The sequence below is a fragment of the Clytia hemisphaerica genome, unplaced genomic scaffold (assembly GCF_902728285.1).
Source record: "Clytia hemisphaerica strain Z4C2 unplaced genomic scaffold, Clytia hemisphaerica genome assembly, whole genome shotgun sequence".
In the NCBI taxonomy this organism is placed as follows: domain Eukaryota; kingdom Metazoa; phylum Cnidaria; class Hydrozoa; order Leptothecata; family Clytiidae; genus Clytia; species Clytia hemisphaerica.
In genome coordinates, this window is record NW_027104258.1 from 1 (window position 1) to 57,672 (window position 57,672).

Here is a 57,672-nt window from a genome sequence, read left to right on the forward strand (position 1 = left end):
ATGATGGGCAAAGAATTTCTAGCCAAATCGTAGCAGTGTATTTTCAAAAAACTCAAACTCACTCAACTTAGATCAATCTTCTTTCCGATATAGCTTTTTTTATCTACAATCCAGGTGACACAAACAAACACTGAAGGCTCTCACAAAAGACAACTGAATCACACCGCCAGGAGGAAGGAACCAGTAATATTTCAATAGAAGTTATAGACGAACCATTTGTGGTGGTATGCTGTCATCTACTTTACGTTTACGCTTTCTCTTCGCTGGTACTGAGTCCTCCCCCGAAGTTTCTTCGAACAGAGATTGTTGTCCTAATATTTGTAAGTAGTTTGTTTTCATCAATAGAAACTTGGACTCTCTAAGAGTAAGCTTACCCTGATGACCGTTGGTGATCAAAAGTAATTTGAAGAATTCTCTTCCTTTAATAATTTTTGATCGTGATGATATTGATTGATTTGTCAGTCAAAAATTTGATCGCCACTGCAAATTTGGAGCAGTTTTCTGTTTTTCAATCTGAAAGGTTTAAAAAAAAAGTCTCTAGAAAGTATTTATTTTATGTATAATAACCTAACCTTTGGGAATTCTGAGTAACGCGTCAAAAGACAAAGATTTTTAAGAATGGAATAGGATAATACTTTTTTACAATCTATACACTCCTTGTGTTCGTATGGATTAGCTGTCTTTGTGTCATCGGATGATAAGACTATTCATAATATACACCATTGCAATGTCTTCCATGGACCCAACAGCTGATTGGTTGAAAGTGACGTATTGACTGATTTTACGTCACTTTCAACCAATCAGCTATTGGTTCCGTGGAAGACATTGCAATGGTGCATATCATGAATTCTACATTTTAATAGTAAAAGATGAGGAACAAGTACAAAGACGTTTTCCAGAACAAAACAAATCCACAGTAAGTATTCCTTCCAAAATCATTCTTGGACCTACCGTGGAGGTCCTGTAAATTAACCCATGTCCGTTCGCTCGCCTGTCTGTTACCAGCTTTTCTCAGGATTGGTTATCATAAGTTTCTTCTGATTTTTGCACAATGATACAAAATGGCAATATCCGAAACGTGATGGAACCTGATTTTCGAGAAAAAGGGCAATTTTCTTTAGGCCAAATTTGGGACGAAACCTGGCTAAAAAAGGGGTTTTTGGGAGTCTACGTGAAATTGATACATCAATATTTCCTTTTTGCTTCCTTTTTGCGTAAATACAAAGGGAAAGGTTCTCTAAAGAGTGGCTGAAGCCGTTCAGTTTGCATTTTCTTTCTCTAATTTGCTCTTTTTTCTTTATTGGACCTACCGCCGGTAGCCCCGGTGGAGGTTCTATAAATTAACCCATGTCCGTTCGTTCGTCCGTCCGTCCGTCCGTCCGTCCGTCTGTTACCAGCTTTTCTCAGGATTGGCTCATTAGTTTTTTTTCTGATTTTTTGCACAATGATGCAAAATGGCAATGCCCAGAACGCGACGGAGCCCGATTTTTGAGAAAAAATTTATTTGGGCAAATTTGGGCCAAAAACTACCTAAAAATAGGGTTTTTTGGACTTTGTGCAAAATCCTGTCATTACTTTTTTCTGATTTTTTGTACAGAGATGGAGGGCAAGATTCTCTAAAGAATGGCTGAAGTGGTTTTTCCCGCAAAATTCTTATTCGCCTTAAAAAACGGATTTTCGTATTTTGGGGGAAATTCCCTTTAACCAAATAAGAAAATATAGCTTTTCTCAATGTTGACTCGTTATTTTTTTCTGATTTTTTGCACAATGATGTAAAATGGCAATGCCTAAAATGTGTCTGAGCCCGATTTTCGAAAAAAAATATATTTGGGCAAATTTGGGCCAAAAACTGCCTAAAAATAGGGTTTTTTGGACTTTGTGCAAAATTCTGTCATTACTTTTTTCTGATTTTTTTGTACAAAGATGGAGGGCAAGATTCTCTAAAGAATGGCTGAAGTGGTTTTTCCCGGAAAATTCTTATTCGCCTTAAAAAACGGATTTTCGTATTTTGGGGAAATTCCCTTTAACCAAATAAGAAAATATAGCTTTTCTCAAAGTTGACTCATTATTTTTTTCTGATTTTTTGCACAATGATGCAAAATGGCAATGCCTAAAATGTGACGGAGCCCGATTTTCGAAAAAAAATATTTGGGCAAATTTGGGCCAAAAACTACCTAAAAATAGGGTTTTTTGGACTTTGTGCAAAACTCTGTCATTACTTTTTTCTGATTTTTTGTACAAAGATGCAGGGCAAGATTCTTTAAAGAATGGCTGAAGTGTTTTTTCCTGGAAAATTCTTATTCGCCTTAAAAGACGGATTTTCGTATTTTGGGGAAATTCCCTCTTTAACCAAATAAGAAAATATAGCTTTTCTCAATGTTGACCGATAATTTTTTTCTGATTTTTTGCACAATGATGCAAAATGACAATGCCCAAAATGTGACGGAGCCAGATTTTTAAGGAAAATTTTTTTGGGCAAATTTGGGCCAAAAACAGCTTAAAAGGTTTTTTTGGTCTGAATGGTTTAAGTGATTTTTTCGTATTTGGGGACATTCCTTTTTACCCATTTTACATTATTCAACACACAAGCTTTATTTTTCCATTCTGAATTTTTGTACAATTATTGTCACTTTTTTCTTATTTTCATCTGATGTTGATCATTAGGTAGGTCCATTCAGCATGTTGCTTGTTCATATTATATTCAGTATACACGTTTTTTTTTTTATTAGAACACCTAAAATTTGGCTGAGCCTGGATGTGCTTATTTTTTTAGCAATTTTCAGCCTGAAATGTTCTTAAATGCGTTCTTAATTTTTCAGACTACTCTAAATTGATAATATCATGCAAAATAAAGAGCACTTAAAATTGGTACAATTTGGACTCTCGATTTTAGAAAATCCATGCCTAAGTTGGGTTAAAACTGCTTGAAAAGAGGAAAAAATTGTAGTTTCTTGTCATTTTTTCCCAAACTGAGGCTGGGCATGTTCTTACGACGATGTTCTTAATTTTTTTGACGAATTTCAGCCTCCATATTCTTATAAACTGGGTTCTAATAAAAAAAAAAACGTGTATTAGCCTTCAGGTAGGTCCATTCAGCATGTAGCTTGTTAATATTATTATTATTTTATTACAGATTTTCTTTGTCAACGTCGTTGAAAAATGTTGATTTTAATTGCAGGAATATTCTCATGGAGCGTTACTGTCAGAATTTTTCCATCTTTTCAGGAGCAGACTCCTCTTTTACAAAAACAAACGACAAAAGCTAAACGTAACCTTGATGAGCTCAGAGAACGCGAGGCTGCCATGCATAAATTAGAGGTTAGTGAGATTGATATCGTTGGTGTTAAAAAGGGGTTGTTGTACGTTGGTGTACCTAGGATAATGGTAAATCAGTGCTTTGACACGTCCAAATTATCTATCTAGCGGTAGAGTTTGGGTCGAAACTGTTAAAGTCCTCCGTCACTGAGGTGAAGCCCTTAACAAATAAACTTTAAATAATAAACCATGAATGCGCGCGTGCGAAATCTCAAATGCCGTACACACAGAGAGATGACGCTGTTATAATTTCTGTACCAGTCTCTTTGCACCGCAATGTTTTTTTTGTTTGTTTTTTCAGAATGATATTGTTGACCTTAATGAGATGTTCAAAGATTTGGTCCTTTTGTATAATTCTAATGAAGATATTATCGGTATGATTTTATCTTCCGGTCAATTTTTATGCTAATGACTAAATCAAATAAACGTCTTTTAAATAAATATGTGAGAAATCTGATATTTATGATAGTTCATAAGCACCCATTTATATACTCCCGTGTCACCCACTGAAAGATCTATCCAAAACTTTGTTTCTGGCGGAAAGTTGACTCAATCACAATTTGATATTCGCTTAAAAAAAACTGCACTCCGAATCCCCATTGGGATTTCCATAGAAACTTTCACCGCCGATGTAAAAAAATGTTTCACGGGCCTGCGAGACAGGGATGTGCTTATGCTATATTGCTTATTTTAAAAGGTTAATTTGTAGAAAACTGTTTGACTTAAAATAGCAAAATGAGTTTTAACAAGGAACTTGAATAAATATTTTCTATTTATTCAAGTTCCTTGGTTTTAACTTATAAAGCGATACCTTTTCCAAAAAAATTTTTTTTTTTATTTTCGTAAAATCGACAGACAGCATCGAAGCGGACGTCGATCCTGCTGTATCACACGTCGAAGCTGCCAACGTAAATTGGGACAAAGCTCGTTACTACCAGAAGAAAGCACGAAGGCGAAAGTGTATACTTATTCTCATCCCTTTGATTATTGTTGTTTTACTTGGTCTTATTATCTATTTCTCGATCGGTTAGGAGGACCCGAAGGTGGGTGAATATTGTCATTTAATCATTTTTCGAGTTTTAATGTAGATTTTTGCGGCCGTTTTTGTAAATCAACTTTTTTTTAAATGAAAAACTAAATTTTATTTATATGTACATATTTTCTTTCAAGTCAACCTGTAAAGAATAAACTTTCTTCAAAACCTAATTTGGTTGTTTGCCAGTTGCAAAACTCGTTGATTCTTTGGAGAAAAAAATTCCAGCCTCATTAACCGTTACGTGAATTTGGTCAACAAAAACAGGTCTAGTTTTTGACTTTTCTGTTTCAGTACCAATTGACGGAGTATTATACAACGAAGAAGACAGTATAATGCCAGAGGGTTTCCCTTGTATTTTGAGACTGCTTTTAGAAAAAAGCAAGCGAATCATTGCCAACACACTCAATATGATAAGAGAAATTGGTTTATCTAGTCACTTCTACTTGAGCCTGTACCGCTTGCAGACTTGCTGAATATTGGAAAAACTTTTTGATAAACATTACTGTATAATAGTGTTCGTATTTTCTTGTTTTAGCTTATTAATTTATACTAAGAACTGAATACTATCATAAAAATGAAAAATTTATCAAAAGATGAAATACAATAAAAACTTTTCATCTTTTCTGGTGATGCAGATATTGTTTGCTCTGGTAATAATGCTTGTGTTGAGGTAACTTCAAGGTCTAACATTTACATTATATAAGTACGTATATTTTAGGCCTTATAGAGAATTGGCAATCATAGGCAAATTTCACTCGAACTTAACAAGCACGAGATGGAATGTAATCTGTCATTAAAGTTCAAAGTTTGAGGCAGCTAGGCAACTCTATAATGCTAACAACAGCACATTTATTGTTTTTCATAGAAATTCCTCTAACCACTCATGATGACGCAACGAAGAGAAAAAATGAATTTGTATCTTGCCAAATTGATAAGTAAAATGAGTTTTTTCTAGTAATACATATCGTTGTTGTCTTGAAAATATTTCTTCTTTCTATGTGTCATATCTCATATCGTTCTATACGTTGATCTAGACTGTCTCGACTCGGCTATATAAATAAACTGAGCAGGACATGGGAAGGAGACAAGGGGGAAACTACCTCTTCTTCGTGGCACTGACCAGCTCTATGATTAGACTCCCTTTTTATAGCTTTTGTACTTGAACACATAATGTATGATGGCAAAGGATTTCTAGCCAAGTCTGAGGATGTATTTTTAAACTCACTCAACTTAGATCCATCTTCTTTTTAATATTTCAACAGAAGTTATAGACGAACTTTTTGATGTGGCATGCTGTCATCTACTTTACGATACAAGCTCTTCACTGGTACTGGATCATTCCCTGAAGCTTCTTCGAACAGAGATGGTTGTCCTAATGTCTGTAAGTATTTTACTATCAACAATGTATACTTAGATCCTCTAAGAAGTTGCTCATTCTGACTTAGCCTGAATACGTGGTGATTAAAATCAATCTGCTGAACCCTCCCCTTTTTATAAATGTGAGGGATTGATTGCCATGGCAAACAGTATTTTTCTGTTCTCAACTTCAGTTGAGTTAGAATCTGAGAATGTGTGTCTGTGTGTGTGTCTGTGTGTGTGTGTATGTCCCAAAACTTTGGGGCAGCCTGGAGACTTCAAAAATTGTTCGATTTGGCTGAAATTTTGCACACTTGTTCCTTGGGTGAATATCTGGGTGTGGTTTTTGCATTTTTCAAAAATTTTGATTTTTGGGGCATGGGGACGAGTTTTTTGCCAAAACGAGGCTAAAGCTTTGGAGCAGCCTACAGGCCTCCAAATTGGTCGGATTTGGTTGAAATTTGGCACACTTGTTCATTGGGTGAATATCTGGGGGTCTACAATTGGGCCTATGAATAATTTGAAGCCACTAAAGTTGAGCCCAGTGCGTTGCGCACGTTCGACTATTTTTCAATCTGAAAGGATTAAAAGTCTCGATAAAGTATTTATTTTACGCTTAATACCCTTTGGGAATAATGCGTCAAAAGACAAAAGATTTTTTATAAGAATGGAATAGGATGACACTTCTTGTACATATTACCTAGCCGTCTTCGCGTCATCAGATAAAAAGGAAATAAACTCCAAACCAGAGCCTGTCTAACCTTTAATTGGAATCTTCACTTATAAGCCATCAAATATAAAGATTCTAGAAAAATCACCAAAAAATTCAATTTTTTTTAATAATTAGGCACTATTCTACATTTCAATAGTAAAAGAAGAGGAATGCTACAAATGACGCTACAGTAAGTTTTTATTCATCATCATTATTTGTGTTATTAGTGGAAACTCGAACCTTTTATAACTCGAATGCTTCCTTCGCTTGAACAAGTTTCTCGTTCCTTAACCCTATTCAAACTAGGCTTTTAGGGGCGGTTCAGAACTAGGGGGGGGGGCTTTTCCTGTACCACCCCTTAACTTTTGATCTAGTGGGTCTTTTTGGATGAAATTTGGCATACAAGATCCTTGTCACGTAAGGTAACTTTTGACAAAAATTGTTTTTGATGACGTGACTCATCATGCCCAAAGTGAGCAAAAACCGAAATTTTCCATTGTTCTTATAAATAGCTATTGTATTCTAACAAAGGCTTTAGAAAAAAGTTGCCTGAGTTTAAAATGCTTATTTTATCCTAAATATTCAATAAATTACGGTTTAAACGATATATTTGACATTAAAAATAAATTTGTATTGGAAAAGTGTCAATTTTTGTGACACCTTACTGTCAGAAATGGTGTGCTCAAGGTGTGAAAATATTTAGGTGTCAAATTTTTTTTTATTTTGAAGCTAAATAAAAGTTAGGAATTTACAGAAAATTTCACGGCAAAAGCTTTATTATTTCAGGAGCTATTACCAATAGTTTGACTTCCGAACAGAAAGAGCCCCCCCCCCCTAGTACGAATAGGGTTAAGGTGACAACCTTATTATTATTAACCTTACTCCATAGCTATAAATCTCTATTAAGTTGACAACCTTATTCTCAAATTCAGTTTAGCTAGAATCTGAGAATGTATGTGTGTGCGTCCGTGTATCTCTTTGTCTGTAACCTCAAAACTTTTGGGCAGGCTGGAGACTTCAAAAATGATCGGATTCGAATGAAATTTGGCACACTTGTTCCTTGGCTGAATATCTCGGGGTATTTCTCCATAGCGATAAAACTCTTATGGAATGAATTTGTGTTCTCTGTGCGTGTTCGATAGTTATGAAGACACTGTATCAAGATTTCCTATCGACGTCGTCGTTGGAAAATGTTGATTATTATTACCGGGATGTTTGCATGGAGTGTTATCGTTCGACTTTTTCCATCTTTTCAGGAGCAGACTCCTCTTTTACAAAAACAAACAACAGAAGCTAAACATAACCTTTATGATGAGCTCAAGGAACGCGAGGCTGCCATGTATAAATTGGAGGTTAGTGTTTATAAGTGTCAAGTGTATTTTAAGTGAGCCGTTTAGATTAATATCGTTGGTGTTAAAAAGGGGTTCTATCCCCGAAAATAAGATTTTTGGTGTACCTAGGATAATGGTAAATCAGTGACACGTCCAAATTATCTATCTAGCGGTAGAGTTTGGAGCAAAACTGTAAAGTGCTCTGTCACTGAAGTGGCAGAGCTTACTTCCCCATTACCAAATTTATCTTGCCTCCCAAATTATTTTATTTTAAGGGACCTTGCGTAAGCGATAGGACCGTCTAGCGCTTTTGGAAAATACAAGGGTTACACGAAAAAAATTAGCACTGGACGAAATAAGAGATTTCCAATCCTGGAAATATCTTCAAAAATTAGAAATTGCCACATTCGACCAACCCGAGAAACTGTTAAATTCAAGGAATGAACTGATCTCGAAATGTCGGCATGTGAATAAGTTCACCCTCAAACTCCACGACACCAAAGACTGAAATGACGTCAATTACTTTGACGAAGACTTTACAGTGCACAGTATATTTTTGTAAACTTGAAACGAATTTTTTGTATAGAACTTTTGACTGAAGATCGTGACGAAAGGTTTCGTGAAACTTTGAGTATCAAACAATTCTTATCTCAACTTCAATTTATTGTGTAAATATCGAATATACTCTTCTATAATTTCCAAAGCTGAGCAAACGTCATATTTAAGGGCTCTGGATATACCCAATTTTTGTGAAAAATCAATTTCAGAATTTGAAGATAAAAAAAAACCTTATGTTTTTGCTTCTTTAACATGTTTAAGAACAAACTGCTTTTGAAAAAATGAATTTAAGTAATTACATCATGAGTAATTAATGAATACACGTTTTCTTTTACTAGAACCTAGTTTATAAGAACATTGAGGCTGAAATTCGTCGAAAAGTTAAGAACATCGTAAGAACATGCCCAGCCTCAGTTTGGAAAAAAATGACAAGAAACTACAATTTTTTCCTCTTTTCAAGCAGTTTTAACTGAACTTAGCGATGGATTTTCTAAAATCGAAAGTCAAATATTGTCCAAATTTTACCAATTTTAAGTGCTCTTTATTTTTATTTTTACCGAGATTAGGGCTTTGAAAGGTGAAATACTCTTCTTCGAAAAAGTCTTCGTTTTCTTCTTCATTTAATTTTTTCATTTCAATTTTTCGATTTTTAAATTCTAAAAAGGTAGGTTTAACAGGACATTTAAAAAAAGGTTATACATTAATCTTTGTAAAATGCAGAGATTGCCATTTAAGTTGGTGTAAAGTCGAAAATTTGGGTATATCCAGAGCCCTTAATGATACTTCCAAATCTGATATTCATTGAAGCATCATGTATATTTCCATGGACATATAAACGGCTGGACGTCTATCTTCTTTTGTGTCTTTGAAGCGAGCTTCGTTGTCGCCTCTATTTTAAATTTGGAATAAAAAACTCAACTTTATTCCGTCACAATTTTATTTCTTTGAATTACTTATCTTACAAAGGATTGATAGAGCTTGAACATTACTCGTAATTCACAAAAAAAATTATTTTCTAATTTTTTCATAAATTTGCAATATATTTTAAAAGCATTTTTCAACGCTAAAGTGCAGAATTTCAACTGCGTGTATACTTTTGAATCTCTTTTATCGCTGGAATAAGTTTTTCTATGGCTTAAAAAAACGGCATGTTAAAGTTCAGAGCCTGTGTTATAAGAATATCCTTATGTGAATCTCATGCTCTCTAAAATTATTCCATACTTTTGAGTCAAAATTTCAAAATTTTAGCCGGATTTTTAACAAGTTGAGTATTTTACCTCTCTTACCTTTCTCATGATGTAAATTAAAGAGATGTAAAGAGTTGGACCATTGAGGTTTTTATCGAAGCTTTGTCACTAGCAAAGTATCCCCCTCTGAGGTATATCATCAAAATCCATTGTTTCATTTTATGATTTTAACGAGGCGGCAACGAAGCTAGCAGCCCTTTCTACAAAAAGACAAAGGAGATGGATGTCCAGTCGTTTATATGTTCATGATATTTCCAAAATTTGGAAATATTTTTTGAAAATATGATGTTTCAGATTTCAAAATATCATGAAATATGATATTTCCTAAAATTTAAAATACAGAGAAAAGTCATATTTCCATGTTTACAAATGTTTTGGAAATATCATATTTTTCAAGATATTTCCAGGATTGGAAATCCTCTTATTTCGCCCAGTGAGAAGAACTGTATTTTCGATGCCGATTTGAAACCCTTAACTATAAATTTTGAAATTAGCCGTAGATATGGGTCTGTGTACACACAGAGAGAGATAACGCTGTTATAATTTCTGTACCAGTCTCTTTGCACCGCAATGTTTGATTTATTTTTTTCAGAATGATATTGTTGACGTGAATGAGATGTTCAGAGATTTGGCCATCTGGTTGTATATTGACCAAGCAAATAATATTGGTATGATTTTATCTTCCGGTTAATTTTTATGCTAATGATTAAATCAAGTAAACGTCTTTACATAAATATGAGTTCATAAGCACCCATTTATACACCCCCGTGTCAACCACTGAAAGATCTAGCCAATTTTTTGTCTCTGGTGAAAAGTTGACTGTGATTTCATCCAAATTTGAAATTCACTGGAAAAAAACTGCACTCCGAATCCCCATTGGAATTTCGATAGAAATTTTCACCACCCGATACAGAAAAACGTTTAACGGACCTGCGAGACAGGGATGTATTTATGCTATAGTTTGCTTATTTTATAAAGTTAATTTGTAGAAAACTGTTTGACTCAGAATAGCAAAATGAGTTTTAAAGCTAAACCTTTTCCAAAAAAATATTTTTTTTTTTTTCGTAAAACCAACAGACAGCATCGAAGCGGACGTCGATCCCACTGTATCACACGTCGAAGCCGGCAACGTAAATTGGGACAAAGCTCGTTACTACCAGGAAAAAGCACGAAGGCGAAAGTGTATACTTATTCTTCTTTATTTTATTATTGTTGTTTTACTTGGTCTTATCATCTATTTCTCGACCGGCTAGGACGACATCAAGGTGGGTGAATATTGTCATTTAATCATTTTTCGAGTTTTATTGTAGATTTTTGCGGCCGTTTTTGTAAATTAACTTTTTTTTTTAATGAAAAAACTAAATTTTATACATAGATATTTACTTTGAAGTGAGCAGAGAATAAACTTTCTTTGGAACCTAATTTCGTTAGTTGCCAATCGCAAAATTGATTTTTCAAAAAATGTGTGCTAAATGGATTACAATACGAACGTCGAAAATGAAACATATAAAATAGGCATCTCTATATTGATTTATGTTAAATGGTCAAAGATAGGATTTTTTTTAAATATGTGGCTTCTTTTTTTTTTGGACCTACCTGGAGGTCTATAAATTAACCATTGTTGGTCCGTTCGTCTGTTACACTCAGATAAGTTATGACATATCTCAAAAACATGAAAATTACCATCATTTTTGGAGAGCATTAGACGGCAGAAAATGAGAAAACCAATGATTGAATACGAAGGATACCATGATGAAGTTTCCATGTAGGGGTGTTACATAATTGTTTACGCCCTCTTTTTCGCAAAAAAACCGCAAAAACCAAAAAGTGTTGACGTCAGCAAAACTTGTTTTTTAAATAACTCCAGTTTGGCTAAAGGTAGAAACATGAAATTTGGACTAAAATGTTGCACATCTGCAAAATTTCAGAAACTTTTTTTTTGCAAAAGTATCCTTTGAATGATATACAACCAAATTTCATGTTTTCTACCATTAGCCAAACTCGAGCTATTTGATTATCAGGTATTGGTCAAATCAGCATCCAGCTTGTTTTTCTTTTTTGTGTGTCAGACCTAGTGTCGAAAGATGATGATGATGACGGAGATATGTGGCTAAAATGATATGCAGTTCTTCTAGTTCTTATAAATGAGATTAACCTTTTATTTATTTGACATTTCTCGGAAAATCATGCAATTCATATTTCCCTCACTCTCAAATACAAACAAAGGTCAAAGTAGCAACCAAAGTAATATTATGATAACAACAGTAACATTTTTTGCATCTAGACATTGATTATTGCGCAAGTGAGACAACAACTTTCGAATTCGTGTTTGGTCAAATCAAGGGTAAGTAATCAAAATAATGTTATCAACTAAGACACTTATATGTGAGGTGAGTATACATACTTTTCATCATTATTGATATGGTATCAAATATGGGGAAGCGCATCGGGCTTGGGCTAGTATATTTTTTTCTAGTTTTAAAAGGAAATTTCAAATGTATATATTTACAAAACAGACGCATTCTATGGCTCGCTGTAAGAAGTACAATTTCTATTTACAGTAGGCTCCCGGTAATTCGAACCCGTCTGTAAATTTGCTTAACAACACTATCTCCTTTTCTCTCCTTACTCTCGGGTACCTAAGCCGGGGGGGTTGGAATAAAGCAGGGGGGGGTTGGAAAAAATCTCAAAATTTAATAAGCGGGGGGGTTGGAATAAAAATGTCCTGTGTGGAAAATGTTTGAAAGGAGGCTAATACAGCAGAATTAAGACAAAAAGGGAACTTTCAAAAACATTTTCCCAAAAAATTAATAAGCGGGGGGGGGTTGGAATAAGAATGAATGTCCTGGGTGGAAAATTTTCGAAAAATTAATTAGCGGGGGGCGGCGGCTATTAGGTACCCGAGAGTTAAGTATAAATATAAACTGTAGGAAAACCCTCTGGCATCATGATGTTTTCTTCGTTGTCAAAAACTGGACCTATTTTTGTTGACCAAACTCAAGCAACGGTAGATGACTATTCTTTTCACAAATTTTAATTAGCTTTTTTTTTCTCAGGGGGAGTTGTTATTATTTCCGCATTTGGAAAGATTCGTCCCCAGGATGTTTAAATGTGACAGTCAATTTTCAGGGACAGAGTTCATTGACTGTTGAAACCATGTGATTTATTATGAAAAACCCTTTAAAAAATAGTTTGCTAAATACAACGAACAAATGAGTTTTTTCGATACTCTCCACTAAATTTGGACATCGTTGACGACGTTCTGACAGATTCCATAATCATGTTTTCAAGAGCTTTTTCATACTTAAAATGCAGAACTTTTCTTTTTGTCTCCTTATTCAGGAAAAATACTCCACTATTAAAAGGACAAGACCAGTTGAAAATTGAAGTTGGTCTTAGAGATGAGCTCAAGGAACGCGAGGCAGCTATTAGTAAATTAGAGGTTGAAAATGTTTCATTTATTTTCTTTTTTGACCTGTTTTTTATTTCAACTTGTATTAGACTTGCTGAAATTAGCTGACTCTGTTATACCAGTTTGTTTTGAAGCAGCCTATATTAGACGGTCATTTTGAGAAATCGACATACCAAAGATGGTGAGTCTATTCAGCACACACTCAATGAGATCAAAAGTAACCATGGCAATCATCCAGGATCTTGGATGAAGGCCGAACCAATCAAGTCATAACCAACAAACGTAGAAAAAATTGAATGAAAGAGAGACTCTAGAACATTGCGTACAGATTTTCTGAGAAGTCTAAGAAGAATTATATTAAAAAAGATAAATTTAATGATATATCCTCGAACAAATAAAATTTATTTTCTTATTTTTTTTAGTCTGATATTTCTGACGTGACAGAAATAATGAAAGATTTGGCAGCCATGAATGAAGAAATTACTTCGATTGGTAAGGGTATCATGCTCGTTTCGCTTGAATGGAAAGATGCAGTTATAATTATCTTCCACGATTTCGAGGGAACTTCGTTTCTATATAAATCACCTCCATTAGAAATTGCTTTATAATCACAAAGATCGAAAGCTAGTGTCATACTCTTAATGCCTTTGAATGCCTTATAAAGCCTTATATGAGCTGATTTGATTGTAAAAATTACAATCTCTAAAGCAGGATGATATGCTAAATAAAAAAAGATCCTCGTCTTATGAGCTCCATATAAGGTCTTACTATGAACTTTTTTTTTTCATTCTAATGTTGTTATAGAGAGCAATATTCCAGCAATCGATTCAACCATGCCCCGTGTCGAAGCTGGCAACGTGCATTTACGCAAAGCTCATGACTACCAGAAAAAATCACGAAGGAAAATGTGTATTCTTATTCTCATCCTTTTGATTGTTGTTGTTGTACTTGGTCTTATCATTTATTTTTCTGTCAAGTAGGAACATTTTAAGAATTTTGAAATCTCTTGTTTTGATAAGAATCTTTATACAAACGTTTTTATGATAATATGTAACTTTTATCCCCGCTGTGGCAGCAGATACCTTTCTTCACTAAGCACCGATAAGAATATGATATCTATCAAGCAAAGTATCTGAATCAAGGAATCAATTACTTATACCATACTTCTACTTCTATTCTTTTTTTCGTCGGTGACCGAGATATTTCCTTTTTGTAACTCTTAAAGGACTTCAGTTACGTAATAGTTATTACGACTCTTATACCCTTTTCTGGTATTAATTTTCTGATAAAATCTGGTAATTTACCAAAGAATTGTAAAAGTAAGGATCTAATTTATCTTTAACAAATTGAAAGGAATAAATTAGAAGCTTATTTTTGAAGTGAAATAATTCATGGCATACCAATTTATTTTTGGATTGTGAGTGTTCGAGAATGCGTTTCTTATGCATAAATCACAGAATACACTGAATTCGGTTGTCTTCGTTTCAAATTTTCAAGAATTAGAGGAAAAGCAATATTGACGATTTTGTAAAAAAAAAAACATAACAACAAAATGTCCATAATACGTAAGATCGAATTTTATCCTATAAAGCAATTTTTAAAGTTTTCTACCACGCTGTAGAATTTGGTGGATTAAGTTTTTGATTCTAAAAAGTAATGTCTGTGAAAGAGATTTTGGTGCCAATTATTTCGAATGGATGAAATCTTTTTGAGAATGGTGAGCTTTAATGCACTGCCGTTTACCCTTTTATTTGTAGGGTCTTTCGTGAAAAATACCCACATGGGATTCGAATCAAGGAACGCTAGAAGCTGTTATCCAACATTGAGAGTTCAGGCTATACTTTTTTTAACTTTAAGGGTGGTGTCATTAAGTTGCTTTTTTATGAAAAATAGCTTTGGGTGTTTTTTCCACTGGCGGCTTAAGCTAACAGGATTAACAAAACGTGTAATAAAAACGCTGAATAGCCCAAAACTATTCATGGGTGCTTTTTCACTACGCTAGATAGATAAGTGGTTCTCATCAAACGGTCCTTTTCATAAATTTCTAAGGGTTGTAAAAAATATACAATGAAGATTCGTGCTTAACATCAGATTTTGATCGCTTCATATCAGCATTCCAGATTTAACGTCGAAAAATTGGTCATTAAAAAACCTTTTGTTCTCCAAGAAAGGGCTAGACCTCTCTTGGCTTAATGACCAATTAAGCGAAAAAGGCAGCATAAATAAATCGGTTGCCATAAAAGTAGCAGAATGTGCAGTGGGATTCTTTTGTAAAAAATTGGTCATATGGGAAAAGTGTTTTCTTTCCCGATAGAGTTGAAGAGCAAACTTTCATCTGTATTGATTTGATACAAAAGACGAGGAATCTTGTCACAGAAAATGTTCATTAGAAGGCTGTAATTCTAAATCCCTTGATATGCGAGTTGATGATTTTTAATAATTTTTTTTATCAAATTCAAAGGGTTGTAAACGCTTTGACAACTGTTTTGGGAGTCAGTAATGCTTTCCTATCAATCTTCTTTGTTTTAGCTAATCGATTTTCGCCAGACAGTCTCAGTGAAAAACCACCCCATATAAGTTGTGGATGAAAAGAATGGTTACACGTTTATGTTTTCTTTTGTAAAAAATAATTTCATCTCCCACAGCAAATCTTTTGTATTTCCTGATGCGCCTCGCTCTTTTGTTCTCTCATACATGCCCTCGACCTTGTATTAGTGGATTAGAAAATGCGTGAAAAATACAAAAGATTCAACGATTTTTCTCCTGTGTTGCTTTGGGAAATACAATATTTTTCTGAAAAGAAAACATTAACGTGCAACCATCTCTTTTTTATCTAAAAATAATATGAATAACTTGGGCTATTCATCCTTTTATGAAAAAGTTACATTAATCCAGTTAGCTTAAGCCGTCAGTGGAAAAACACCCTTTAAAAATGGCCAGGCACTAAACTGTTTTCAACTCTCAGATTAAAGTGAAATGAATTGTTTTCGCTAATGTCATTGTAACTATGTTTTTTTACCAGCCAGACGTGAATGAGATTTTCAAAGATTTGGCCATCATGAATCTCAAACAAGGAGAATCTACCAGTAAGAATTCGTGTACCTTAAAGCTGTGTATATTGAAAATGTACTTCATCGCTCCTAGATTAACCTTTCGTTGAGCAATGATCATATAATCCCATCTTGATATAGAGTCGCTTCTTGGTTGAATTTTCTAACCGAGGTCACGTGACTAGAACCACTGTTTGCAATCTTAAAAACTTACAATGAGTTTGACGTCTTAATATTAAATAACAAGCTGTGATCTCAGAACGAAGAAAACTATTTCTCTAGTTTCCAGTCTTTTTGGGTCCCCTATTCAAAAATACAAAAAAAAATAAAAAATACAAAAATATTAAAAATATTTCAAATCACTTTTTTTTATCTTGACTCTAACATCCTTACAAAAAACCTTCTCTATTCCCAATGGTCTGATTCAGTTTTAAGAACAAGGTTTCGGATCGATAAAACAGAGTTGTTAAGGTTTTTCACATCAAAAACACAATGTAATAACTCTCTATTGTGACACCATAAAAATACGACTTGACGAAGAAGAACGATGAATAACCTTCTCGACACGATTTCTAGGCTTTGGTTTGGTAGACGAAACAGTGACAGCTTGTTCAAGTTTACTCTTGAAACCTGCATCTAGTGTCTTTTCTTTATGGTATACTTTCAGTATGGGGTCGCCTGACTTAACTTCGTCACCGACGTGTCGGAGAATCTGTATACCGGTATCGTAAGTGACGTCATCGGTTGGAACTTGACGTCCATTACCTAATCTTGAAGATACTTCTCCAAACGAAATAGCCTTCATATCAGAAATGAAACCTGAAGATGATGCATGTAGAATAGTATTGTTTGATGATAACGAGAGAACGGAATAAGGATCTTTACAGAGATTCTCAGCAACAGTTTTATCAACACCTTGTACGATGGCCATCTCTTCAAATTTTTTTAACGCGTCTCCATTCTTAATTCGTCGTTCTATCTCCTCCTTTCCTTTTTCAGGGCTCTCGCAAATTCCTTTCAGATATAAGAGAACTCCACCTGGAAACGAACAGAAAACAAATCATTGCACCATTGTTGTTTCAATTAAAAAAGCCTTTGTTCTCTATAGAAGTAGCTCTATAAATTTGCTACATGATACCCAATAGCCTTATAACACACATACCACAAATATTTATGACAGCGTGGCCAAACATGACAAACAAATTCGGTTTGTGGCGATTTCCTTTCAAACTTTAACTTTTAGAAATGAGTAATTTGTTGATATTGTAATTGCAAGTTCTAAAATCCTGCTAAGCATTTGATATAGGGGCCACCCAGACGTCCTTCAAAATTCACGCAATCACGCAATTTTTTTTCTCCAAATTCACGCATTCACGCAATGTTTTTTCTGCAATACACGCAATTTCCGTTCAAGCAAAGTTTTTCAATTTTCACGCATTCACGTAACTGAAATAGCCCATTCGCGCATTCTGGGTAACCGCTGGGGGGAGGGGCTAATATAGATATTCAGTTATATTAATACCTTGAGTGGTGACCAATTCCATCAGATCATTCGGTCCTTTCCCTTGTAAACATTCAATAGATTCAATGACTTCCACAGCATTGCCTACCATCTTTCCAATAGGATGATCCATGTGAGTGATAACAGCAGATGTTTTGATACCAAGTTGGCAACTAATGTCTACCATAAGAGAAGCTAATTCTTCAGCTTGAAATAGGGTTTTTTGGTAGCTTCCACTTCCGTATTTAACGTCCAACACCAACGCTGAGATACCCTCTAAAAGTTAAAAAAAGACAATTTAACATATGAAGCTGGTGGATCTGAGGGGGTTCAAAATTTATTCTTTGGAGGAGAGTATTCATTTCCTTATAAGGAGTATGGATAAAAGAGACACTCTCCTTCATAAATCTTGAATTCCCCTCAGATCAGACACTGGTGTATGATTTTTCAGTCAATAATCCACATTTTGCATTTGATTTCTATATTAAGTTCGTTGATGGCATGTGGGAAAAGGCCATTTTTTCCATTGCTAAAGTTGCTTTTTAAAGATAAAGAGCACAGAAGTCTAATTCTTCCTTGAATTCGTTTATGATAATCACTGTCACACTACCGCCTCTTCTGGTCTGCTAGCTATAAATTATGATAGCTGACTACAAAACTCGTCAAGTAACATCCTGATATAACGTCGATTATGTTAGTCCTGGGATCAAGGGCGAAGCCTTAAGACTGACATCCTTGTTCCTCTCATCCCATTTCTATGTACTTTAAATTCACTTAACTTATGGGTGTAAAGATGTTATCGCTTCAAATTCAAAGAGAGTAAACGTATATTTTTGTTATACCAGCAGCTTTCTTGGAGACGATGGAACTTGCGATCAAAGGGAATGAGCCAACAGTTGATGTGATATCACGAATGGAATATAAAATCTTGTCTGCAGGTACCAATGTTGCCGTCTGCCCAACGATGCAACAACCAGCAGTCTCCAAAGCCTTGGTGATGTCTTCTGGTGAGAATTTGATATTGAATCCTGGGATGGATTCTAATTTGTCCAATGTTCCTCCAGTGAATCCCAAAGATCGACCAGATATCATTGGTAGCTAAATAAATGATAAATTTTCTTAGGTATTTTTTTTTCCAGTTTCTTTTTCTATTTGATAAGGTTAACTGATGTTTAACGTAGTTGGGTGGTTGGTGTGGCTTTGGTGCTTAACACCACTCAGTTGTATCGCTGCGTAGCATTGGCAAGTACACTTTAATATTCGTTTAATCACCTCGATAACATTATCACACTAAATTCATTATACAAAACATAAAAAGTGTACTGTGTAATGTTGAGGAAGTATATCTATTAAATGAGGCATGTAAAAATTAGGTCGAATCTTCTTCAACGATTCTGGATTTGAGAATTTTGATTTTGTATCTTTTTTTGTGTCCTGCAATAAAGTCCAAAGCGGTTGAAGTCAATCTTCATTTCCGTAATAGTGAAAGGAGTAATTTCAATTCAACATATAAATCAAGATCGTTTTCCATACCTTTAGTCCACAAGAGGCTACAGCAGGAGCTAGAATCAAACTGATTTTATCACCCACTCCACCTGTTGAGTGTTTATCAACTACTTGATATTTCCATTCAGCTGGCCAGTCCAAAACATCTCCTGATTTCTTCATGGCTGATGTCAATGCTGCAGACTCCTCAGATGTCATCCCTGTAAACAATTATCAAAATTTTATAATTTTGCCCAGCCTGTTTTTAAAGTCAAAAAGGTTATCCCACCAGTACTTATATCCTTTGGAATATCGGGTGTACCGCAAAATAGGTTTCCTCCATAAGTGATTTTCGTGGGCTCGTCAATCCGCCTCTGCATATATTTATTTTTCATTCAAAAGGGCAATAGTCAATTGAATCTGGATTGGACACATTTTATCATATTTTGTCAAAATTTCGAATTGACTTTGTTAAAGCGATTGACAATACGTAAATGTTAATCAAATTTATCAATCCTCTTACCTTTCAAGAAAACAGCCATGAGAAAAAAAGCTCCAATTTGTGCATCGTGTAAACTCCCATTCAAAAGTTGGTCAATAAACGCATTGATCTGTTCTTCAGTAAAAATCTCTGCATTTTGTTTCAAGGCAATAAGTTCTTGGATTGAGCTCATCACTTTACTCGTTCTAAAAAGTATTAAAATTTTCAAAAAGTTTCTTATACAGGGTGTCCCTAATTAAAGTATCGAGTTTGAACATGCGATTGAGTAGAAAAGTTTGTGTGTGTTATCGCTAAAATATAAGAACGTTCTCCATCACACAGGCTTATTACAAAAAAGGTAGTTACAACGTATAAATTAATCGTAATGACAAAGAAAAAAGAGGGAGAGCTTAAAATACAATTTTGTAAACACGCACATAAAACTTTCTACTCATAGTTGTGTTTCGACTCGATACTTTAATTAGGGACACCCTGTATATTGTGCACTTTTTTGAGAAAGTATGTAAGAAAGACAAATGAATTTCTTCTTTAGCTTGCGTGTCGATTAATTGATAGCAACTAAATGAATTTGATTGCAAGCTTACAGGAATAAAAACAAGGTGTACAATATAAGACACGAGTATTTGTTTAGTAATTTGATAAGCTGTTGTTTATGCGCGTGAAATTGAATAGAGGGTGATCGTAATAAATATCTCGCTTGAGCCAGATACACTTTGCTCTCAGAGATTCCACAAAATGTTAGCGTCCATATACAGTTGACGCCCTTTTATTCGATTTTTAAGGGGGATCTGATTTTCATCGTATTGAATAGTAGACAGAGTCGTTTATAAGAGTTTCTTGTTGACATAGACTTTCAATATTATCGTATCGAAGAGCGTATCGAAGACCTTTTCCTATGATCACGATGTCACGGTTAATTAAGTGAAAACTCCAGGCCAACTCCAGCATGAATTAAACTTTGCGTTGTTGTTTTTTTCCTTTGCATCAATTGACATGTGGATTTATCGTGATTTAAGAGTGTTTTAATTAGTCAACATGACATCGTGATTAGGAAAAGGTCTATAAAATTATTAGATGAACTTTAAAACAACGTTGTGTGCCAACTTGGATGTCAGTCAAGTCAGATCTTCCCTAATCTCCGAGCAGATTCTGATAATCCGCGCATAGCTCGTACTCTTAGGTGCCAAATAAACGGTCCCCCACGCTTGTTAATTTTACGAAAATCTTCCAACCCCCCCCGGACCTTATTAGGACCCCCCCCCCCGTTTATTAATTTTAAAGAATATTTTCAGTTGGCTAAAAGAAGTCCCCTTATTTTGCTCCAAAAAGCCTGATTTTAGCCTATATTTACCTTATTTTGGGGTTTTCATAAGTACAATTTCCAACCCCCCCCCCGGCAATTAGGTCCCCCCCGTTTATTGAAATTTCAAAAATTTTCCAACCCCCCCCCCGTTTATTCAAACAAACCCCCCCCCCCCCCCCCCCCCCGTTTATTCCAACCCCCCCGTTTATTTGGCACCTAAGAGTACTCGTATTAACTAACTGTTAATGCCATGTCTCCGTAAGATAATCTGCCCAGGTTGGTGGACCGTTTTGATCTTTTCCATCCGAAATTCTGGATTATTGAAAGAAACTTTCAGCACGGTGATTGGCCAAAGCAAAACGATCGCACCAAAATCAAACATCAATTATAAACAGAAACATTAGAACCCAGTCGCTTTTGTTTTAAAGTAAATGGCAATATGTGGCTCAGATTGTCTTGGTTAATCAACCAAGCTCATCACATTCGCCATATCCTTTTAGAGTAGAAAATGGTACCAACATAATGAATGATCATTTGTAAGATTAGATTCCCTCTCATTTTTTCTTATCTACTGTAAATTCTTTAAATAGAAGTCAAATGAAGTTCATAAACAATCTCGATACGAAATCACACAAAATAATATTCATATCATGACTAGATGTGGCTTAACGGACATAAAAATAATGTCAAGGATTTACGGATTTTTTTTTGTTTATGGTAGTTACAGACATCCTGAACCATGAAAAATAACAACGGCTTAGCGTCAGAATTTTTACGACTTTTTTAAGTAAATAGCTTAGGACAATTGCTGACAAAATAGAAGTGTTTGCTGTAGGGTCAAATGCTCATAAAATAAAAGGTTAAATTTTTCGTTTCTTTGACTAATTTCAAAATTGATATGACCAGGAACCAAAAAGATACCCCTGTGTCACAGACCCGCTGGGAGCCTAGCCCAAAAATTTCGTCCCCGGTGGAAAAATACCTTAAAATTTCAGCATCACTTGGAAATTAACTTTTATTTCATCCCCATTCGAAAAACAATGTTTAAAAATTGCACTTCAAAACCATCGCCACTGAGAACTTTTTAACCTTGGAAAAAAGAATTTCTATTCCCATTGGGATTTCGATAGAAATTTTTATCACCACTGAGAAAAAAAGTTCCACTGGGGCTGTGAGCGAGACAAGGGTGTAAAAAGGTAAAAATTGGTTAAGACACTTCCTAAAAGCCAGACAAATTTTTGGATACATACACGTTAAAAAAACAACAAACAAACAAACAAGACTACAACAGTACAATATATATCCAAAAACAGTAACTCATGCGATCCCCCTCTAAGTGAGTTGTCCATAGCATAATTTTACACAGAAAATATTATGACGGTCACAAAGTGACCTTTCTCTCTCTTCAAAATGATTATTGGAAAAGATTTCGAAATACGAAGCTTTGTGTTACAATCTTATTCAAACAGTATCAATTTACAAGTGACAATTACTAGATAAACACGACTCAAGCTGGAGAAGTTGCTGGACGATGATTTAGTGTGGTGGAGAAAATGATTAATGATAATTGATTTAATTGCTTAGTAAATTATGTTTAAGTTTTGTGTGTAACGTCCTGTTTGTCAATGAATGTCACTGGTGGATTTATGACAATAGAGTAGTCTGAATCGCATACCTCTATAGATATACCTCCTACAATATTTTTTTCGCTAGAGGATGAGCAGAAACCTAAAAGCCGGTCTCCACTTTCACGCAACATGAGCGAAAACTTTTTGACGTTTTGTAAGCTCATTGGTCGGTTGAAAAAAATTAGAAACAATTCCGTTGGTCGAAATTGACGTAACGGATTTACAAATCTCTTGCTTCATCTGATTAGTTCGAAAGCGTCTAAAACTGCCTTTCCTTTAGAGCGCAAGTTGGTTAAAAATTTGGACATTTTTACCCTTTAAAAAGAAGAGATATCGAAGCAAGTCAAATTGTAAATATCGAATTATGATTATTTTCGTTTGAGCTTACGGTGGATTGAAAAAAAAAAAATCATACATGGTGGAAAGAAATATGGTGGGAAAGAAATGGTCAGAGAAAATATTGTGCTACATACTTGTAGAGCAAATAGTGCCCTAGAATTTATACTTCTCTTTTGTAGTTGCTGGGAACCTCGCCATTAGTGCTCCCAAGAGACACTTTTCTCATGTCAGATACATAAATCATTCCACAAAAATTATTCTGTCTGTCATTAGTTTTTCTTTGTTTTGAGACATTTCATTTATTTCATTGCCTATGATAAATTCTTCAGATACTTGACTTGATCAGAGACGGTGTTATTTTCTTATAAATAACATTTAAAACAAAAGATTCGTAATTTCATCATCATCCTTTGAATCTTACAATGACGTGTTTTTCGACGAATTTCATAACGATAATCACTTTTTGGCTAATATCTTGAAATCGGCTTGATTCAAATTTTTGACCCAGCACTTTCCGTAACCATCTCGTTAATATACACTATTATACGCTTCTTTCGAGCTATATGCGAGAGTTAAGGAACAATGGGGGATGGGAAACGGTGGAAAAATCGGAAATAGGTTTTGGACTTTCCTTAACTCACCTGAGATCCTAAAGTGGCCCTGGTTTCGAAATAGCCTTTTTCTCCGTAAAGAGAAGATTCCATTCTCAAATCTAGGAATTTTGACAAATTACCTCAAAAAACAAAAGACCCTAAAAGACAAAAGAAAAAAAAATCTTATCTAACAAAAGTTCTTCGTTTTATTTCGAAAATCAGAGCCGCCCTAAAATAAAAGTAATAGCTTTTTTAATTCTTAATACTCGCTGAGAATAAGTTCGAATTATAGAAAGATTCGAATAATAGAGAGTCGACTTTTTACTGTTGAAGTTGTTGTATTATTTTTTAAGACTAGAAATATTTATTCGCATATTTGCAGCTCTTGAAGTTAACGCGTCATATGATTTTTCCCGCGTGTCACGCACCGAAAATGAAAATATTGAGCATTATTTTGCTAAAATGTACGTGAGCTGTTCTACTAACAACAGTGTACTTCAGCAGGTCATTTATATACAAAATATTTTTTTTTGTCTGAACTGGTTGCTCACATGACTTCCAAGAACTCGTGAAGCTGACCAGAGCCTCTGGGCAAAAGCAGAAGACAGATGTCACCCAGGTGGTTTTAGTTAACAGCATGGTGAACCTTTCTTGCAACGTGAATGTAAAAAGTGCAAATGATGATCTTTATATTCTCAACCATCCATGTAAGAATATAATACTTTATATTACAAGTCTATTTTATTTTACTTTATTTTCTTCTTCTATCGTCTATCCTGCCGAGAGTCCAGACAGTGTCAATCAAATGAATCGAACGCAGAATCAATTGAATGCAATCGAACACTATCAAATATTACCCAGGATTTGCCGTTTGATTGTAACAATTATGTTTGTTTACATTCGATATTGTAGCCTGGATATCCAAGCTCAAAATTTTAGAAAAAACAAAATTTACCTCAACTAGGAGGTCGGGGGGCCTTACGCGTGCGGCAGTAACAAAACATAGATTTTCGAAAAAAAAATATTCAAGCTTACATATCTCAAGGAAGGAAACCTCTTTTAACATAAGTGTTTTTTCCAAAGTGTAGAGAATTTATTCAGCTTCCTTTTGCAGAAAAAATCAGCACATCATGTCTTCATGTTCCTTCAAAATTTGAAAATGAGTACTCGCGGGTGAGTTTTTTCAAACTTCTTGTTCGCGGCACGGCAAAATTTTTTATCCGGGGGTAGGGTGGACAGGCCAAAATTTTCCCCTCAATTTTTAGAAACCAAACTAATTTTATTTGAAAGTCCTTACCTTTGTGAGAAAAATGAGGGGTCATTTGTTAAAATTGGTTAAGTAGTTCCAAAGTTATTCCATTTTCAAACCACAAAAAAACCACCTTTTCAAAGAATCGCCTCCTTACACCACGCCAGCAAGAAATAATTTTCGGAAGCACCAAAATCGCGCCAAAAATGGCGGATGAAATCTAGTCTTCCGCGTGGCGGGGCGTGAGAAGTTTTGCTGGCGCGGTCTGAAAATCGGCCCGATGACTGTTAAACTTTAGCTTATCGCTAATGAGCTGGAAATGATAGCTAAAAACAAATTTCACCACTAGAAAGCTGAAATCCTCAACTTTCAGATGGTGTAAGCTGCTTAAATGAAAAAATCCGCAATCTTGTTAAAAAATCGCAATTTCTTCTTATTTTTCGAAATTCCAGACGGCCTGTAGATTTTCAAATAAAGCAGGTTGTGATGATAGATTGTAGCCTAATCTTACCCTGGGTTTACTAAAAAAACCGCGCGATTGAAAGATGCACCAGCTCAATATCGACAGCCATTTGTTTCAATGTGGGTCGAGAATTTTCCGGTGCCGTGGTCAGCGCTAAATCGCGTTTTTAACTTGACGTCGAAAAACATGAATATCTTTGGAAAGAAAATAGATACCTTGATGCAGTTTTTTTAACTTGTTTCCCTGATAATTCCTGATTGATTTGAAAAAAAGAATGAACACATTTGGATGATTTAAAGGTAAGTACTAATGCCTTGAAGTTCATTTTTGTAAATTCTTCCTCGTTCCGCGCAAAAAATCCCGACGAGTGCGCACCCTACCGGGGGTTCTAAAATCCAAAGCGCTAGCCACCCGAAACAGCTATCGACCTGCTGGAATTTTTTGCATTGCTCCCCGCAATAGTTTAGCTTTTGAGACGTACCACTTTCGGTGGTTGGAGCAACGTATATTTTTCAGGAAGTCAAATTATGTATTTAAAATGCGTTTTTTTCATTGAAAAAATCAAATTTTTTTATCGAACGTGAATTTTTTAGAAAAAACAATGTTTTTTCTTTCCAAATGTGAAAAAAGTAAGAATCAAGCTGTTTCCAGTGGCAAGCGTTAAGGGAAAGATTATGGTATAATTACCCCTGTTTTCAGCTACGGAAAATAAAACTCGCACCAAACCTCTCGCGCGGAATTTTTCATAAAACACTTTCGCTTTTGGTGCCGTAATGAAGGTACAAAATGGCTGGCGATGCGTGCACGAAAATGCTTGAAAAATTGAACTTCAAAATGTAATATCTTTGGAACTTTAAAGAATTGGAAGGTAAATGGCCCCTCATTTTTTTCTGATGGTTATGGCTTTCCATTAAACTTGGTTTGGTATTCTTCAAGTAAGTTGGAAATTTCTTCTGACCACCCTACCTCAACATACAAAGTTCTAAAATTATAGAGCTTGGTCTCCCTAGAAAATGAAAGTGCAAACCCATGTTTCCAAAACTTTCCTAGCCAACCCAGGCAGTTACATCAATATGCCAAAAACATTTTGTTCAACCACCTTAAAATACTCAAATATAAAAAAATTAAAAAAATTTTAACTGGTTCATTAGTCAAAAAAGTCATTAAAATTGATTAGCCTCTGCGATGGAGTGCAAGGCTCAAATATAAAAAATATAAAAAATTTTAACTTGGTCATTAGTCAAAAGAGTCATTAAAATTGATCAGCCTCTGCGATGGAGTGCAAGGCTGAAAGCCACATGAATATGGTTCATCCTATAAAACGAAGTTCATTCTATAGCGGCCTATCCTGAAGTGAAGGTGGTTGAACAAAATGTTTTTGGCATATTGATGGAACTGCCAGGGTAGCAAAACAGAAATTAATAAAAGCAGCCTTACCAGGCCTTATAAGATCTAAAACCATTTAAAACATCCAAAGATTACACCAAAGTCCATGAACAAGTCTCGAAGTTTGCATGTATTATCATGACCAACCATGTTTTGTGGAAAAATGAACCAGAATGAACTTGTCTCTGTTTTCTTCTTTTTCATGTTTTCATGTACTCTTATTAGGTGTCAAATAAACGCCTCCCCCCCCCCGCTTGTTAATTTTTTGAAAATTTTCCAACCCCCCGGACCTTATTAGGACCCTCCCGTTTATTAATTTTAAAGAATATTTTCAGTTGGCTAAAAGAAGTTCCCTTATTTTGCTCCAAAAAGCCTGATTTTAGCCTATATTTACCTTATTTTTGGGTTTTCATAAGTACAATTTCCAACCCCCCGGCAATTAGATCCCCCCTGTTTATTGAAATTTCAAAAATTTTCCAACCCCCCGTTTATTCGAACCCCCTGTTTATTTGGCACCTAAGAGTAACAGAGAAAGCTCTATCTTCACTAGCAAGTGGAGAACTATCCTATTTTTGCTTCAGAATTGCTCCGCGTCATGTAGATTGGTCCTTTCGGCTTTAGCGAAATGAGCGCAAGCACAAGGCTCCAAATAACGATTTCAAGTGGGTCAGACAAAATCAGTGAGGCTGTAACTTCGATTTTTGAGGATTACGATTTTGCCAGTTTTTTAGCGATTTTTGCCTTGCTAACCCATACCTCGCAACCTCTTAACCTTAAGGAAGATCGAAATTAGAGTTTTTCAGCATTCCGAAAAAAACCCATATAGCAGAAATTTTTTCAACTTCACAGGATCGATTTTCAACAACAAAATACATCTTTTGGTCTTTGCATAGTCTGCAGAGGGGTCTGAACCCCCCCATTAATATTTCATCCCCCCTATAAAGGTATCCCCCCTATTTTAAAAATTTTTTGATCCCGCACCATTTACAGGGGTCCGAGCCCCCAGCATATAATTTGTACTCCCAGTATTGGGGAAGAAATTTGATGAATGAAATATATTTTTATTGGCAATAGTTAAAAATAAGGAAAAACAAAATCTGATTCAAAACAGAGTGCAGTGAGAATAAATCAGATCAGTCGAAATTATGTGATATTAAATTTTATTGACTTAAATCAACATATAACATAAAAAAAATTTTTTTTAACCAAAAAGTTACTATCCCCCCCATTTTTATTTGATCCCCCCTTATAAGCTCAAACCCCCCATTTTAACTGGAAAATTGCCCATCCCCCCCTATAAAGCCTTCCTTGAAAACTCGGATCCCCCCCCCCCTTAAAAAAAGGGGGGGGGCTCATACTATGCCGTTTTCCGCACGGGCGAATAAAGATGAGGCGCCATAATCTTGCACTGAGCGTGCTACTTAGTTTCCGCCCTACTTTTTCGCCCACGATAGAATGGTCCAAACACGGGGGTATTCCAAATTATAAACTATGTCGTTCTGTAAGTGTTTATTTTCTGAGAGATAAAAATAGTATATAATATAAATTGAATATTATTAACTTATTTATTTAAGTATTTTTGAGTGCAAATTTAAATATTATGGTTAAATAAAAAACAAATAATAACAGTTCTGTTTATTCATCAAACCCCCGGGAAAAGTTTTTTTGTCGACTCAGCTATTTTACAAATCTTGGAAAAGAACTCCCATAGTAATTCCAATACCTAACACGATTGGTTAATTTCCGAATTGGTTCAAGAAAGTCATAATGGCAGATAATTTTAAAAGTTTCTGAGGAAATATGTGTGTAATTCACGATGTTGATGGGTTGTTGATTCTATAAAGAAAAAATATAACAGGTATAGCTTTTTCTAATCCTGGAATATCGAGGTTCCAGCTACACTGAAAATGTCTGATCAGGGTTGCTTTAGCTTGAAAATTATGATTTTTGGGTCGGACATGACGCTATTTCTGCCGTGATCTGACAAAAGGAAGTAACTAACTGCATTTTTCTTATTTTGAGATAATTGCATAAACGAGTTGACCTTATTCAAGATTAATGGTATTGTTTTAAGATCAAAACTTTTGCTGATTGTGAAAGACCAAACCCTAGAATAGTATAATATTTAAAAGTAAGGAGTTTAAAAGGAGTTTAAGATCTTGATTTTGGAAAAATCTACACAAGTTTTACTTTACTTAAGCTCTTTCAAGCTAAAAATGACTTATTTTTGTCAGAAAATAAACTGCAAAATATTGAAAGCAATTTTCATTTTTCAGGCTATAAAAAGAAGTAAGTGAATAACTTCCTTTTGTCAGAAAATAAAATGAAACTTTAGTCCGAAAAAAACTGATAAAAAGAAGTCTTTTACTAGAAATCGACTACTGGAAAACACAAGCTGGACTCTTCAGAGTTGATTTTTGCAAAAATATGAATTTTCAAAAATTGATAGTTACTTCCTTTTGTCAGATCACGGCAGATTTGGGTTGGACATGAAGCTATTTGGGTCAGACAATGTCCGATGTCCGACCATTATTTATTTCGAGCCCTGCAAGCAAGCGGATTGCATTCTCATATGGAGAATGCAAATCGCTCTAGGGAGAACTAGACTGTGAAATAGTTTACAGCCTGGATATCCCGGCTAATTCAATTAATTCAATTGTCTTCGATTTTACTCACTCTCGTACCATAGTTACGTGCTCGGCCGTCCATGCTAAAAAAGCTCTAAAGGAGTGATCAAATTTAATTTAATAGTCGCAATCATACTTATCAAACATAATGTAATCAAACATAATCGTAGGTAATTTACAATCAATTGAACGTTACTTGAACGCAATCAAATACTAATTAATCAAATATTACCCAAGAATCAGCCATTTGATTGACATTCGATTGCGTTTGACAATCGAATCGTAATTATTGGATCTCGTTCGATTATGTTTGATTGGTTAGATTGTAATTTTCGTTCGAAGTTGTTTGATTGACACCGTCTGGGCAGTATCGTGAGATCAGGTAACTTGCATCAGTGGAGGCTAACATGCATAGCCCTCAAACGAATGACTTGGCTGGTCCTTAAAATGCGAAGTTAAATCAAAACAAAAATAGTAGAATAGAGCACATTCTGATAAATAACGAGATTGCTCACGAGAATTTCTAACCCGCGTGAGCAAACCCGCACCTGTCAATCATTTTCAGCTGCTTTTCTTTTCACTTGTGGTTCTGAAAAAAAGTGATAAATAATAAAAAAAGACGAAAGTCGATTTTTATGCATTTTTTTTAGTTGAAAGTTTTGGAATACTGGATTTTCAAGAGAAGGGGACGACTCTTGAATCTTGACTCTCCACCCGCTAAACCAACCTGATCTATTTTGAAATACTGTACTTGAGTCAAACTGCACTGAGGTGACACCACTTAGAAAATTTTTGTTTTTTAAAAACATAACAGAAATTTTCAAAAATATCAATAAGAGCTCATAAAACCAGAAAAAGTTTGGTCAATGCTGACAAAATAACACAAACTCCAACGCACCGTATAGGATTCGAACTCTCGAAAATGACTTCCACAAGCTTACCAGCTCACTCGCCATATCCACTTGGCCACTAAGGATGCAATAGTTGTGAACAATGATAAAACATAACATATCTTTATTTGCCATGACCTGTATAATTCTATTTACCCTGTCAAGGTATTAACTTCTTAAACAAATGATTTTAGATCATTTCCAACATGCGGGAGCTAGTCGCCGATTCTCAGGGGATTTACAGGACTCCAGAGCAGAGGATTCTTTAGTGGGACTGCTGCAAACAGGCTGTAAACCCTGCTAGTGCCTGTAAAATTAGAATTTTACATCTGGGGGGTTAGGACACTCTCCAATCTCCTTAAAATCTCAAAAGACTGAGGAGAGGAGCTTTTTCTTGCATAAAATACCCACCATATACAGCCAGACAGCAGACAGAATTCACAGAGCGTACACGCGCATGCGATTACTCACGATCGCTCGGAATGCAGGTCAAAAATTCCCGTGAGCAATCTCGTTATTTATAAAAAAGTAATAGAGCTGCGACCGGAGATGCGTAGTTCATTTGTTTTGAAATTTTGCTGCTTTGATTGGTCAGTCATTTGAGGGCTATGCATGTTAGCCTCAACTGATGCAAGACTTCACGGTATAGACTTAAACTTGTATATCAAAGTTACGGGATTTAGAGTACGGGCCGAAAAATTAAACATAGAAATTTTCCAAATCCTCCCATTCGATTAACGCAATGAAAAATAAAGCTTTTCTTTGTTTCACTTTTTTGCACCTATTCTTCAAAATAAAAATATTTAAGATTTTAAAAGTTCTTCTTTCATTCAATGATTATGGCACTTTGTTGACAATCTAACTCTTGCATCAAATTCCCGCTTTCTTCAGTAAATTGAAGATGAGAAAAAACCTAAGCCACAAATCGCGGATTGAAACAAATATATGAAGGGCGGGATTTTACAGCCGCCTGTTGTGCAAGGCACTGAAAGGCCACGTGGTGTCAAAAAAGAAGGGCCGTTTGAAATGCGTCAACCTCATTGGTGGAAATTTGATAAACAGCTGCAAAGGAGCGCTGGGAAGCAATCAGTACGTCAGTAGAAGAGACCACTTTCGTTTTTGTTGCAGATTTCTATAAAAACTTTACTCAGGGATTACTCTTGTCATTGTTGACCGGTTACTTTTTTGAAGCGGGCTACACAATTTTTTGCGCAATGTAATTGGTTCTTTTCGCATGAGGACAGGCCTACATTGTCCAGAGTTGCCCTTCGTTAGGAAAATTCATTGTGACGTCACTTTTTCAAAGGAAAATGAACAAAGCGTTGACATCATTTCTCTCATTTTTTATTTCTGACATCAAAAATTATAAAAATTTTTTATCACTTTTCGCTTGTTTTTTTCGCTTTATTTCGCTATTTTTCCTGGATAAAGCGCTAAAAATCAATCGAATCTGAAGGAAAGGGTTAACAAATACAATAATGACCGGTTTTTTTTCGGGCTGTACTGAAAATATTGCCCTAGGTCAAGTAACGACCGAGCTTGCCAGAGCCCTCACTAACCGGTCATTATTGTATTAATGTACATGTACACATGTGTTGTGTCAACTTGCCAGCATTGTATTGTTGCAAAGGAAAAGATAAAAGAGGTAAGACTAGCCTAGTTTCTAATCCTGATATAGGAGTTTAAGTTTAGACTGCTGGGAGAGTGCTCAATGATATCCACATTCTCATGATATCAGAGCTTGTTCAAATTAAAAGAAAGAGACTTCACTTCGACAATCATATTTTTTCCTTATATAAAAAAGAAAACAATGTATGTATAATAGACCGATTTGACAAAATCACCCAAGTTAAGTAGGGACTAAACAATGCCTGTTCCTAACCAACAAAAAATTCACCCACGAAACAAAAAACAATGCGCATGTCTAAACCGGAAAAATTTGACGATTTTGAGCTATCAAGCAGGTGTTACTAAATGATCCTTCAGTGACATCTATTCTTTATTCATAGCTATGGGTGCTATCAGATTGTACATTGGTCGCAGCACTCCTAGGTCGCAGTGCTACTAGAGGTCGCAGCGATCCTAGGTACGCTACTGGGGGCATCCAGTCAAAAATGAGTGTGACGTAACGTGCCCCTTCTTCTAGAATAGCATCTTGACAGTTAGTAAGCCAGTCAGCTCAACTATCAATGAATTGAACAGAAAATTGGAAGGCGAAGAGATTCAAACTGGACCCTTATATATAGCGCTATTGCCTTAGACCTGCTTAGACTGCTTCTTAAAGTCAAATTTAAGAAGATATTTATTAGCTATAAAAGGGCCAGAAAAAAAAACACAGGACGTTTTATCACACTGGACGTTTTATCGTGGAAGACATGACATGTTTATCTCTATTTTATTTTCAGGTAATTATAGCCGTTTCATCCATTCGGTCATCAAATACCCGACATCTACATACAGCTATATTTTCCTTGCCGCTGCATCTATTATTTTTGCATTGACGATCATCTTTGGCTATAACAGGTATGACTTCACATTATAAAAGTTCATGTTCATTTCTGGAGGGACAAATCAATAACTCATTATCTCATTTTTTAATCATTTTTTCCTCATTTTTTCCTCAAAAAAATAACATTGAATTTCGTTTACAATTTACTTTATCACGATTTAAGATTGATTTTATGAAGCCATAGAAAACCTAGAAAGGTTTTGTATATTACCTACTGTATTTTAAGACTTTTCCTTTTTTAAGTTTAGCAAAAGTAAAACCTTTTTTTCATGCAGCACCTATAACGTTAAGGTATTTTGCTTTCATCTTCTATTCTTTTAAAGAGAGATTGAAATTTTACATTTTTAAATTGAAAATAAGAAAAGATTTAATCATCTGTCATATACTAAAAATATTGATAAAATAAAGCAAAATAATAATAGTTTAACAATGATCATTACATTATGTTGCTGCGCAACAGCAGAAGTTGGGTCCACAATGGTTTGGTTTCCAGGGACATCCGCCTTTACCATAGCCATATGTCATTTGACTTATTTTCCCAGCGTCTGGTTGACGTCCGCTTGTGTCAATGGCGAGTTGGGTGTGTTCTTTACGGATATGGATAGCATCAAAACATCCAAAGCTGCAATAAAATAATTTTAAATTTTAAAATAAATAATTTTTTACAACGCATAGAGTATCCACAGGCTGCCCGTAGAACTTCCTCTATCTTTTTCAAGCCACAGCAGGCGAAGCAAATAATGTGCCATCTTTACAAAAAGTAGACTTTAGACCATTTAAATTCCAGAAAATTGTCTTATCACTGCGCTTCCCGCCATGCTTATCATTTATTTTAATCGCATAAAATGCTTGTTAGTTAACTGCAGTCTACTTTCAGCATTATGGCACATTATTTTTCTTCTATGTGAAGAGGATAAGAAGTTCTATCAATGTCAATTGAATGTCTTTGTTATTATTTGTTCTATTGATTATGGTTTTACCTAGTGTTTTATAAAAGATAGCGTGGTCAGACCTGTTTAGAGTTTATTGCTCCAAAATGAATAGACTGTTCTTTTGGTCGATTTTCTGGTTAAAAGCAGTAGCTTTGTCTAAGGAGGTAATTGAAAAGAATCAAATAGGTCATCATACTTTCTTCGTTGGTAGTTGATACTCTTGAGTGCAGCTGCTTTCACTTTCTGACACAAGGCGTTGCAGGTGGGAGCTGTTCCTTGGCAATCTCTTCGGATAGCAAACACAAAGCCAGGTCGCGATAATCGACTTGCGCAATAAGTTTGTGCCATTTCGTCGTAGTAGATGTAACTTAATCCAAGTCCGCTGCATTTGGACATCAACATGACGGTGGCAAAAACGAAGAAAGTCCAAATCATCATCATCGGTAGTTTCGCAGTAATAGCTTTTACTTGTTCCTCTGTTAAATCTTCTTCTGTAAAAGCTTTAATTTTAACTGTTCTGTTCTGTTATAACCATGGAAGGGAATCACCCTACAATCTGAATTTTGGACCACAAGAAATCTCCTTTTGTCCAATTTTTCTGAGTCATCATTAACTGATCTGATATTTGTTTGAATGTCTCGTGACCTAACTGAAAGTATTTTGCTGAAAGTTAAACGAGATTAGCTGAAAGTTAAACAAGATTAACCTTTTTTCTAAGAAACTTACATATTCATTCTTATTGGCTCAGTAGCTTTAAATATCGAGCCTTTCATTAGCATGCTACCCGTTGTCATCGTGTGTGTAATCAGTTTACTAGGCCAAGTTCACAGTTCGCTTCTAGTTTCAAGCACAGGCTAATACATATTGTAAATAATTTGATTGACTGGAACATGTCTCTTTAGAACATTATTGGCAGAGTAAAAAAGAATTGCAATCGTCTTAAAAATATAAAATATTTGGAGCAAAAAATCTCAAACCATCCGATTATTTCAAAACTTTCATACTAATACAATTCAAGGCATGCATATACCTATAAAACAATGTTCATTTCTGGAGGGACAAATCAATAACTCAATATCGTTTACAATTTACTTTTACAATGTAAGATTTTATGACAGACAGACAGACAGACAGACAGACAGGAACCTGCCTAGGCAAAGGCATAGGCTATAGTATATCTGCCGCAAAGATCACGGCACAAAAGTAATATATTATCAAATGTTAATCTAAAATAAAACTACGAAAAAACTAGAGACTAGAGCAAAAAGAGAGAGAGAGAGAGAGAGAAATAGAATACTATACTAAAGAAATTAATATTATTAATCATTGCTTTCCAAGCACCACGATCTATTACAACATTTTCCCAATCATCAAGACCAACTCTTTTCAAACACTTATTCAAAGAGCGACCATAAGTAAATTTGGGGCAACCTCTAGGTCGTTTGGAGGGCACCCAACAAGACAACATTATTCTGGGTAAACGGTCCCAGGGCATTCTAGCAACATGACCAGCCCAAGGCATGATTACTATTTACAAATGTAAGTATCAATCGGCTCAAGGGACAATCTATTCAACAGTTCCTTTGTAGAAATTCTGGGGTATAGGGGAATTAGGTCATAACCTTAAAAAATTGGTTTAAAGCTGAAATTTTGCACATAGTTCAGGGAATGTGTCAGCAAATCCACATTAAAACCCCCCACCTTCAGCACCTTGGCATCCCCAGTTATGACGTCATAATCAATGATGACTTTCACATATCTTGCCCAAAATTCAAGTTGTCCAATTATGAAAGTTTTATATATCAATCGATCGCAAATTGAGAGCTGAACAAATTTTTAGCCTATGAAAAATCCTGAAAATGTACTGAATGTGAGTAAAATCAAGGACAAAGTCGATGACGTCATCAGGACAAAAATCCCAAAAGTTCAATTTGGCTAAATATACAAGTATAATCGATCGTAAAATTGAAAGCTGAACATCTTTTTACCTTACAAAAATTCCTGAAAATGTACTGAAACTGAATGTGAGTAAAATGGAATATTGCCTCTGACGTCATAAGGGAAAAAATATAAGGATAGACCTCCACTATTGGTATTGACGAATCTAAAAGATTGCTTTGACTGCGATGCTTTAGTCGTCTAATGGCTATTACTTTGGTGGACTTTTTTGTAAAAATCTTTAATATTCCCATACCATGGAAGGTTCCTTCTCCAGTGAGTGTACGTATTTTGTAATCAGCGTTATCTGCCGAAAATTGTTCCAAATTGGGTTTGTCATTAACTTGGTTCGTTGTAAGTTTTGTTGTGAGTTCATTGGGTAAACTATTTTGTTTCGGATGTCGCTTGGTTGGCTGACGGGATTTTCTCGGCTGTCGTTTGGTTGCTTGATGGAATTCGTCTTGGCTGTCGTTTGGTTACTTGATGGATTCGTCTCGGCTGTCGTTTGGTTGCTTGATGGATTCGTCTCGGCTGTCGTTTGGTTACTTGATGGATTTGTCTCGGCTGTCGTTTGGTTACTTGATGGATTCGTCTCGGCTGTCGTTTGGTTACTCGATGGATTCGTCTCCGTTGTTGTTTGGTTGGTTAACGGATTTGTCTCTGATGATATGGATGCAATAGCAGATTCTTTGAACAATTTAACTTCTGTGGAGGATACGGGAAACCCAAATTTCGCTAAATGATCAATAAACCATCTAAGGGCGAAAGATTTGTCAAGATCTACGCCTATTCCAAAAGGTATCGGAACAATTGATGACCTCGGTCTTGATGCGAGTGTGACTGTCTGTGAATAATTGTTTAAGAAATTTCTGCAAACTTTCAAGTACCCAGTCTGCTTGATAATCTAAGTTCCTCATTTCAATCAAAGAAGGGTAAAAAGTTATATCTAATGGCATTTCTCTGATGTCACTTTTGATGAATTTTTTATTTCAACCGCGGTGTTCGTTCTTTTATTTTCATGAACTCTTCCATGAAAGTTGCTCATGTGTTTTAAACCAATTATATCGCTTCGCCCTTCACTCTGAATGAAATATATATGATCTTTATAGTTTTGCATTAGTTTTGTTTTCAAATAATTTCTATGGTAGCAGTCAGTTCCTTTACTCAACTCGACCATCTTGTCATAAATTTCAGTAAGAGTGTATGTTCTCAGCTCTCCGTCACCTTCGTCAAGCCTTTGGCATGCCTTTTTGAAATTTTCAGTTTGGATTGCCTCAGCTTCTCTACCTGAAGGTTTGTCGTTATTGTCGTCATTGGATTTGTTCAGACGGAAACAAATCATGCATACGATGTGGTATACAGCTTCCTCTGCAACTACGTCAATGCACCTCATCGGCTCTCTCTCGCGAACATTCAAGTAAGCGGTTTTTAATAGATAGAGTTTCCACTTTTATGGCAGTTGAATATTTAGGGTTGGTCTTCCTGTTAAACAAAAAACAGTTTTTCTTCCAATCAAAGACTGGCTCGGCGGAACACGATGATCTTAAACGTTTTGCAGGTCGGTTGTCTGAGTTGTCTGGGATACTACGCTTATCGATAGTCTTTTTCCTACATGATTCGTGCTCGGGGTACCTAAGGCACTCCCCAATGGTCGCATGAGGTTCCGTTCCTTATTGTAAATGTTTTGTAGTTTTTTTCGAAGCATTTCGATATAGAAAATAAGATGGGGCATGGTCAGATGGTCACACTTGCTGAAAAATCGAAAAATAAAAAAAAAACTAATTTTTCAGCCAATTTTCATGATTTTGATGACGTCACAAAAATAAGAATTTGAATAACTTCTATTAGGAGAAAGCTTTTCACTTACACCAAAGGTGTAAATTAATATAAGAAAGCGATCCACGAAAAGAAAGTTTAAATTCTTTGCTGACGTCGGCATATATCAGCCAAAACGGTTTTTTTTGCAAAATTTGTTCGGCTTTCAACTTGCGATCGATTGATGTATAATACTTGTATGTTTGGCCAAATTGAATTTTTAGGATATTTTGCCCTGATGACGTCATCAACCTTGTCCTTAAAGGTTTTGTTTTGATTGAAAGGTCTGATGATGCTGATGTAGTAAAAACAAGTGCGACAAGATTAGAAAAAGATTTACATTCGATTGTAAATTTGCTCGAAATCAACTTTGCTATTTTTTTGGTTTACAAAAGTAATAGAATGTGAGGTCACATCTCAAAACAACTTTCGATCTTTCACTTGTTTGTAGGATATCATTGCGTAAAAAAGTAGCTTTAATTTATCTGACTCAGCATGAAGACACTGCCTAAAATAAGCTCCTTTTATTCCCGTAGAAAACCTTTAAATCTATAGTGTGGTCTTTGCTCAGTTACAATACGATACATTTTAGTAAAGCTAAATTTTGTTGTTGGGCCTACCTCCGGGTGCCCCGGTGGAGGTTCTATAAATTAACCCATGTCCGTTCGTCCGTTCGTCTGTTCGTTCGTTCGTTCGTTCGTCCGTCTGTTACCAGCTTTTCTCAGGATTGGCTCATTAGTTTTTTCTGATTTTTTGCACAATGATGCAAAATGGCAATGCCCAGAACGTGACGGAGCCCGATTTTTAAGAAAAAATTCATTTGGGCAAATTTGGGCCAAAAACTACCTAAAAATAGGGTTTTTTGGACTTTGTGCAAAATCCTGTCATTACTTTTTTCTGATTTTTTGTACAAAGATGGAGGGCAAGATTCTCTAAAGAATGGCTGAAGTGATATTTCCCGGAAAATTCTTATTCGCCTTAAAAAACGGATTTTCGTATTTTTGGGGAAATTCCCTTTAACCAAATAAGAAAATATAGCTTTTAACAATGTTGACTCATTATTTTTTTCTGATTTTTTGCACAATGATGCAAAATGGCAATGCCTACAATGTGTCGGAGCCCGATTTTCGAAAAAAAATATATTTGGGCAAATTTGGGCCAAAAACTGCCTAAAAATAGGGTTTTTTTTTGGACTGAACGGATTTTCGTTTTTTGAAGAAATTCCCTTTAACCAAATAAGAAAATATAGCTTTTCTCAAAGTTGACTCATTATTTTTTTTCTGATTTTTTGCACAATGATGCAAAATGGCAATGCCTAAAATGTGACGGAGCTAGATTTTTGAAAAAAAATTTGGGCAAATTTGGACCAAAAACAGCTTAAAAGGTTTTTTGGGCCTGAATGGTTTAAGTGATTTTCGTATTTGGGGAAATTCCTTTTTACCATTTTACATTATTCAACACACAAGCTTTATTTTTCCATTCTGAATTTTTGTACAATTATTGTCACTTTTTTTCTTATTTTCATCTGATGTTAATCGTTAGGTAGGTCCATTCAGCATGTTGCTTGTTTTATATTTTGACTAATTTTGCACGAAAAACATACGGGAATATTTGATACACGATTCCAGGTGATTATTATCGCTGCTAGAAAGAATGTAAACAGTATTGGACCAAGGATATCACCTTGCTTGACTCCAACAATGGACCGAATATATCTTGTTACTCCATCAACGGTAAACTTGACCTCATAAGGGGCCGTCCACATAGTACGTACGCACTAAGGGGGGGGGGGAGAGGGGGTCTTCTCAAAAGTGTATGCTTGCGTACAGGGGGAGGGGAGGGGTGAAAGGAAAGTGTACATACGCAGAGATTTTTTCATAGCCCTTCTTTCATAACCCCCTGTTTTTTTGTCGACTTTTACGCTTGTTATACGCATCAAGGAAAAGAAAAAGTTTCTTGATAAACATTGAGTTTCATGTATGAAATAAAGGTCCGAACCAAACTATTTTAATTTGAAATTTTCTTCAACCGAGCAAGGGGGGGGGGAGAGTGAATGAAAAAGTACATACCAGAGGGAGTATGCGTACGCTTGCGTACAGGGGGGGGGGGTACTCGATTTTCAACATTTTAGTGCGTACGTACTAAGTGACATGAAGAGCTTTAAGAAGGCGAAGCATTTTGTCAGGAACACCAAGTTTTGAGAGTGCCAGTCATAACAGTTCTCTTGGCACACGTTCAAAGGCTTCGACTAAATCCAGGAAGAGTATTCAGGATTCTTGCCCGTGCTCACGTCGCTTTCTGCTGACTGCTGATTTCATCGTGAAAATAGCGTCCATACAACCTCGACCAGGTCTGAAACCACACTGTGGTTCGATGGATAGACTTTTTTGGATCGGAAGTAAGCGAGCGTGAATAATATTAGCCACGATTTTATATGCTGATTCAAGTAATGTGATACCACGGTAGTTTTTTGGAAGAGATAGGTCTCCTTTCTTTGGAAGAACAATTTAAACTACCGATGTCCCATTCAGATGGGAGCTTTTCATTATTCCAAAAGTTCAGTATAATATCTCTGAGTAACTCAAACAGAATAGGGTCCTGAGAGAAATTTCCATATCGATGCTGGAATTCCGGATTCTCCAGGAGCATTATTTTTCAGTTTTTTGATGGACGATAGTATTTCAAGATCAGAAGGGGGATCAAGTACGTTTTCGTCATAGGTGGGGATTCTTCCAAAGAGGTTACTAAAGTGATCACTGAACACCTCGGCGTTTTGTTCTGCAGTTTCACAAGTTGTACCATCTGAACGTTTTAACAGTTTCTGGGTTGAAGGTTTTAGTTTAGTGAGTCCGTTTTTCAGATTTTAATGGCGTCCCACGATTGTTTGGTTCTTTTACTGGAGATTATATTTTTTATTTGACTTTGAGTTCATGCATTTTTTGCAGATTTAACACATCGCTTCAGTGCTTTGCTTGCAGGTTTTAGTTTGTTGGAGCTTGCTCTTGTCCAACGTCTATACATATTTTCCATCGTAGACCATATTATGCTCCTAATAGGGTGTAGAATTAACAAAAAAAATTTGCCCTTTGAATCTCCTGCAGTTTTCGAGTGAATCGATTTTTAGTAAATCGATAGAACTTATCAAGGGTTTTTTCGAAGTCTGAAAATCAAATATCTGATGCTAAAAACGGATTGAGTGTGAAAAGTAGATAAAGAAAATGGGGTTATTTGTTAAATTTCGACCATCTGGTGCCGAGAAATGACATTTTTAAGGCGAACAATAGACGTTTTGGGCGTTTTCCGATGACGTCAGCATTTTGCTGGGAGCTTTTTTAGGAAAAATCATTCTCACAGCTGGATAGCCCTGATTTCTCCAAAAATGGTATTGTTTGTTAATTTTCGATGTCTAGATCTCGAGATATTTTGGTTTAAATATTGAAAATTATCGATATTTTTTGCTGAGTCAGCAGTTTTTTAGCATACTTTTAGCCACCTTAAAAATGAATTATCTCATAACAAACCACTTTATCTACTTTTCACACTGAGTCCGTTGGTAACATCAGATATTTGTTTTTCAGGCCTTGAAAAAACCGTTAGTAAAGGGGGGGGACCCTTGATAAGTTCTATCGATTAAATAAAACTCGATTCACTCGAAAACTGCAGGTGATTCGAAGAGCAAATTTTTTTGTCAATTCTACACCCTATTAGGAGCATAATATCAAAAATTTGCCCTGATCTACAGGGGTACCCTACGAAGTGACACAATTCACTACCTGGGCCGCTGGTCAATTGCAATATTTCATTTTTTGATAAGCAGAAATGATTTTATGAAGCCACAGAAAACCTAGAAAGGTTTTGTATATTACCAATTTTAAGACTTTTCCTCTTTTCTATGTAAAGGCCCCATTACACCTAAGAATAAGGGGGAAGAATATATCTCTCCTTTTTTTCATGCGGCACGCATAACGTTTAAGGTATTTTGTTTTCATCTTCTTTTCTTTTAAAGAGAGATCTTTATAAAGTCTTGAAAATTTACTTTTTTAAATTGAAAATAAGAAAAGATTTAATCATCTGTCATATACTAAAAATATTGATAAAATTTAGCAAAATAACAATACTTTAACAATGATCATTACATTATGTTGCTGCGCAACAGCAGAAGTTGGGTCCACAATGGTTTGGTGTCCAGCTACATCCGCCTTTACCATAGCCATATGTCAGTTGACTTATCTTCCCTGCGTCTGGTTGACGTCCACTTGTGTCAATGGCGAGTTGGGTGTGTTCTTTACGGATATAGATAGCATCAAAACATCCAAAGCTGCAATAAAGACACAATTTTTTACTACACAGGCTACCCGTAGAACTTCCTCTTTCTTTTTTCAAGCCACAGCAGGCGAAGCAAATAATGTGCCATCTTTACAAAAAGTAGACTTTAGACCATTTAAATTCCAGCAATTTGTCTTATCACTGCGCTTCCCGCCATACTTATCATTTATTTTAATCTCACAAAATGTTTGTTAGTTAACTGCAGTTTTTTTCTTCTATTGCTGTGAAGAGGATATAAAGGTCTATCAATGTCAATTGAATGTCTTTGTTATTATCTGTTCTATTGATTATGTGTAGAACCCTAGTGTTTTATAAAAGATAGCGTGGTCAGACCTTGTTCAGAGTTTATTGCTCCAAAATGAATAGACTATTATTTTGGTCGATTTTCTGGTTAAAAGCAGTAGCTTTGTGGTTTGACTAAGGAGGTAATTGAAAAGAATTAAATAGGTAATCATACTTTTTTCGTTGGTTATTGATAATTTTGAGTGCAGCTGCTTTCACTTTCTGACACAAGGCGTTGCAGGTGGGTGCTGTTCCTTGGCAATCTCTTCGGATAGCAAACACAAAGCCAGGTCGCGATAATCGACTTGCGCAATAAGTTTGTGCCATTTCGTCGTAGTAGATGTAACTTAATCCAAGTCCGCTGCATTTGGACATGAACATGATGGTGGCAAAAACGAAGAAAGTCCAAATCATCATCATCGGTAGTTTCGCAGTAATAGCTTTTACTTGTTCCTCTGTTAAATCTTCTTCTTTAAAACTTTTAATTTTAACTGTTCTGTTCTGTTGTCAGGCTTTTATAACCATGGAAGGGAATCACCCTACAATCTGAATTTTGGACCATAAGGAATATCCTTTTGTCCGATTTTTCTTTTGTCTGAGTCATCATTATAACTGATCTGATATTTGTTTGAGAATGCCACGTTTACCTGAGGGAATTTTCAGAAAGTTGCTGAAAGTATTTTGCTGAAAGTTAAACTTTTTTCTAAGAAACTTACATTCATTCTTGTTTATTTGCAAGAGCGCCAGGCTCTATAATTTTTGACAAAAGCAAACAGTAAGACTTAGAAAAAATTGAGGTTAAGAGTTATTAGAAGTGGCTGAGAACTTGAACGCAATTTTTCAAACCTGGAAATGAAAACACAAGTAAAACCTTCCTTAAGAAACTCTTATCTAAAGAAGCATTGGAAAAAATTTATGTCCGACCACACGAAAAAACAAAGATTGTAGACCGATATCGATGAAAAATTGTTTGAGTATCTGTGTAATCACTGTCCTAAGCACTATTTGTACATCTTTAGAAATTAAAGTAACATTATGTCGAAATACTTTATAATTTTTTAAACAGCTGTAGTTTTTTTGAGCAATTTTACAACGGGCTACAACGCCACGTCGCCTCGAATCAGTTAACTTGTAACGATTGAAATTTTTGATCTAGAAAATATTCCAGTAATGTTATGAATAACGTTAAAACAACTATGCATTTTTCTGATCTTACCAAGCAATGGGAAAATATTTACTTTATCCATAAAAAACGTATCGAGCTTTTCAAGTCAATTTGACATTTAACAACGTCGAAACGATCTAAGGGGCTTGTTGTAGGGAGGTGGGCTGACCCACTCAGATAATATGAAATTTTCCTGTGTTCATATGGATGGTGAGCCAGCCTGGCTCAAATAAATCATGATATGCACCCTTGCAATGTCTTCACGCGTCACATCGCGTCACATTACGTAATTTGTCCGCCTTGTTGGCTTGAATAAAAAATCCGCGGGAAAATAATTTTTTTAAATCAAAAAAAATTTAGTTTGATTATGCAGCGGGCTGGTCGAGTGGTTAAGGTTATCGTTTCTAAATTCAGAGGGTGCTGTGTTCACATGATGGGTGGTGGGCCAGCCTGGATGATTAGGATCAAATCTTTTTCTGACGTCACGTGATCTACCTCATTGTTTTCGTTGTTCAAAACAGTAACAATGTATCGTATCGTCTATCGTCAGGTATGACTGCACATTATAAAAGTTACCTTATGGATACCAATTGTGTTATTGTATGTTAAAGGTATGATCAGGCCAAAATATTTGGAGTTTTTACACAGGACCACAGAAAGCAAAAAAGCTCAAATTATCAGCGGATTATCCACTTTTTAACACATTAGCTTTGAAAGTCAATTTAAGGCATGCATATACCTATAAAACAATGTTCATTTCTGAAGGGACAAATCATTAACTCAGTATCGTTTACAATTTACTTTTACAATGTAAGATTTTATGACAGACAGACAGACAGACAGACAGACAGACAGACAGGAACCTACCTAGGCAAAGGCATAGGCTTTGCAGATGTACTGCAAAGATCACATTCGCACAAAAACAATATATCATCAAATGTTAATCTAAAACTACGAAAAAAAACTAGAGACTAGAGGAAAAAGAGAAGAGAGAGAGAGAGAGAGAGAGAGAAAAAAAAGAATACTATACTAAATAAATATTATTAATCATTGCTTTCCAAGCTGTTCCAAGCACCACGATCTATTACAACATTTTCCCAATCATCAAGACCAACTTTTTTCAAACACTTAATCAAAGAGCGACCATAAGTAATTTTGGGGAAACCTCTAGGTCGTTTGGAGGGCACCCAACAAGACAACATTTTTCTGGGTAAACGGTCCCAGGGCATTCTAGCAACATGACCAGCCCAAGGCATGATTACTATTTACAAATGTAAGTATCAATCGGCTCAAGGGACAATATATTCAACAGTTCCTTTGTAGAAATACCATGCAGAAAGATATGTCTGAGATTGACACGATACATTGCACGAACACATTGATTATGAAAATCTCGCAACTTACGATTGAGCAATTCGGTTAAGCACCAACACTCACAACCATAGAGCAGAATCGGAAGAATTACCGATCTGTAGATTGAAGCTTTCAAATCTAGTTGAATATTAGTTGAAGCGAAAATACATTTACGAAGAGCACCAAAAGCATTGCTAGCATTTCGTTATTCGAGTTGTAACATCTTTCTTATCCGACGTATCCGAGCTAATTATGCTACCAAGATAGGGGAAGGAATCAACGATTGGAATGTAGTGGTGATCATCAATGAGAATATCTGAGAAGTCAGTGTCGTCATATGAGTCGGGGTTTTGGTATAGAAAGAACAGTTTTGGGCAAAACAGAATTTCAGTTTTGGAGGCTGTGCGTGGGCTGAGTGCACCTGTGTGAACCTCCATACCAAAGAGATCAAAATGTCTCAGAAAAAGGCGAGATCCGTTAACAATATCAAAACGGCATTCGAATAGGAGGCCAGTGTCATCGGCATATTCTGAGTCTTGGAGTGGAACATCTTCACCGGTAACACGGAAATTTCGACCAGTAAGTTTAAAGTCCTCTTTTGAACGAAATAAACATATGGGAATATTTGATACACGATTCCAGGTGATCATTATCGCTGCTAGGAAGAATGTAAACAGTATTGGACCAAGGATATCACCTTGCTTGACTCCAACAATGGACCGAATATATCTTGTAACTCCATCAACGGTGAACTTGATCTCATAAGTGGCATGGAGAGCTTTAAGAAGGCGAAGCATTTTGTCAGGAACACCAAGTTTTGAGAGTGCCAGTCATAACAGTTCTCTTGGCACACGGTCAAAGGCTTTGACTAAATCCAGGAAGAGTATTCAGGATTCTTGCCCGTGCTCACGTCGCTTTCTGACTGCTGACTTTATCGTGAAAATAGCGTCCATACAACCTCGACCAGGTCTGAAACCACACTGTGGTTCGATGGATAGACTTTTTTGGATCGGAAGTAAGCGAGCGTGAATAATATTAGCCACGATTTTATATCCTGATTCAAGTAATGTGATACCACGGTAGTTTTTTGGAAGAGATAGGTCTCCTTTCTTTGGAAGAACAATTTAATCTACCGATGTTCCATTCAGATGGGAATTTTCATTATTCCAAAAGTTCAGTATAATATCTCTGAGTAAATCAAACAGAATAGGGTCTTGAGAGAAATGTTTCCATATCCATGCTGGAATTCCGGATTCTCCAGGAGCATTATTTTTCAGTTTTTTTGATGGACCATAGTATTTCAAGATTAGAAGGGGGATCACCTTGCTGAGTTGCGATTGGGTGCTGTGGTACAAGATCAAGTACGTTTTTTTCATAGGTGGGGATTCTTCCAAAGAGGTTACTAAAGTGATCACTGAACACCTCAGCGTTTTGTTCTGCAGTTTCACAAGTTATACCATCTGAACGTTTTAACAGTTTCTGGGTTGAAGGTTTTAGTTTAGTTTAGTCCGTTTTTCAGATTTTTAATGGCGTCCCACGATTGTTTGGTTCCTTTATTTTTTGCATTTTTTTAATTTAGTCCCTGCATTTTTTGCAGCTTTAACACATCGTTTCAGTGCTTTGCGGTTAGGTTTTAGTTTGTTGGAGGTTACTCTTGTCCAACGTCTATACATATTTCCAATCGTAGACCAGCGTCCAATATTCAGAAAAGGCCTTAAAACAGGTTTTCGTAGGGCACACCTTAGATCAGGGTAAATTTTTGATATTATGCTCCTAATAGGGTGTAGAATTAACAAAAAAATTTGCCCTTCGAATCTCCTGCAGTTTTCGAGTGAATCGATTTTTAGTAAATCGATAGAACTTATAAATGGGGGGCTGGAGATTTTCTGAAAATTCTAAAAAGGGGGGGGGGGGGACTCGGGGACTTAACATTTTCGAATTTTATGGGGGCTGAGGTAAAAAGGGTGACCTGCTTTTTTCTGGTGGGCAGGCTTGGACCCTGGGGACACTGTGCAATGTATTTTCATGTTAATAATAATAGTAGGCAAACGCTAATATTTCTGAGAGCAGGGACATCTTTTTTGCTTTTGGTTAATACCATTTTTGGACCTACCCCGGTGGGGTAGAGGTCCTATAAATTAACCGATGTCCGTCCGTCCGTTCGTCTGTTCGTCCGTTCGTCCGTCTGTTACCAGCTTTTCTCAGGATTGGCTCATTAGTTTTTTCTGATTTTTGGCACAATGATGCAAAATGGCAATGCCCAGAATGTGACGGAGCCCGATTTCGGAAAAAAAATTCTTTCCGGCCGAAAGTGCCGGAAATATGCCGGAAAAACTGGTTTTTTGGCATTTTCTCGAGATTTTATCATTAGTTTTTTTCTGATTTTTTGCTCAAAGATGCGTATTAACAATGCCTTAAACATGGCCGAGTCCGATTTTTGAGAAAAATTTTTTTCCGGCCGAAAATGCCTGAAATATGCCGGAAACGCCGTTTTTCTAGATTTTCATTGGACTTTTTCCTTACAATTGGTTGTTTTTTCATTCAAAAACATTATTAATAGCAATGCCCACCATCAAGCATGTTTAAATTTTTTATAAAATTGATTTTGAAGCCGGAACTATTTTAAAAGTCGCCGGAACAACCTATTTTCGCCGGGAAAACGGTATTTCTTGAATTTCTCGAGCTGTACTTTATATATTTTTATGAAATTTTGCACACTGATGCAATATGACAATACCTAAAATGTGACGGAGCCCGATTTTCGAAAACAATTTTTTTCCGGCCAAAAATGCCGGAAATATGCCGGAAAAACCGGTATTTTGACTTTTTCTCGAATTTTCATTTTTAGTTTTTTCTGATTTTTTGCAGAAAGATGCGTATTTGCAATGCTCAAAAAATGGCCGTGTTCGATTTTTGAGGAAAAATTTTTTCCGGTTGAAAATGCTGGAAATCGCCGTTTTGCAGATTTTCATTAGATTTTTTTCTATTTATATGTTTTTCACACAAAAACATTTTTGATAACAATGCTCACCATCAAGCATGATTCAATTGTCAATAAAACTGATTTTTGCAACCAGAACTTCCTATTTATTTTTTCCCTACAACCCTTCCCTCTCCCCATCAACAATCAATGATGAATTTATTGTGTTGTGTATTTTCGCTAAACGCTATATTTTCTGACTGATTTTTTTCATTTTTCTTTTCGCATTGCTATCTAACTTTCATCATCAGGTAGGTCCATTCAGCATGTTGCTTGTTACCTTTCACCTTCAGTATTTAGATATTCATCAGTAGTTGTGTTTTTATATTTCATTAAGCCATATTATTTAGATATTTAGATTTAGTTTATAATATACATATCAGTAGCATAGACAGAGGTGAATAGCAATTTGCGTAGGAAAGCAGATTTTTCACCTATTCGTGGTATAAAAACATTTACAACTACTGTGTATAATTAATATTGTTTAGCTTCCAGCAAAATACTTTAAGCACACATGGGTCCAAAATCATAATTACTGTGTATAATTAATCTTGTTTAGCTTCCGGCAAAATACTTTAAGCACACAGGGGTAAAACATAATCACTGTATATAATTAATCTTCCTTAACTTCCAGCAAAAAAACTTTAAGCACATGGGTAAAAAAAACATGATTACTGTGTATAATTAATCTTGTTTAACTTCCAGCAAAATACTTTCAGCACACATGGGAAAAAAACATAATTACTGTGTATAATTAATCTTGCTAACTTCCAGCAAAATACTTTCAGCAGCTTTCTGAAAATTCAGTCAGGCATTCAAACAAATATCAGATTAGTTAATGATGACTCAGACAAAAAGCGTGGTCCAAAATTCAGATTGTAGGGTGATTCCCTTCTATGGTTATAAAAGCCTGACAACAGAACAGAACAGTTAAAATTAAAGCCTTTACAGAAGAAGAAGAAGAATAAACAGAGGAACAAAAAAGCTATTACTGCGAAACTAGTGATGATGATCTGGACTTTCTTCGTTTTTGCCATCGTCATGTTGATGTCCAAATGCAGCGGACTTGGATTAAGTTACAACTACTACGACGAAACGGCACAAACTTATTGCGCAAGTCGATTATCGCAACCTGGCTTTGTGTTTGCTATCCGAAGAGATTGCGAAGGAACAGCACCCACCTGCAACGCCTTGTGTCAGCAAGTAAAAGCAGCTGCACTCAAAACTATCGATAACCAACGAAAAAAGTATGATAACCTATTTGATTCTTTTCAATTACCTCCTTAGACAAAGCTACTGCTTTTAACCAGAAAATCGACCAAAAGAACAGTCCATTCATTTTGGAGCAATAAACTCTGACCACGCTATCTTTTATAAAACACTAGGTAGAACCATAATCAATAGAACAAATAATAACAAAGATATTCAATTGACATTGATAGAACTTCTTATCCTCTTCACAGCAATAGAAGAAAAATAATGTGCCATAATGCTGAAAGTAGACTGCAGTTAACTAACGAACATTTTGTGAGATGAAAATAAATGATAAGCATGGCGGGAAGCGCAGTGATAAGACAAATTGCTGGGATTGAAATGGTCTAAAGTAGTCTACTTTTTGTAAAGATGGCACATTATTTGCTTCGCCTGCTGTGGCTTGAAAAAAGAAAGAGGAAGTTCTATGGGTAGTCTGTGGATACTCTATGCGTTGTATAAATTGTGCCTTTATTGCAGCTTTGGATGTTTTGATGCTATCCATATCCGTAAAGAACACATCCAACTCGCCATCGACACAAGCGGACGTCAACCAGACGCAGGGAAAATAAGTCAAATGACATATGGTTACGGTAAAGGCGGATGTAGCTGGACACCAAACCATTGTGGACCCAACTTCTGCTGTTGCAGAAGTTGTTGTTCTTCTCCTGCTCTCAATGTAATGATCATTGTTAAACTATTGTTATTTTGCATTATATTATCATTATATTTAGTATATGACAGATGATTAAATCCTTGCTTATTAATTTCGCATAGCGAAAGTATTACGATAGTCTTTCTATGTATGTATCGAGAAAATTTTTGGGGCGCAAATTATGGCGTGGGCGTTTGGCTGCGGGCGTACTACGGCCAATATTCTAAAGGTGGACTCACTCACAAAGATAAAAAGTGATAAAAAACAGGGCTTTTCTAAATAAATAAAATACGCTAGTGCAAGAAGTGTAACCAAGCCTTTGTAAACATTCATCGTGAGCACTTTTTAATGGCTGCTTGATTGCACAGTGTTGCACATACTTTTAAAACTTGGAAAATTGCTGCTGCTGTATAAATTTTTATGTATCATGTTTTCTGGTCTTTTGTAGGGTGTTTACTACTAAGTATTTTATGTTTGTGTAGTTAGTGAATGCACCAATAAATTGATCATGCTCAGTAAGTAGTACAAAAATAGTTAATTTTCCACAACAACAACATACCCTCCTCCTTTCTTCTCTTCTTCACCAAAACTACAAAACAGCACAGGTATGATCTTTTTTTCCTTTTTTCACCAGATAATTATGTGTTAATAGTGAAACCAGTTGTGACAATCAGTCAGTTTTAGCAAGTATTTCTTAGAAATCATGTCAATTGAAATTCAGCAATCATTTTTGTATAATCGAAACGACCCTACCTAGACACTGCCGTACATTGTCATTGTACGGGTGTACAGCAGATTTAAAATTAACCTATTTTCACCGCCGTACAAAGGACATTTAGATCCAGCCCCACCGTACACCACCGCACAATGTACAGCGGTCCCTCGTTAATGATGACAGTCTTTTATCCGATGAAGTTTGATCGGTGTTCAATGAGTTTGGTTAGTAAAAGTTCCAGCTTTTCCTCCCCGATGGGATGATAGATATTGGCTCGCTCTTTAAGCTTCAGTGTAGGCGTCTGCTAAATAAGCCATCGGAATGTAAAAAGAATGGACAACAAGGTAATAAATCAAACTACTTGAGCTTCAATCAAACTTCCCCGATCTTGATACACCTTTTGCTAATTAGGATTTTCATTTTGAATCATGGTACCATTGTTTGTATAAGATTCCCATTTCCGCACTAAGATTCTTGTTACTTTTCTGGAATCTTTCCCCTATATATTTTTCAGGGGATGAACGGCAAGAGATTGGGGAGGGTTTGTTTAATGAGATGCAGTTTAAAGCAGTTATAAAGGAGTCAAAGTTTAATCTCAAGGAGTATTATTTCTTTAAAGCTTAAAGTTGGCTAGTTTTTACCCTACTATTTTCTAGTCCAGAAGCTGGAGCTCAACTACTGAACTGCTTTTTGCCTTTAATTAGCCTGGATATCCAGGCTATAAACTATTTCACAGTCTAGTTTTTGATATTTTATGTTCTGGTTTACAGCCTGGTCTCCCTAGAGCGATTTGCATTCTCTTTAAGAGAATGCAGTCCGCTTGCTTGTGCTCACTTCGCTAAAACCATAAGGGCCAATCTACACGGCGTTGAGCAATTCTAAAGCAAAAATAGGATAGTCCTCCAGTTGCTAGTGAAGATAGGGCTTTTTGTTACATGAAAACATGAAAAAGAAGAAAACAGAGGCAAGTTCATTTTCCAAGAAAACATGGTTGGTCATGATAATGCATGCAAACTTTTTTATGGACTTTGGTGTAATCTTTGGATGTTTCAAATACCTTAAGTGGATAAATTTTGGCGGGGATTAAATTTGGCGAATTTGGCGAATTTTGCCAAAATTCGCCAAATTAAATCCTCACCAAAATTTCCAAATTCGGCAATTCGCCAAATTAAATCCCCGCCAAATTTAACAAAAAGGGAATTATGTGAAAAATCACAACTTTTTTGCATATTTTTGAGTAATTTTCACCCATTTCAATTTGACAAAAGTTCCAATTCGCCAAATTAAATCCCCGCCAAATTTTACGAAATTGATCTGTCGCCAAATTAAATCCCCGCCAAAAATCGTATTTAGGCCAATCGCCAAATTAAATCCACGCCAAAATTTATCCACTTAAAGGTAGTTTTAGATCTTGTAAGACTGCTTTTTATTAATTTCTGTTTTGCTGCCCTGGGTTGGCTAGGAAACATGGGTTTTCACTTTCATTCTCTAGGGAGACCAAGCTCTATAATTTTAGAACTTTGTATGTTGAGGTAATTTTTGTTTTTTCTAAAATTTTGAGCTTGGATATCCAGGCTAGCCTTTAATGAATTGAGCTCTTACAGAAAATGACCGTGCATGGGGGTGGAGGATATAGTGATCGGAGGGGGGGGGTAGTGAACAATCTACAAAATTTGCCTTGTCCTGGGGGGTAAACTTGTTCTCGATGGGGACATCTGATGCTTGTCCAGGGCGTGGGGGGGGGGTAAGACCTGCTGTCCAAGGATCAAAAGTCACATGTCCGAAGTGGGGGGGGGGTAAATTCCAAAAAATGTTATATCCTTCACCCCCTCATGTTCAATTTTTTTCTGGAAAAGTCCAATGAATTTTGATGGTGGTGGGCCATCATTCATATCAGAAAGCGAATATAGTATACAACAGATTTTTCTGACTATCCATTTTTCTCAATTTTAGATAAATTCTACTGTTTGCGCAAGTGAAAAAAGTTCCTTCAAAGCACAAAATGAGGTTTCTGGCATCAAAGAATGAAAAGTTCATTTTTTCTTCTTCATTTTCAAAAAAATTTAAAATTATTTTTCTCAAGTATATTGCAGTTCTCTGAATTATTCTGAATTGAAAGATTTTGTTTGTACACTTTATAGAATGGAATTCTTTAGTCGCATTATTTAAGGAATCTTTTTTTTAATGGATTGAGATTTTTCATCTATGACCTGTGTGTACAATGTATTCTCTATATTTTGTGTAACGCTTCATTCAAAATGCATAATGCTGCTAGAGTCAAGTTTCACGCGTCTTCGTCGATGATGTTCAAGTATTATGCGAAATTTTCGACTTTAAGTCGTCTTGTTTTTAATTTAAACAAGACGACTTAAAGTCGAAAATTTCGCATTATATTAGAACATCAACGACAAAGACGCGTGACTCCGGCAGCAAAAAATACGACTAAAAAAATTCCTTTTTATAAGCGAAAAAAGATCTTTCATTCAGAATAAATAGAGAAAGCATAGACTTGAGAAAAAAATTTTTTTTTTTTGAAATGAAGAAAAAACGAACTTTTCATTCTTTGATGCCAGAAAGTTCATTTTGTGCTTTGATAACGAGTCACTTGTGATAAGACTTTATTCACTTGCGCAAAGTTTATATCAACTGTTGTATACTATCTTTCTGATATGAATTATGGCGCACCACCATCAAAATCATTGGGCTTTTCCAGAACAAAATTTGAATATTGGAGAATATTGTGGGAGGGGAGGGGAGGGGGGTTTGAGGATATAACATTTTTTGGAAATTTACCCTGATTTTGACCCAAGACCAGCAGTAGTCTATAACCCCCGGACAGCAGGTCTAACCTTNTTCTCTCCAAGTCAAAAAGAACAATGCAAGTGTTGCTTTCAAATCGCAGTGAAAACTTAAGTCTAGAAAAATCATTTTTACGTCAATAATTTGATGAAGAACTTCGGTCTTTTTCAAATTGACATAGGAGCGGTACTTTAATATACTTGTTCAATTTCCATTTACGCTTTATCATCATTATCTCCAAGTCGGTCCAAAAAACAAATAAACTGCCAGTGAAAAACGCAAGTCTAGAAAAAAATCATTTTTGCGTCAGTAGTTTCATGAAGAACTTCGGTCTTTTTCAAATTCACATAGGAGCAATACTTTAATATATATACTTGATCAATTTCCATTTACGCTTTATCATAATTATCTCCAAGTCGGTCCAAAAAAACAAAACGTAACTGCCAGTGAAAAACGCAAGTCTAGAAAAAAATCATTTTTGCGTCAATAATTTGATAAAGAACTTTGTTCTTTCTCAAATTTACATAGGAGCTGTACTTTAATATACTTGATCAATTTCCATTTACGCTTTATCATAATTATCTCCCGTCGGTCCAAAAAAAAACGTAATTGCCAGTAGTGGCAGTGAAAAACGCACAAGTCTAGAAAAAAATCATTTTTGTGTCAATAATTTGATGAAGAGCCTCGGTCTTTCTCAAATTCACATAGGAGCGGTACTTTAATATACTTGATCAATTTCTATTTACGCTTTGTCAATATTATCTCCAAGTCCAGAAGAACAAGCATATAAAAGGTCTACCAAATCAAAAGGAAAACACCAAGTTCAAGAAAACATTATTTTTGTGAATAATCAGATAATTAAGCTGTGAACTGTAATATATATACACTCCAGTAATTGTTGGTGGTTATTCTATATTCAAGTCCAAAATGAAAAAATATGTTTTCATGCTACAAAATAATGAGGTCTATCAGGTAAAAAAATAACTCACAATACAGGAAAAAACTTGAGCAAATAAGTTAAAATCTTCATACTTTAAAGAAAAGAACATCCTTATAATCTAACTCCAGTGTTGTATCTTCCTTAGTTATAAGTTTAAAAGCCATTTCAACAAGATATAATGATTGTATAAATAAAAGCTGGCAAGAGATAAACACAGAACGAACGCAAAAGCACCACTTTGGCAGCCATATTGAATTGCTTTTGACACATATCGGGAAACCAAACTTAGCCCGATTGGATGAATTGAAAGCGTATCCCAACCGGAACGCTGCCCGAAAAAAGCTGGAGAGCAAAAACACAGATCGGAAAGCCAAACTTAACCCGATCGGATGACAATCATCAACAATTCCGCCCACGCCCGACCAAAAAAGGCGAAACGCCTTCACTTTTTGTCGTCTTATGAAAATGAAAAAAGAGATTTAAAGGGTCATCACGGCTGACCAATTAGAAGTTCGTTCATAGCTCGATGGATAACTTAGAGCCTCTTCTTTCTTTTGCACGGATCTAATTTGCTTGAATACAGAATCTAGTAAAACATTATTTACGATCTAGTTTTTATTCACTCTTGATGCAATACACATTGTTTTTTATTAGCAGCTCCAATTTTCGGGTCCAGGGCTGGGGTCGCTTAGCATTTAACGGATTCTAGCTCGTTTTTCTTTCTGTACCAACCAAACAGTACAGCGTGTGAATACACTTCATTAATTAAAAATGTTTGATAGTAAAATAGAACATATTGCACGGCTTGCCACGTTTCAATACACATAGGCATAGATCCACGGGGGGGGGGGCACTCAAGGTAAACGACCTACCGTACGTGCGGCCCTTTTTTCCAAGCTTCCCAAAATACACTGTAAGGGTGGAAATGAGCAAAAATAACGAAGAGCTACAAGGCTAGTTAGTTGCTATAGAAACTACTCATACGAAGATCGGCTACGACTCATCAATCTACCTAGCCTAAAGACCAGGCGGTGGAAGTTTTCAAGAACCTCCACATTTATGACGAGTCTATAAGATCAGAGAAATTTATTCCTCGAACACGACCACGACGTCAGCATGATTACGAGCTTCAAAGGAACTTTGCTAATGACGGTATGAGAGGCTACCAAAGCAACTCTCTTATTCACAGAAGTGTGAAACCTTGGAATGATTTAGAAGAAGATATTGTTGAAGCACCATCCTTACAAGTCTTCAAAGAGCGTTTGATAAAAGAAAGGGAGAAAAAACTTTATAAAATGTAAAATTAAAAGTTCTGTTTCATAGAGGTCAATAGACCTGCGAAATATATTGCTATAAAAAAAAAAAAATAAAAAAAAAAAAAATAAAAATAAAAATTTAGGTTCCCACTTTAGGTTCCCCCATCCCACTTTTCCGGTGTTCATTTACGTTCCCACTTAGGTTCCCCCATCCCACTTTTCAGGTGTTTATTTAGTTCCCACTTAGGTTCCCCATCCACTTTTCAGGTGTTCATTTAGGTTCCCACTTAGGTTCCCCCCACTTTTCAGGTGTTCCACTTTTAGGTGTTCATTTAGGTTCCCACTTAGGTTCCCCCATCCCACTTTTCAGGTGTTCATTTAGGTTCCCACTTAGGTTCCCCCATCCCACTTTTCAGGTGTTCATTTAGGTTCCCACTTAGGTTCCCCCATCCCACTTTTCAGGTTCATTTAGGTTCCCATTTTCCCACTTTTCAGGTGTCATTTAGGTTCCCACTTAGGTTCCCCCATCCCACTTTTCAGGTGTTCATTTAGGTTCCCACTTAGGTTCCCCCATCCCCACTTTTCAGGTGTTCATTTAGGTTCCCACTTAGGTTCCCCCATCCCACTTTTCAGGTGTTTCATTTAGGTTCCCACTTAGGTTCCCCCATTCCCACTTTTCAGGTGTTCATTTAGGTTCCCACTTAGGTTCCCCCATCCCACTTTTCAGGTGTTCATTTAGGTTCCCACTTAGGTTCCCCCATCCCACTTTTCAGGTGTTCATTTAGGTTCCCACTTTAGGTTCCCAGGTTCCCCCATCCCACTTATCCGGTATGCCCTTTATTACCTCCATGTTGCTATCTAACTTTCATCATCAGGTAGGTTGAAAACGAATCTATCTATAAGAATCACTATATTAAACAGTTATTGGACTAAGTCGAATCCAATATGCAAAAATATTGGGCGTGCGAGAAAAGATATTGGACGAGGCTTCGCCGAGTCCAATATCTTTTCTCGTAGCCCAATATTTTTCATATTGGATGAGACTGCGTCCAAATGAATGGTTTATTATCCGCTCATCGCTAAAATATTTCTCGTTTTCAAACATAATTCCAATTTATATGCTCGTAAATCTGGTTTCTTGGTAGTCTTTATATTCAAAAGTCTTATTTTTATATTGTGACGTAACGTTAAAAAGAAGATGCTCAATTGTCATTGAACTCGTTGTGTGACGTCAATTTTTGTAATATGTAGCCTCCATGGAAGCTATATATTCGAAAATATTAGACAGCAAAGAAGCCAATCAAATGTCGCTATTTACGCGCGTCGGATAATAAATAAGCATAGATCAATATTATTATTTTTCTAAAAGAAGAAAATGTCACGGTAGAGCGCGATGGTTTGAGTCTTCTAGAAACCTTCTTTATTTATTAAGCTGTGCGTTTTTCTGATAGTGTATTGTTTTTATAAAGAAAAGCGTTTAATAACCTTTTTACTTTTTTTTCATAAGTCTTTTTCAATAGTGTTGATAGTTTCTCCCAATAGATATGCTTTCATTATATTATTTTTTTATTTTGTCCAGTTATGTCTTATGTACGGTGGCCGAGGAGGGACATTCAAAATACAAAAACAAAATACAAAATAAAAAAAACAAAATACAAAATAAAAAATTAAAATACAAAATTAAAAATTCAAATACAAAATAAAGAATTCAATACAAAATAAAAAAAGATTGATATACAAAATAAAAGAATCAAATACAAAATAAAGAATTCAAATACAAAATAAAAAAAGTCTGATATACAAAATAAAGAAATCAAATACAAAATAAAAAAAGTTCGACATACAAAATAAAAAAAGTTTAACACAAAATAAAAAAAGTTCAACGCAAAATAAAAGAAACCAACCGCAACATGGCGATACTACACTACAGAATTGATACCCTGATGACACTAAACTATGACAGCATCTACAATCTTAGCCAAAATATATGTCAAAAAAATTCAAAATATCTGCTTTCACCTCTTTCCCCGACATCAATGTTTGTCAAGGAGCTAGTTTGTGCAGCGAGTTAGGTTTGTTGCATTGATACTTTCAATAGAGGTCTTGCGCATTTCGCCAAGATACGTAATTTCCGCCATTATGGAGTCAAACGTTCGATTTCGTAGAGGCGATCCCTTATGCAAATCGAACGTTTGACTCCATAATGGCGGAAATTACGTAACTTAGCGAAATGTGCAAGACCTAGCACTATTACTCGATTGGGATGCGAGACTATTTCTATCAAATGTATTATGTTTGGGATACGTTTTTGCACCTTGACATTCAAATTAAAAAGGGGAAACTATAAAAGAAACCCAAAAAGAAGAATACATTTAGAAACTTTTGACCAAAGGATCTTAAAATTCACCGATAGAAACTAAAGATATTCCACCTTAGAAAATTTTCCCAACCTTTTCTAGGCAAAATTTCTTCTCCAAGTTTTGGCGCAGCCAGTAGATATCGAATTCCTAAAGTTGTATATCAAACTTTTTTTATTTTGTATTTGAATTCTTTATTTTGTATTTGATTCTTTTATTTTGTATATCAAACTTTTTTTATTTTGTATTGAATTCTTTATTTTGTATTTGAATTTTTAATTTGTATTTTAATTTTTTATTTTGTATTTTGTTTTTTTATTTTGAATGTCCCTCCTCGGCCACCGTACTTATGTGTTTCATTGTTTCAATGTTCATTGATTAGTTTTGGTAACCAGGTAGGTCCATAAAAGTATCAC

The 57,672-nt window shown here is 35.6% G+C and overlaps 3 protein-coding genes and 3 long non-coding RNA genes across 6 annotated transcripts; 4 read left to right on the forward strand and 2 right to left on the reverse strand.

Moving 5' to 3' along the window:
* The first annotated feature begins 82 nt into the window (after positions 1–82).
* On the forward strand, positions 83–4,521 carry LOC136816608 (syntaxin-12-like). Its single transcript, XM_067072948.1, has 5 exons — positions 83–320; positions 864–916; positions 3,226–3,318; positions 3,617–3,689; positions 4,171–4,521. Exons 1-5 carry the CDS (start codon positions 227–229, stop codon positions 4,344–4,346), a joined length of 489 nt encoding a protein of 162 aa, XP_066929049.1. The 5' UTR covers positions 83–226; the 3' UTR covers positions 4,347–4,521.
* Positions 4,522–6,554: 2,033 nt separating this feature from the next.
* On the forward strand, positions 6,555–11,938 carry LOC136816612 (syntaxin-12-like). Its single transcript, XM_067072951.1, has 5 exons — positions 6,555–6,609; positions 7,676–7,771; positions 10,148–10,223; positions 10,633–10,737; positions 11,840–11,938. Exons 2-5 carry the CDS (start codon positions 7,757–7,759, stop codon positions 11,905–11,907), a joined length of 264 nt encoding a protein of 87 aa, XP_066929052.1. The 5' UTR covers positions 6,555–6,609; positions 7,676–7,756; the 3' UTR covers positions 11,908–11,938.
* A 967-nt stretch (positions 11,939–12,905) lies between these two features.
* On the forward strand, positions 12,906–14,047 carry LOC136816613 (uncharacterized). The gene is made up of 3 exons (XR_010847944.1): positions 12,906–12,997; positions 13,390–13,459; positions 13,772–14,047. It is a non-coding gene; the product is annotated as an uncharacterized lncRNA (long non-coding RNA).
* A 2,225-nt stretch (positions 14,048–16,272) lies between these two features.
* On the reverse strand, positions 16,273–19,711 carry LOC136816609 (thymidine phosphorylase-like). Its single transcript, XM_067072949.1, has 5 exons — positions 19,527–19,711; positions 19,052–19,224; positions 18,361–18,616; positions 17,540–17,794; positions 16,273–17,055 (listed from the first exon to the last, which is right to left on the reverse strand). Exons 1-5 carry the CDS (start codon positions 19,675–19,677, stop codon positions 16,523–16,525), a joined length of 1,368 nt encoding a protein of 455 aa, XP_066929050.1. The 5' UTR covers positions 19,678–19,711; the 3' UTR covers positions 16,273–16,522.
* Positions 19,712–23,823: 4,112 nt separating this feature from the next.
* Positions 23,824–32,513, forward strand: LOC136816610 (uncharacterized). Its single transcript, XR_010847942.1, has 2 exons — positions 23,824–24,075; positions 32,389–32,513. It is a non-coding gene; the product is annotated as an uncharacterized lncRNA (long non-coding RNA).
* An 8,641-nt stretch (positions 32,514–41,154) lies between these two features.
* Positions 41,155–42,329, reverse strand: LOC136816611 (uncharacterized). Its single transcript, XR_010847943.1, has 2 exons — positions 41,961–42,329; positions 41,155–41,495 (listed from the first exon to the last, which is right to left on the reverse strand). It is a non-coding gene; the product is annotated as an uncharacterized lncRNA (long non-coding RNA).
* Positions 42,330–57,672: the final 15,343 nt, after the last annotated feature.

What these genes read in the sequence shown, in the direction of transcription:
- LOC136816608 (XM_067072948.1), top strand. Translation starts at nt 227, where the DNA reads ATGCTGTCATCTACTTTACGTTTACGCTTTCTCTTCGCTGGTACTGAG. An exon ending in AGATTGTTGTCCTAATATTT is followed by an intron (nt 321 to 863) that starts GTAAGTAGTTTG and finishes ACATTTTAATAG; the next exon opens with TAAAAGATGAGGAACAAGTA. An exon ending in CTGCCATGCATAAATTAGAG is followed by an intron (nt 3,319 to 3,616) that starts GTTAGTGAGATT and finishes TTGTTTTTTCAG; the next exon opens with AATGATATTGTTGACCTTAA.
- LOC136816612 (XM_067072951.1), top strand. An exon ending in TGACCAAGCAAATAATATTG is followed by an intron (nt 10,224 to 10,632) that starts GTATGATTTTAT and finishes TAAAACCAACAG; the next exon opens with ACAGCATCGAAGCGGACGTC. An exon ending in AAAAGCACGAAGGCGAAAGT is followed by an intron (nt 10,738 to 11,839) that starts GTATACTTATTC and finishes TTTTGCATCTAG; the next exon opens with ACATTGATTATTGCGCAAGT.
- LOC136816609 (XM_067072949.1), bottom strand. Translation starts at nt 19,677, where the DNA reads ATGAGCTCAATCCAAGAACTTATTGCCTTGAAACAAAATGCAGAGATT. An exon ending in CATGGCTGTTTTCTTGAAAG is followed by an intron (nt 19,225 to 19,526) that starts GTAAGAGGATTG and finishes AATTGTTTACAG; the next exon opens with GGATGACATCTGAGGAGTCT. An exon ending in CGTCTCCAAGAAAGCTGCTG is followed by an intron (nt 17,795 to 18,360) that starts GTATAACAAAAA and finishes TTTAACTTTTAG; the next exon opens with AGGGTATCTCAGCGTTGGTG.